General features: G+C 33.0%; 1 protein-coding gene across 1 annotated transcript; it reads left to right on the forward strand.

Annotated features, from left to right (window-relative positions):
- Positions 1–2,827: 2,827 nt before the first annotated feature.
- On the forward strand, positions 2,828–35,725 carry LOC145280003 (metalloendopeptidase OMA1, mitochondrial-like). Its single transcript, XM_080131627.1, has 6 exons — positions 2,828–3,005; positions 5,357–5,464; positions 11,846–11,974; positions 15,552–15,626; positions 29,833–29,979; positions 35,428–35,725. Exons 1-6 carry the CDS (start codon positions 2,892–2,894, stop codon positions 35,581–35,583), a joined length of 729 nt encoding a protein of 242 aa, XP_079987753.1. The 5' UTR covers positions 2,828–2,891; the 3' UTR covers positions 35,584–35,725.
- The last annotated feature ends 36,364 nt before the right edge of the window (positions 35,726–72,089 follow it).

Consider the following 72,089-nt stretch of genomic DNA (forward strand, 5'->3'; position numbering starts at 1 on the left):
ATTTAAGGTTTATATCATAGAAATCCGGCCAAAAATACATCAGGAATACATAATGACACTAGTAGAGCAAAATAAACTGATTAAATACAGCATAAAGTAAAAAACACTAAAATAGGCAAAACCTGCAAGGTCCGCGTACATATGAATTTTCAATTTTTGCAATGTTTTAATTTTCTCCTTATGTAAGGTTTATATCATAGAAATCCGGCCAAAAATACATCAGGAATACATAATGACACTAGTAAAGCAAAGTAAGCTTATTAAATACAGCATAAAGTAAAACGCCAGAAAATAGGAAAATTCTGTAAGGTCCGCGTACATGAGAATTTTCAATTTTTGCAATGTTTTAATTTTCTCCTTATTTAAGGTTTATATCATAGAAATCCGGCCAAAAATACATCAGGAGTACATAATGACACTAGTAAAGCAAAGTAAACTTATTAAATACAGCATAAAGTAAAACGCCAGAAAATAGGCAAATCCTGTAAGGTCCGCGTACATGAGAATTTTCAATTTTTGCAATGTTTTAATTTTCTCCTTAAGGTTTATATCATAGAAATCCGGCCAAAAATACATCAGGAATACATAATGACACTAGTAAAGCAAAGTAAACTTATTAAATACAGCATAAAGTAAAACGCCAGAAAATAGGCAAAACCTGTAAGGTCTGCGTACATGAGAATTTTCAATTTTTGCAATGTTTTAATTTTCTCCTTATTTAAGGTTTATATCATAGAAATCCGGCCAAAAATACATCAGGAATACATAATGACACTAGTAGAGCAAAGTAAACTTATTAAATACAGCATAAAGTAAAACGCCATAAAATAGGCAAATCCTGTAAGGTCCGCGTACATGAGAATTTTCAATTTTTGCAATGTTTTAATTTTCTCTTTATTTAAGGTTTATATCATAGAAATCCGGCCAAAAATACATCAGGAATACATAATGACACTAGTAAAGCAAAGTAAACTTATTAAATACAGCATAAAGTAAAACGCCAGAAAATAGGCAAATCCTGTAAGGTCCGCGTACATGAGAATTTTGAATTTTTGCAATGTTTTAATTTTCTCTTTATTTAAGGTTTATATCATAGAAATCCGGCCAAAAATACATCAGGAATACATAATGACACTAGTAAAGCAAGGTAAACTTATTAAATACAGCATAAAGTAAAACGCCAGAAAATAGGCAATAGCTTACTCTTTCTTCAGGCAATTAAAGGCATCAGACTTTCTCAATGAAAGAGGAACTTGTAAGCCTTGTTAGGGGGAACGAAAATAGGATATCCACCGAGAATAGCGGAAGAGCATTCAAAGAGGGATGAGGTTCTCAACGGAGAGAGATGAGGCTGTCCATCAATCCTTTAGGTCTATCATGGTCATGTGTTCCTGCCCCCTTGTGTTAGAAACAAACATGTATTCACATGATTTACAGGCAAGGCGGGCTAAGCATTCATTCAACTGTTGGGCGTTTTTTGCACACGACCTGCTTAGCCACGTACAAACCTCTTACCGCCGGCCACCGGTACTCGCAACCGGAAGTGATGTCATGAGATAGTCCATTAATCCCATGGAGGGGCCTCTCCAACACGTTGCTTATGGTATACCCAAGTAAGTCTCCAGAGCTCCTCTTTTTATATCATACTTGGCCACACTATCCATGAAGCCCTTCAGATTGATTATGACCACATACAGTGATGTTGTCGATGTAGGCATGGGTACTTCAGAGATTTTCCCACTTTATAATATTGTCCATCAATCGCTGAAAACTTGCCACCCCATTAGTCACTTCAAAAGGAATTCAACAGAATTGGTACGATGACGCAGCATTTTCAAATGTTGCATATTGTCGCTCTTCTGGTTTAATGCCAATTTGGTGATATGCACGAGTCAAATCGAGGTTACTAAAAGTTCGATAGCTAGAGATCTCATTTACCATGTTCTCTATCCGAGGAAGAGGGTAAACATCCAGTCGAGTAAAACGGTTTATTCTGGGAATATGACGAGTTTGGGCTTGCCGTGAAGGTTCTATATTTCCTTCCGTCAGCATACGTGATATATTAGTGTCATGAATGAAGTCAGGTAAAATGTGCCTTCTGGATTTCACGGCTGTCAGATGACAGTCAGGAGTTAGATTAACCAAACGAGAGAAGGATAAGGAATATAAGGACTCCTTCTAGAACATCCCTGGCTGTGCTGTAGCTGTCGGAATCCAAGATGTGTTTAAAGATAGTTGGTGAGATTAAGTTGAGGAGTAAGTTCAATTTAAGCCTGTCTGATAGCGGCATTGTTGGGTTTCACAGGCTGCATCGAGGAATATATCGAAAGACCTCTTCCAATGTCGCCAGATGTCGGCAGAGCCGGGTTTTCTCAGATCCAGGATCAGGCATTTAGGTTTGAGATATTTTTCCATATTATATTTGCTTGCAGAATAAATTGTTATGGCATAGTAAAGGAAGAGAACCGAGTAGAGAGCAGACAAACAAAAGGAAGACAGGAGTAGCTTAAGCTTTATTCTGCTAACAAATCTACAATTATTTACAACTGCTAGCATCTCGTAACTAATATGATGACTTTTAAAATGTAAAAACAAAGCGGCACAACTCCGCACCAAACAACAAGAGGAACTGACCGGAGAGTTCCACTAACTCAGCACACTGATGTAAACATTTTCAATTTTTTTATGTATCATACAACGTTTTTTTTTTTTTTTTTTTTTAATTCAGCAGCAATATATTTCAAATACAATCATTTTTTTTGACAAATATACAAGTATGCTTTTTCATTTGTTTCTTAATCTGTTTTTTTTTTTTCTTCTTTTTTTTTCAGCAAGAGAAGCTGAAAGCGAATCTGTTTTTACCTGCCACTCATCCATCGTACTACAGGGTCATGTGCGTCATGGAGAAATTAGTTCACAGTAATTGGGCATTGTCCAATATGAAAACCCACAAATGGAAAGTGGCTATCGTGGATTCCTCTGATATCAATGCTTATGTTCTGGCTGTAAGTCATTAATAAATTATAAGTTCAGTTATCATAACAATGCAATTGATCTTTTCTTATCCATTTGGGCGCAATACAGTTCAAAACCTATTTCAAAACCTAGATGATGCCATATCCTCTTTCCTGCAACCTCTTTCCCACGGAAAATATGTTGCGAGCTTGTCACTGCTCTGTCATTATTTTCATGGCAAGTGTTTGACTGAACTCCAATCCATGATCCTCCCTTACCAAACTTTCACAAAAAAAACCCACTCAACTACCTACAACCACTACATATGATTTTCTCCAATCTCTAGCTGTGCCTAAATCTAAACACAGATTCCATGAACACAGCTTCTTTCCCAGAACAGCCGGCCTATGGAACATTTTTTCGCTGGTCTGCTTCCTGATTGAATACAACATGGTAACGTTCAAGTCCAATATAAACAAGTTCTTGTTGAGCCGTCCCCATAAATAATCAAATTCTACCCAATTTATACCATTAACGATTACTACACTACCATCTTACATTCATTAACCCTTATCCTTGAGTGGTTTTCAGGCTTTGATAAGTGGAGTTTCACGAGTAAAAAAAAAAAAATAAATAAATACATGAATAAAAAATAGGAGGCATTACTTTTGGAACATCCTTCATATTCAAAGTCATAAAGCATTTTGTTTATGAGAGAACTTTCTTTTTGTTTTAAGATCAATGGCCGAAAAAATTATAGAAAAAAAAAATAGGTTAAGTTGCATAAAAAGAATAATAATGAACTGTGTATATTATGTGGAAGAGCATTTCGTTCTGTTGCTGCAAAAAAAGTATAATCATAATCAACAATTAATGTTACTATTTACTTGCCTCTCCCTGTTTAAATGTATGTATGTCTGCCTGAAACTTTCGACAGAGGCGACAAATTTTCATGAGATCTATATCATTTTGAAACTCAACCCTTCGGATGACAAATATCAAAAGATTGGCTAAAAACATTGATTCCTTCACCCTCAACTGGGCACTTTTCTACAAGGAGGGGTCGCTTTTTTTGCCGATATTGTTTAAAGTCGTCCCCTGTTCTCGATTAACCAGCCTTAATTTAAACCTTTGCCACTTCCGGTTTGACGATGGACACAACAGCATAGATGTCACTTTTTATATTCACATTCTTTTCCTCCTTCACGGTATGGGTTCGAGCCTGCCTTTTTTTTTTTCTTCTTTTTTCTTTTTTTTTCTTTTTCTTTTTTTTTCTTTTTCTTTTTTTTTCTTTTTCTTTTTTTTCTTTTTTTTCTTTTTCTTTTTTCCTATTTCTTTTTTTTTCTTCTTTTTCCTTTTCTTTTTTCTTTTTCTTTTTCTTTCTTTTTTTTCTTTTCTTTTTCTTTTTTTCTTTCCTTTTTTTCTTTTCTTTTTCTTTTTTTTTTTTTTTTTTTTTTACTCAAGAACCACCTTCAAACACCCGGGCAATGCTGAGCACCCAGTATAATAATAAATACGAAATCAATATTTATCAAAATATCATATTTAAGTGTATTTTACAACCGGGTAATGCCGGGCGGCCTGTTAGTCTTTCATATATTCTCTTCACCACATTCTTTGGAAACCATGTAATTCTTTATTTAATTGTTGAAATATCAAAATGGCAAAACATAATAATCAAGTTACCTGAATTGATTTTTTTTCAATAAAAGTTTCAAAATAAAGCTGTAGTGTTGTTTTCTTTGGGGCAACAACTTTATCGTTCCACCCTGTATATTAGACTAGCGAGGGGTACCCGGCGTTGCCCGTGTGTTTGGAGGTGTGTGTGGAAACTCCAGGGATGGGGAGGGGGGTTAAAAAAAAAAATGGTAGTATGAGGATCGAACCCGAACCGTTCAGGCAAAGTTGTAAATTAAAGTGTGAAAAAAAACAACGTGCAACGTTAACCATTGCCCCACCACGAGATGCTAACGGAAACACGTTTGAATTTATTTAATTACTTGGATTTGGCAGGTGCCCGCTTTAATGAGTTAATGAGGTCAAGTTTGACTGCGGGATAGTATTCATTTACTGCTGAACGTTTCCCCCCCCCAAGATCTTATAGGAAAAAGACTAACCCACATGCGGCGAGCGACAAATGTTGAATATTTATCTTCCCAAAATCGCAAATTAAATAGACAGGCGAGCTTCGTTGTTAACTGAGATATTATGATTTATATGTGATATAAAAAGTTTTAAAGAGTTGTGAAGCGAGCGACCGCTTCTCTGAAAAAAGCCTTTTGTAGACATGCAGAAAAAGCGAACAAACATACAAACATACATACATTTTCGCTTTTATATTTATAGATAATTGTTTGCTTTCTTAAATGGATTTTCCTTCGTCTTTTTTTTTTTCTTTCAGAGTGGTCATGTCTATGTGCACATTGGTCTCTTAAACTTTGTTCAAAATGATAACCAACTTGCTATTGTGTTAGCCCATGAAATGGCTCATGCCTTGTTAGGACATGCAGTAAGTGATCTTCTTTTCTATCTATCTATCTATCTATCTATCTATCTATATATATATATATATATATATATATATTTTTTTTTACATGGGGGTCAGCACTTATCAAGGCCCGAAGGCCACTCAGAGATAAGGGTTATTGCGTGTACAGTAATCAATGAGATAGTATTGTAGTAATCGTTAGTATTGGGGGTTTTGATAGAGTGTCTTACTTAAGGGGGCGGTTTGTCAGGAGTTTGTTTATGTTGGACTTGAAGATGTCCAAGTTATAGTCAGGTGGGAAACAGGCAAGCAGCAGAGAGTTCTACTGGCGTGCGGTTCTAAGAAAGAAGCTTTGCTCATGGAATCTACGTTTGGATTTAGGCACAGATAAAGAGTGGGGATATATATATATATATATATATATATATATATATATATATAATGTGTGTGTGTGTCTGTCTTTGTGAAAATATTTAACCACTAAACTTTTAAACTACTGGTCACATGACACTGAAATTAAAAGAAAATAGTAATCACACACTAAGGATCATTTATGACAAGTAAAATCTTTGTTTGGATGGATTAATAACATGTACAAAAATATGTTGGCAAGTTGAAATGCAAAATGTTCATTTCAACTTGCCAAAATATTTCTATTACTTTTGTGCATGCGCAAATTCATTCATAGCTTGAAGTGGTTTAATTTAAAATCTTTCCTAACTGTCTGTCAATAGTTCAACTGGTAAGGAACGTGTCTAGAGCGCTAAATGCTTTGGTTTCGATTCTATCGCTTGAAAAATGGTTTGATCACTCTGCCGCTTCAGTAGATATCACACTGCTGATGCGATCCTCTATCTGTATAAGAGCCAGATACACCCTAAAATAAAGTACTGTTGCATCTGGGCAGGAGCTGCTCGGCACGCCCTATCCAGCCTTGATAGAGTTCAAAACTAGCTTTGAAACCTAGTAGATTATGCCTTTTTCTCTTCTTTGCAGCTTCTTTCTCACAGAAGAGACGTTGTGAACCTGTCTGTGCTCTATCGTTATTTCCATGGCAAATGCTCAACTGAACTCCAATCTATGGTTCCCCCTTGCCAAACTTTCATAGAAAACACTCGGCTAGCTACAACCATTATATACAATTTCCCCTACTCTCTACCTGTGTCTTAATCTAAACAGATTCCATGAACAAAGCTTCTTTCCCGAAACTGCCCGCCTGTGGAACACTGTTCCGATAACCTGTTTCCCAATTGAATACAACATGGTAGTCTTCAAATCCAATGTAAACAAATTCTCCATAAATAATCAAACTCTACCCAATTTACACCATTACACTACCACCTTACACTCATTAAACCTTATCCTCGAGTTGCCTTCAGACAAATAATATCTATCCAAGGATTTATTAATGCCAGTATAAAATTTTGTGACAAGTCCTGCCTTGCCAAAATATTTGTGGTTGACAGTGAAAGTTCGTTACTTGGATTGCAGAATTCATTTAGTGCCTACTTTGCCACAGCATTAGGTATGATAATATTCAATTTTTCATTCAATGTGATGCTCCCCATTCCAGAAGAGTTTCCCCACACTATTTGATGGAAAATTTGGGAAATTTCTGAATGTACCATCAATCTTCACATCGACTCCTCAATAACCTTAGTAACACAACAACACAGGAGAATACCATTTCATGTGAGGGAGGACGTTGAGACAGAACTAAATGCTTTATGTATTAAAATAAAGCCTAACTCTTCTTTAACATGAGCAGAAAATGTAACTTTTGATCGTAATATTTAAAATGTTTCTTCGAAACAGGTTTTTCTTGCTAAGTTTTGATAATTATTACATTAAAACTTTTCTGAAGTCTTCAATAACGTAATGTTTTTATAGAGTTGTCCACCAAGAACTTCCTGACAAAATAGGTAGCATCTAGCAGAGAAGTAATCCAAACGAAGCCGATCCTATATTTAATACAAAGATGGTCGTCATTCAGTGTTACTATTTACACAATGTTTTAGATTGGCAATAAAATTAGCATAAAAACTACAAAAATATTCGTTTTAATTATTTTTTAAAACAAATAAAAACTACAAAAATATTTGTTTTAATTTTTTTTTTTTCAAACACAAATAAAAACTACAAAAACATTCGTTTTAATTATTTTTTCAAACACAAATAAAAACTACAAAAATATTCGTTTTAATTATTTTTTTCAAACACAAATAAAAACTACAAAAATATTCGTTTTAATTATTTTTTTTTCAAACAAATAAAAACTACAAAAATATTCGTTTTAATTATTTTTCTCAAACACAAATAAAAACTACAAAAATATTCGTTTTAATTATTTTTTCAAACAAATAAAAACTACAAAAATATTCATTTTAATCATTTTTTTCAAACACAAAACTTAAAAAATGCACTGGTCACAAAAAAGGGAGAACTTTCTCCAGTAAAAATAATGATAACATTTTTCTAATAAGTTTCTGGCATATCAAAGTAAAAAAAAACAGTATTTATTACCTAGACTAAATGGATGTGATTGAAGATGTCACCGGACCTACTTCATGTGTAAGCCCTGTTGTGGTAGTTCCCTCCAAAAATTGTGGTGTACGTATTTGCATTGACATGAGGAAGGCAAATGGAACCATCCAAGGGATGAAACATCTAATACAGACCGTGGACAATTTAATTGCAGACCTAAGCGGCTTTACAGTGTTCAACAAGTTAGACCTCTTAGATGCTTATTACCAACTAGAACTTGGATAATCAAGTAGATAAATCACAACATCTACCACACATTCAGGATAATTCCGTTACAAGAGCCTAATTTTTCAAATAAATGCAGTTTCTGAACTATTTCAAAAAAGCAATTGCTGATCTCCTCAGAGATATCCCAGGAGTAAAAAAGATATCAGATGACATCATAATTCACGGATGCGACCAATGATAACAACCATGATAACAGCTTGAGAGCAACACTAAAATGTCTACAGAATGTGAGAGTCAAGCTCAACAGAGAAAAATACCTTTCCTATGTGTGAGAATTTATTTTCTTTGGACATATTTTTAATGAAAAGGAAGTATCACCCAACCCAGATAAGGTCTCTGCTATAACGAAATGCAAATCCTCCAATAACATTTGTGAAGTTCGATCATTCTTAGGCATGACACAATATGCGGCAAGATTCATCCCATTCTATGCTTCTATTAGTGAACCACTTCAACAAGAAGAACACAGAATGGAGTTGATCAGAAACAGAAGAATCAGTGTCAAACAAGCTGAAGGAATCTCTAACAGGAACTGAAGTGATTGCCTACTTCGACCCAAATAAAGGCACTAACATCCTCAGAGACGTAAGTCCAGTCAGATAAGCTGTAGTTCTTACACAAAATAGGAAAGTACTATGCTATTCCAGTTGTACCCTTACCAGCAATACTTTCAGACTGAAAGATGTTAGGGTCCTGGTTATGACCTTAAACTATATCCGATGGTGAGGCCCCAGCTTGCGGGCTTTGGGGAGTGTAGAGCCACCCCTTAATTGCCATTACTCCCAGGTTCACTGGAGTTGTAGTACCTGTTAGGGTCCCAACTATGGGTTAAATAGAAACTGACTTTAAAAAAAAATATATATATATATATTCTATTAAAAAAATTTCTTCAAAATCACTGGGTTCAGCATAAAATAACCTAAAAAGGGTTGATATGCCGTAAAACAAACCCAACCAACCATGAAAGATGTTGTGTATGCAGCTGAACCTTTCCATTTCTGTTTATATGAAGCAAGGTTCACCATCACCAGTTATAACCAACCACTTGTTGGGATCGTAAAGAATCTCAAACCAAAAATGACCCGGACTGAGCGCTAGCATCTGTGTCTCATGCCTTATCAATACAGTTTGATATATCAACCTGGAAAGATGATCTGAACCCTTACCATCGAAAGGCAATGCAGCAGAAGCTTACATAAAGTATGTGGTTCAAAGCACCATACCCAAATATATCATCTCTGAAGAAGTTAAGCAAGCTGCAGGGGAAAACTCTCCTGTTACAGAAAGTGAAGGCTGCAGTTTGTAGATAGACACTGGAATGACCCCCGGCTGTGAAGTTTTTCTCCATTCAAGGATGAACTATCAGTGCATGGTGGTCTCATCCTTCGAGGACATCGTCTTGAATAAATTAAATAAAAGTATGGTCGACATAACTCATCATGCACATCAAGGCATTGTCAAGACAAAACAATAAGAGAAAAGGAAAAAACAAATTGGTGAAAGAAACAGTACATGGCTGCATTCCCTGCTAACCCTAACCGAAGACATACACACTCCACTCCTCTTCCAACTGCTCCATGGACTGAAATTTCAGTTGACTTTACAGATTCTTTTCCATCTGGAAACTATCTGCTAGTCACAATTGATGACTATAGCCAATTCCCTGAAGTCAAAATACTCTTACTGTCCATAAGTGCAATCATCCCTCATCTGAACAGGATTTTTGCTAGACAAGGATATCCAACCGTTTTAAAGTCCATTGATGGGTCTCCATTTCAAGGACAAGATTTCAGAGACTTTGTCGTTGAGTCAGGTTTTAGACACAGGCAAACAGTGGTGGAGCGCTTTATGCGTACTTTAAAAATATTTATACTTTCTACCATGGTGGAAGGTCACAACTGGAAAACCCGGTTACTTCACTTCCTTAGACAATATAGAGCCACTTCTCATATCGGCACAAAAATATCTCCTTTCAAAGCCTGTACTGACAGAAAAATGAATCTCGGAATACTTAATACTGTTGAGAAACCAGCACTAGAGCCAATGCTGACAGCATAGAAAAAAATGATTCCAAAAGAAAGGAGAAAATGAAAGGGTATGCAGATAAAAAAAAAAAAAAAAAAAAAAAAACACCCCTCTGTCTACGAGACAGTCTTGGTCAGGCAAAAGAAACAAAACAAGCTGTCCCCACCATACAACTTCAAACCATATACAGTCACACACAAAAAAGAAAAACGGACAACATGATAACCGTGTAGAGAGGAAACCACTAAGTCACTAGAAACTCCTCTTTGTTCATGCGAGTAAGCTCGAACACACTTATAAGGAAGAGGATTCTGACTCTGACTTTAAGTACAATGCACACCCACAACTCCAATGGTTGACCAATTTCTGAGATGAAACTCATCACTGAAAAGACTGCCAGAATCAAACACTTCATATTGAAGTCATATACATACAGTAAAAAAAGGACAATGCATTCCACCAAGAATGAGAGAGATATAATATTGCAATCAAAGGGACATAAATCCCAAAAGAGTTACCTGCCCCTTAAAGAATATATAAAAAAGGCAAAATAAAAAAAATTTGTCTGTTGTTAATTATCGATTTGTGTTCTGTTCTCTTTTCTTGCATCCTGACATCCACGAACCAGGGCATCACAACATTTCAGTGACCCTACTGGGGAATGAGATTGCTCAGACATTTTTTGTAGCCTAAAGCACCAATAATCCTAGTGTGCTGGCTTTTCAGAATCATACCTAACCTTGTGTCTAACCTCCTAAAGAGTCGGTAAATAAATATACAGGAAAAGATTAATAAAAACTTGTGCTTATAATGAATATCATGGAATATTTATTTATTTTGCGAAAACCAGTTGAAATATACAATGATAGAGATGGAGGTGGGTGTTTGAGAGAGAGGGAGGGGGGGTAAATGGAAGAGAAGGTGTTAGATGGCTAGAATTTGAGGTTAAGTATCATTGAGATTTTCTGGGGGTTTCTTTTCTTTTCTTTCCCCCCCCCCCCCCCCAACTTCAATTATATTTATAAACTTTTTTCTTTTAATGTTTCTTTTTTTCAAATTATTTGGATACTTTGAACTACTGTTCCCATCTTGAGTCTCATTTTCACAACATTTCATTCGATATAACCTTCGTTCTGCTTTAAGTGTATCTTGTCCAAACTCAAGAATGTTTCTGTCTAACTCTAGAATTTGGACAGATTTTCGAACAGAACTCATTATTTATTTCATGGGGGTAGCATGCTCTCATTCTGTCAGCCATGACTGGACTGGGGTGCTAAGTAATTCGCAAATGTATTTTTTAATTGTCAGCACTGAGAATTGAACCTTCAACCTTCATAATATTACTTTTACAATTGACTTTTCCAAGTACTCTAACCACTGCGCCACGGGCCCTTGTAGACAAGCAAGTGATTAAATAAAGGGTTCCATATGAAATTCCATCCAAATTTCCGAGTATACACCTGAAGAAGGTTGGAGGTTGCATCCACCAAAACGTTGTGCAAATGACACTCAAGATGAGTGAAGAATCCAAATAATACGAATAACCAATCCTCATTTAAAAAATTCAGAAACGTACAATTTTTTTTTTTTTTTTTTTTTTTTCAGGCAGAGAAAGTGAGTTATGCCCAAATAATTGATTATTTTGTAATCATTTTGATGGCTGCGATTTGGGCTTTTATGCCGTTTGATGGAATTGCTCTTATTACACAAGCATTTTACGAAAAAGTTGTCCAGGTAAGGAAACATGGCTGAATACATTTCTATAAAATTAGAAGAAACCTTCATCTGCGTCTTTCCCATGACTAATACATTGATTTTTTTGATTTTTTTTTATGAAATCTAATTTATAAAACTGTATGTCTGTCTCCATGTTTTCAAATTCTATCTTTTCTGAAACTAAAAGTCACAGTGATGTTAAGATTAGATTTTTTTCGACCGTTCTTTTATGGGTCTTTAGCCGATTAAAATAGTTTTTAATTAAAAAAAATTGTTATGCATTTTGTACATTCATTTTAGGTTATTTTGAATTTTTTATTTTTAATCAGTTCATATGCGTGTCACGGTGGTACAGTGGTAACGTCACCAGCTTTGAATGCTATAGTTTTGCTTTCGGTTTTGATTCTAGCTGATGGTATCCAAGTAGTTTTTTTTTTTTTGTTTTTTTTCCACTTTTGAAATCACGACTCTATAATAATATATACAAATCTGGACAAATTAAAATATCATATTTAAGTTTAATGCGCCCCCCCCGTCCCTACTAGTATTTATTAAAATAAAATATGCAAAAAAACATGCAACAAAAGGAAGAGAAACAACAAACATAAGTAGAAAAACAATGTAGTAGTAAGTGGGTAAGCATTCATGAATACTAGGTGCTGTATGTGCTCTCCACTAATCTTGGCATTGTTTCCAGTCATCCTGGACTTCTTACCACTGAAATCAAGCAATGTCGAATCAGGAGATATGCGTTTGGGATTGCGCAATCCTTGCTTCACAATTACACGTGCAACCACCCACACAGAGTGTACCCATTTTCTTTTGAGACTGAATGGTCATGAGTATTTATAAGGACAATCATTTAGAGATTTTTTTTTTTTTTTTTTACTGGAACATTGAAATCGAAATCTTGGAAATTAAATTTTTGTCAAAATACAAAGATGGATACTGAGATGCAGATGAACATTTGAGGGAGGGGAGAAAATGTATGTAAGAGAATGTGTTAGATGGCATGAATGTTGGGTGACATTTTTCTAGAAGGCTAGATGGTTAGCGTAATGGATAAAGTGTTGACAGTAATGTGTAGAAATAAAATGAAGTTTTAAAAATCCCATTAAAAAATATATATATATAATCTGTTTAAACAAGTCAGCCATTTTGTAATCTTAATAGTTAAAAGAAAATACTTAATGATCTTTTTAAGGAATTTGGAACCATTTAAACTATTAAATAGAAAGTCATTTTGGTTTACTTCAAGTAAATTCCCCTGGCGCCAATATTCCGAATTTGTGTTCATAGGACTTATATAAATGATTGCAAACTGAAAATAATTAAATTTGTAAAAAATGAGACTTCCTTCAAACAAATCCCTCTTGTCAGACCAAGAAGTGATTTGTTGAAATAAAAGAAATTTTTTTTTTTTTTTTTTTAAATAGTCTTTATTTGAAGTTTATAATAAAAATATGTTTATGAAACGAGGTTTTTACCTCTTAACCTACAAACACAAATTCGGAATAGAGCCATAAGCAACCTTCGTGGGACTTCGCTTGAAGAAAGCCGTTACTTCTAGATTTAAGATTCTTAACAAATCCTAACTTAGAGATAGAACATGGCGCTGAGTTTAGCTGCCAGACATGCCCTCTTCTTCTCCACTCACTGCTTAGCAATGGTGGACAATCACTTGGTATAGCCATCTACATTGAATAGAGTAGTATCACCACCACTGAGAGACTAGGCCTGTTAACTGAAAAAATTACATCATGCATAGTAGGCAAAGCAAAGCAAGCTCTGTTGAGCAGACAGACTATCGATAATAAATAACAGCTTTTGGGGGGGGGGAGATGAAAAATTTGTTTTTCTCTTATCCTTTTCTTTGTCTTTCTTCCTTGTTCTCATCATTCTATTCCTTCCTTTATTTCTTTCCTTTTTTTCTTTCACCCTCATTTGTTCCTTTCTTTCACTTCCCTTCCTTTCCTTTTCCTCTCCTTTCTGCTTTTCCCTATATCATCATATTCCTTTCTTTCCTCTTTTTTTTTTCATCTCTTTCTATTTGTTGGTGTATTATATTTGTTATATTTTTATTTTGGTTCATAATATTTCATTTTCCGTATTTTCTAAGTTCGTTGAATTTGATTTTACACCTTTTGATATTCATACGAAACTACCATTAATTTTAAATAAAAAGCAAAGCTAGCTCCTTTGGACTGATGTCACCAAATCCAGCCTGAAAATCTTCCTTTTCAAATCCTGCCGACCAGGAAAGTGAACACATGCTTCATTGCCTGCTGTGAACAAGGATTCCTGAGCCTTTTCTTCTGGAAGAATAGTCCAGAAAGAAGAAAACACAGGTCGTGACGAGGTGAACTCTTCTTTACAACTTTAAATATGCAGCGGTGGTGTGTACATTTTCGAAGGAAAGAAATTTGAAATTTGTGAGCGTTTAAAGTTTAAGCACTTGTGAGTACACTCCATTAAATTTATGGTGTGCATTATTTTGGAAGTAGTTGTTCCTAATTTTTGCATATTAATGGTAGTCGTTCGTTGAAGTAACGTTTATAAATTACTAACGGAGGTACCTGGTGCTACCTGGGTGGAGAGAAGTGATATATTAAGGATATTGAGAAACCCCCTGCCCTAAAAAAAAATAACTTTTCTTCTATCAAAAAAGCAGCGAGTGCTTGTGAGAGTACAAAAACAAAAATTAGCCGCAGTAGCCAGGCTCAAACCTGTAATGCAAAAGAGAAAAAGGTAGTGAAAAAAGCTCACACGCTAGCTGTCACAGCCACGACGACTTATGATGTCATGACAGGTCGGAGTAACATTTTTTAAACAAACATTCAAATTGCTAGGCGTATGACTTGCAAAAATGTTGAGGAAAAAAGTGACCCCTCATTGCAAGAAACGGCCCAGTTGATCCAGACAAAATTAATCTTTTTGGCCAATTTTTACATCCAAGAGAATTTTCTAACCATACCAATTTTCTTATGGTCCGATGCATCTGTCAAAAGTTTTTTGGTGGACATACAAACTCACACACACACACACACACACAAACTAACACACATTTTCCCTTTTATATAATAGATGAACCGAGTTTGTTTCTCTGAATGTGCTATTTTTGTTACTTGACATTTTTCGTTTTGGAATGCCTGTAAGCGGAATAATTTTCAACCTATTGTAAATAAAATCTCTTCTTCATTTTAAATAAAATCTCTTTCTTCTTTAATCATGTACTCCTCCCCCTTATTTTATTTTTGTGCAGGTTTTTCGTTTCTCATCGAGTTAATCTGAAAACGGATAAATTTTCGACATATTCTTTCCCTCTTTTTCTACTCTTATTTTTTTAATTTTTTATTTCACTTTCTCTTCCTTTTTCTTTTTTTTTCTCGTCTTTCACTTTCTCTTCCCTCTTTTCTTCCTTCTTTGTTTTATCCCCCACAACCATTCACTCAGAAATCATGAATGATGAATTTTACTTTTTTCTGAATTATCAGTTTTTGTCATTTCTAAATAATCTGTTTGATTGTAATATAATTATACTTTCCATTTTTTTTATTTTATTTATTTATTTTTTTTTTTTTTTTCAAATTTTCAGATTTTGTTGGATTATCCTTACAGCCGTAAACTTGAGAAAGAAGCCGATATTGTTGGGTTGCAGTTGGCAGCAAAGGTTTGTCAACATTTTACAATTCTCTTAAAAACATCTTAGCATTAACAAATTCAACTAACTGCAATATCTGTAATAGAAGGTATTATTTGCGCAAGCCAATGCACCTCTGTTTGGTCTGTCAGATGATGGGATTGGGGAGGAAAGAAAGAAAAAATTCAATTTTGTAGATGATTTTGTTTGTTTTTTAAATAGTAATACTAATGCCAGTAATTTGCATATGAGGCGACATGTGGTTTATTAAAGGGACAAATTAGTGGAAAAGTTTGAGACAGCTGAAAAAGAGCAGACAGCGGTTTACATTGGAAAGAGTGCCTAATTCTGAGATAACTGTAAGTCTATTTCCATCTTTACAAAATGTATTAAGGTTTTTCTTTTTGGTTACTTATTTGTTTTTGTTTAACCACAATGGACTGTGAGATACCAAGCTGACTTGATACTCACTGATTACTATGACCTGAAGTTAAGCAATGTTGAGCCTGGTCAGTACCAGATGGTAACCAATTTGGAAATACCAGCTGCTGTATGCAGAAGGGCGTCGACACATCCCTGCAAGAGTTGCAGAAACCTGATGTTGTTATCTCCCCCTGAGGACCGCTTGTGAATCTTATACTCTCATAAAACTTGCTCCTTCAGAGGAAGCCGGTTAAATCCACTTAGGGTTAGTGCTGTAGTTTCATATTTTTTTCACTTCATTTCTTGGAGTCATTTTTTGGAAATCAAGATGTGATGGTTAAACTGGCATTGCCTGATTGTCAAAGTTATTGCAACCCAAGTTAAATCTTTTGAACAATTTGGTTATAAATCCAAGGTTTTAGACTTAATATGTCTTTGGGTTGCAAAACCACGAGGATGGCATTTTACATACAGTCTCTAGCAACCAAGAACAAGTTGGAAAAGATGTCTAATCATATACTTAATTTTATGCCTTGGTTGAGAAGAGATTCTGTCTACTTTTATGCATACTTATATAATTAACAAAACGATTAGGTTGAGAAGAAAGTTCTTGCGGAAGTTTTAGTTTTGATTTCAAATGGTGTATTTTCAAATCAGTTTTCGTTGTAATACTTTTAATTTATATATCATTTTAAACTATTTCACTCTATCTAATCGTTTAAATTACAAGTGTTTTAAAACGATTATGTCATCTTTTCAGAACATTGAATACAAAATGGAAAAAAAAGCAAATTCGCACAATTTTCTTATTTCAATTCAATTAAGGCTGAAAAGCTGCTGAAACAGCTCACGATATCAACGAAGCACTACTGAATGCACAGCACAATGGTGGTTTAAGTAATTTTGTGGCAGTGACGATAGTCTGGAAGATAATGAGCATAGTGGTCAAACATCGGATGTTGACAAAATTTCCACTTACTTGAGAAAGATTGAAAAGACAAAAAGACTTGATAAATGGTTGCCTCATGGATTGAACGACCATCGAAAGAAACGTTATGCATTTTTTGATCGGGTTGTGACTTGCAATGAAAATAGGGTTCTTTACAACAACCGGCGATCCTCAGCTCAGTGGTTAGATGCCAACGAAGCTCTACGACACTTTCCAAAGCCAAAGTTGCACCAAACTGGCTGTGGGCCTGTTGTATTTATTTGCTTCAGTCTCATCCATTACAGTTTTTGAATGCATGCGAAACCATTACGGCAGTGAAGTACTGTCAACAAATGGATGAAATGCATCAGAAACTTTGACAACATCCAGCATTAATCAACAGAAAAGGCCAAATTCTCCTCCACAACGATGCCCGACTGCATGTTGTTAAGCTGACCCTGTAGAAGTTGAACAAATTGGTCTACAAAACTCTGCCTCATCCACCATAATCTCCAGACCTCTCTTTTACCGACTACCACTTTTTCAAGGACCTCGACAACTTTCTGCATGAGAAACGCTTCAAAACCTTCAGCAACTTCATCGCCACCAGAACGCAAGATTTTTACATAAAAATGGCATAAATACACTTGTTTTACGTTGGCAAAAATGGGTTGATTCTGATGGTGCTTATTTCGATCAATGAATTTTTGGTTTGACCCGCTATATGTTCTTCTGAATTTAAAAGTTAAAAACCGCAAGAACTTTCTTGTCAACTTGATATTTTGTGTGATTGAAAGAATCAAAGATAAAATATTTACAAATTTCAAAATGAAATATGTATGCCGTACGTTTGAAGCCAAAATGCAATGCAAAGATTTTGCAAAAGAAACATCTATTTGTTTGAAATTATTGATAATTTCAACGTGATAAGTCTTCTTCAGAATTTGTTTTTTTCATACCATGCTTTTATTTACAGAAAAGAATTAAAAATAGTAAAAATCCATTTTTTTTCAACAGCGAAATTTTTTTTTTAATGTCTGGCAGATTACATTTGGTGCCCGTGGTTTGAAATAGTGTATTTTACAGCATCTTTGCATTGTAATTTGGCTTTAAACGCACAACATACATTTTAAAATTTAAACATCACTTATATCATGGAGAACATAATCTTTGTTGATCCTCATTTAATCCTGGATAACGTCGGGTCTCCCTGCTAGTATATATCTATATATCTATAAAAGTGAAAATGTCTGTCTGTCTGTGTGTCCGTGTACATTTCCCTATGCAATAATTCTGTCAATTTTCAGCCTACAGACTCAAAATTTGATATACAGAGTACTGAGATTTGGGAAAATCTTTGTAATCCGTTTTCGGCCCAAAATTTGGCTGTTAAGGGGTCAAAGTTCAACGATTTGACCTTTGAGAACTCTTCCAAACTCCTCCGACAATTTTGGGTCTAAACACTTGAAATTTTTGATATAGGTTCCTTGGACATGGATCTAACTTAATAACTTGATTTGAGCCTAAAACAATAAATATTAAGGGGTCATAATAGGGGTCAAAGTTTTAAAAAAAATTGACCTCTGCAATCTCTACCAAATTACTCAGACAATTTCTTGTCTAAACATTTGAAATTTTACATAAATGGTATTCAGAGATAAGGCATTTGCTGAGCCTCTACCTCATAACCACCAATACAATTTGCCATGGGAATGAAGGGAATTAAGAACTAATAAATGCTCAATTTGGACAAGTATATTAGGTAATCTAGAGTGTTCGTATGAGTAGAAGTTGTGAACATTGCATAAACGCTAGTTGATTGCTTTAGTTATAATTCTGCAGACAGATATATACACACTAGTGGGAGGGGTGAGGGGGCTTCGCCAAAGCGGAAAATATGCTTAAATATATTTTAATTTGCTCAGATTTCGTATATATTGTTATAGTCATGATTTCAAAAGTAAAAAACAAAAGCATTTGGGTGCCATCAGTTAGAATCGAAACCAAAAAACTGTAGATTAAGAGCTGGTAATGTTACCACTGTACGAAAAGAACATGCATATAACCCGATTAAAAAAAACTAAGGTTAATGTACAAAATATTTAATGATTTTTTTCAATTTTGAAAACAATTTAAACCGGCTAAAGACTCATAAAAGAACGGCCTGTAAAAAATCCCATTCTTTGAAGCCTCTGGCACCGCTCTGCAACTTTTAGTTTGAAAATATGGAGACAAACAGACAAACATGTAGCCATTTGCAGGCTCCTTCAGTCTTCGACAGACTATGGATACCCACGAAGGGTTGCCTGCGCGTGAAATTTTTATGGCAGGAGGTGCGCAATTTCCAATCACACCTTTCCTGAGTCGGCATTGTTAAATACCAGTGGCAAGTGAAGTACAGGACGACTGGAAACAAATGCCGAGATAAGCGGAGAGCACATACAGCGCCTAGAATTCCCAAATGGTCACCTATCTGATACTAACCAGGCTCAACATTGCTTAACTTTGGTGATCTGACAAGAACCGGTGTGTCAACGCGATTATGCCATTTATATATTACATATATATGAACTGTAGCTATTTCAAGAATTTAAGATTTTAAAAAGTTATTATATATCAATTGGAAATGAAAATGAAAACATTTTTTTTTTATATTCAACCGTTATTTTATAATTATTAACCTTATCGTTAAACATGAATTTTATCTTCTGTCTGACATGGCCCTGTCGGTGGGGCATTAGAATATGCCGACTGTCCCCCTGCAGAGGGTAAAAGTCCTTCAATGGGGGTCCTGGATATGACCTTAAGCTATATCCAGTGGTGAGGCCCCAGCTTGTGGGCTTTGGGGAGTGTGGAGCCACCCTTTAATTACCGTTGCTCCCAGGTCCACTCTGACCCGGAGTGGTAGTACCTGTTAGGGTCCCAACTATGGGTTAAATAGAAACCGACGTGAAAACAACAAATATATTCTATTAAAAAAATTTTTCTTCAAAATCTTTGGATTCGGCATTAAATAACCCGAAAAGGGTTGATATGCCGTAAAACAAAAACAACCAACCAACCAATCCATCTGACATATTTGGTGGATGAAATTCATTACTTTGATTCCCCATTCTTATCAGTTGTTATTCTTAATTTTTTTTATCTTCAAGTGATTTTCCTATTTGCGATTGACATAATTTCACTTTCAAAAAGTACATTCGATCAAACCTTGATTGGGAGATATTTTCTCATCTATATAACTAGCTGAAAAACCCGTCCCGACACAAGTCCATAGTAGTGAGAGTGATTTTGTTGCTTGTCTGGTTAGTCGGGAGCTATTTATGTTGACGGGCCACAAGTTCGTCCGAGCACAATACTTTAATGGAATGTTATCTGACAAACTCGTAACACTTGTTCTCCTATCAACTTAGATACTCCTCACTAATCCAGCAAGTAGCAAAATCTCACCTCTTCACTGCTACACTTTGGAATTCTCTCTCGGTTTCCTGCTACCCTGACTGTACTAACATGCAGAAATTTAAATGTAATGTGAACAAACCTCTCACTGCTCACTCCTTACATAGTGGCTCTGTAGACATAGTCTCACATAGTATCCTCTTATGGACAAGTGGCGATATGCCTTGTTCGAAATAAGAGTAGACAAAAAAATCTTATTGACCCCTAAAGATATTACAGTGACCCCTAACAATATATCACTCATAGAATATTTAATAAAATTCCCAGTCCTTTCTACAATCTCTTTTTTACAAAGGAGTCACCACTTATCAAGGCCCAGAGGTCACTCGAGGATAAGGGTTAATGAGTGTACGGTAGTCAATGGGACAATATCGTAGTAATCGTTAGTAGTGGAAATTTGGTAAATTGGATTACTAAAGAGGACGACTCATCAAGAATTTGTTTATGTTGGACTTGAAGACGACCATATTGTAGTCGGTTAGAAAGCAGGAAAATGGAAGAGAGTTCCACAGGTGTGCAGTTCTAAGAAAGAAGCTTTGTTCATGGAATCTACATTTGGGTTTAGGCACAGATAAAGAGCGGGGGAAATTATTGACAGTGGCTTCAGCTAGACAAGTGTTTTTCATGAAAGTTTGGCAAGGGGGGAACCATAGATTGAAGCTCAGACGATCACGTGCCATGAAAATAACGATAGAGTAGAGACAGGCTCACAAGTCTAAAGAGATCCAGGCTTGGTTTCAGAAGGAGTGCTATGACTTTGTGCCCTTCTCTCACTGACCCGAACCCGCTGGACTACTTCATTTGGTCATATGTTGAGAACATCACCAACATGACCTCCCACAACACCAAAGCCAGCCTGATCGCCACCATCTGCCGAGTATTCACCAAGCTCCCACCAGCGCTTGTGGAAAAGGTGTGCTCCCAGTTCCAGACCCATATTGAGGCAGTGATTGAAGCTGTAGGCGGCTACATTGAATAGATGTCAGCTCTACTTCATAATCAAGTTACTTGAATTGATTTTTTTCAATAAAAGTTTTTAAACAAAGCTTTAGTGTTGTTTTTTTTTAGGTCGACACTTTTATCGTTTCATCTTGTACACATTACATAACTGAAATTGTGGGATCAGAAAAACTTTGTGAAGTTCAGCTCACAGTAGAGGATCATTAACGAGTAAAATGAAATCAATTTTTTTATTCGTATTTTTGGATTCTTCAGACTACTGTTCTTGAATGTCATTTTCACAACATTTCAGTCGATGTGACCTCCGATCTTCTTCAGGTTTATCTTGTCTAACTTGGAAATTTTCGAATGGAATCTTTTTATTCACATCATCGGAGTAGTGTTATATCACATATCCGTCCATATTTCATGAACCGAAAACCAGCAATGGCGGCACTAGGACAAATCGGTTCGTAGGTACAACGCAAATGAACACGATAAACACACATGACAACTTCAAACCCCATTTCTTTAGATACACACACAATTAGAATAACTTGCACTTTACTTCAACAAAGAAAACCGCCACAGAAAGCTGCACAGCAAAAGACAAAACCAAAATACAAAACACGAACATCGCAGCAAACGCAACTCCTAAGCATATAAACACCAATATATAATTCACATCACAAGCCCCTCTCCTTCTTCGGCTGATACTAAAGCGCCACCTCTCACCATTTCTGCCATCATCGCCCCGCACCCAACCGAATCCAAAGAACTTTAATCGTTGACCGGTTTATCTCAACGCCCGACCGAGCATCATAACAACGACACATTAAATCCTTAATTTGGTGAGAAATAAAATATCTATTTATTTAACCTTACTCGGTCGTCTGTATTTTTCTTGCAACCATACGCTTGTTTATTACAGTAGCATGGTCTCATTCCATCAGCCATGATTAGATAGAGGTCCTAAGTAATTTGCAATTATATTTTTCAGTCACCCACACTGAGAATTGAACTTTTACCCTTCAAGAGAGTATCACTTTTACAGTTTATTTTTCCTAGTACTCTTACCATTGAGCCACAAGTCCTTGCGGACAAGATACACCTGAAGAAGGTTGGCGGTTACATCAACCGAAATGTTGCAAAAATGACGCTCGATGAGAACAGTAGTCCAATGGATCCAAATAATACAAATACTCAATCCTCATCTCAAAAATTCAGAAACACAAATTTTTTTAAATGCAAAATAAAAGCATGAAATGTGAAGAATTTGTGCTTGTTGAAGAACTTCTTAAAAGGTGTTAGGGTTAGGTTCCCAAATACTTCAAATCAAACAAAAATGTGAAAATGTATAGTTTAACATGACTAAACTCAAGTTGTAATTTTGAAATGTTAAAAATCGTAAAATAATCTAAATTTGTTGAAATTTTAGAAATTATTTTATTTTGTGTGTAATTTGACTTTGGTTTGAATCGCCTTAAAATCTGAGGTAAAAAAAAAAAAAAAATTGAATAAGAATTTTTGTATGTTTGCATGTCTTCCTAAAACTTTCAATAGAGGCGATTGACTTTGCCAAGATCAATATCGTTTTAAATTTCGATTTTTCATATGACAAATATCGAAAAATTGGCTAAAAACATTAATATCTTCCCCTTCAACTAGGCACTTTTCTACAGGCGGGGGTCACTTTTTTCGCCGATATTTTTTAAAGTTATCCTCTCCTTTAGATTGTCTAGCCTTAATTTTAAAAAATATTGCTTCCGGTTTGGCGGTGGTCGTAACAGCATAGACGTTATGTTTTTACCTTGTTCTTTTCCTCCTTCACGGTACGGGTTCGAGCCTGCTTTCCTACTACCACTTTTTTTTTTTTTTTTTTCCACAGATACATCCAAACACCCAGGCAACGCCGGGCTGAAATGCTAGTATATCTATAAAAGTGAAAATGTGTGTCTGTATACACTTCCCTACCAAATAACTGTGTCAAGTTTCGGTCTACAGATTTGAGATTTAACATAAGAGGTATTGAGTTTTGGGAAAATCGTTTTAATCCGTTTTCGGTCAGAAATTTGGCTGTCAAGGGGTCAAAGTTCGACGATTTGACCTTTGAAAACTCTACCAAACTCCTCCGTCACTTTTGGGTCTAAACACTTGAAATTTAAAATGTAGGTTACTTGGACATGGATCTAACTTTATAATTAGATTTGAGCCCCAAAATTAAATGTAAAGGGTTCAAAATTGGGATCAAAGTTTTAAAAAATTTGACTTTTGCAGTGTCTACCAAATTACTCAGAGAATTTCAGGTCTAAACATTTGGAATTTTACATAAAGGGTATTCAGAGATAGGGCAAGATTTTCAATCGGTTTGAGTTGAAAATTAAGCTACCAAGGAGTCAAAAGATTTGATCTTTGTGGTGTCCAGCAAACTACTCAGCCAATTTTGTGTCTAACATTTGAAATTTTATATAAAAGGTATTAAGACAGACGGCAATCATTTTATTAAGTTTTGGGGCAAATATTTGGCTGCCAAAAGATCAAAGTTTACAGAGTTGACCTTTGCAGATTCCACCAAACTCCTCCGACAATTTTGGGTCTAAAGACTTGGAATTTTAAATGTAGGTAACTTGGACATGGGTCAAACATTTAATTTTGATTTGAAACCAAAACAATGAATGTTAAGGGGTCAAAATTAGGGGTCAAAGTTTTTTAAAAAATTGATCTCTTTGGTCTCTACGAAATTACTAAGGCAATTTGGGGTCTAAACGCTTGAAATTTTACATGAAAGTATATTCACACATAGGGCAAGCTATGAAGCATACAAAGGACTCAAGCAAAGCCGGTCACAAATACTAGGAGTAAATAAGGTTTGTTTTGAGAGTAATAGTAAATTAATAGCAAATAATTTTAGGTTTAAGATTAATAGTGAATTATTCGTAAATAAGTGTGCAGTTGAGAACAATAGCCAATTAATAGTAAATAATTTTGGGTTTGAGATTAATAGTGAATTATTCGTAAATAAGTGTGCAGTTGAGAACAATAGCCAATTAATAGTAAATAATTTTGGGTTTGAGATTAATAGTGAATTATTCGTAAATAAGTGTGCAGTTGAGAACAATAGCCAATTAATAGTAAATAATTTTGGGTTTGAGATTAATAGTGAATTATTCGTAAATAAGTGTGCAGTTGAGAACAATAGCCAATTAATAGTAAATAATTTTGGGTTTGAGATTAATAGTGAATTATTCGTAAATAAGTGTGCAGTTGAGAACAATAGCCAATTAATAGTAAATAATTTTGGGTTTGAGATTAATAGTGAATTATTCGTAAATAAGTGTGCAGTTGAGAACAATAGCCAATTAATAGTAAATAATTTTGGGTTTGAGATTAATAGTGAATTATTCGTAAATAAGTGTGCAGTTGAGACCAATAGCCAATTAATAGTAAATAATTTTGGGTTTGAGATTAATAGTGAATTATTCGTAAATAAGTATGCAGTTGAGAACAATAGCCAATTAATAGTGAATAATTTTGGGTTTGAGATTAATAGTGAATTATTCGTAAATAAGTGTGCAGTTGAGAACAATAGCCAATTAATAGTAAATAATTTTGGGTTTGAGATTAATAGTGAATTATTCGTAAATAAGTGTGCAGTTGAGAACAATAGCCAATTAATAGTAAATAATTTTGGGTTTGAGATTAATAGTGAATTATTCGTAAATAAGTGTGCAGTTGAGAACAATAGCCAATTAATAGTAAATAATTTTGGGTTTGAGATTAATAGTGAATTATTCGTAAATAAGTGTGCAGTTGAGAACAATAACCAATTAATAGTAAATAATTTTGGGTTTGAGATTAATAGTGAATTATTCGTAAATAAGTGTGCAGTTGAGAACAATAGCCAATTAATAGTAAATAATTTTGGGTTTGAGATTAATAGTGAATTATTCGTAAATAAGTGTGCAGTTGAGAACAATAGCCAATTAATAGTAAATAATTTTGGGTTTGAGATTAATAGTGAATTATTCGTAAATAAGTGTGCAGTTGAGAACAATAGCCAATTAATAGTAAATAATTTTGGGTTTGAGATTAATAGTGAATTATTCGTAAATAAGTGTGCAGTTGAGAACAATAGCCAATTAATAGTAAATAATTTTGGGTTTGAGATTAATAGTGAATTATTCGTAAATAAGTGTGCAGTTGAGAACAATAGCCAATTAATAGTAAATAATTTTGGGTTTGAGATTAATAGTGAATTATTCGTAAATAAGTGTGCAGTTGAGAACAATAGCCAATTAATAGTAAATAATTTTGGGTTTGAGATTAATAGTGAATTATTCGTAAATAAGTGTGCAGTTGAGAACAATAGCCAATTAATAGTAAATAATTTTGGGTTTGAGATTTATAGTGAATTATTCGTAAATAAGTGTGCAGTTGAGAACAATAGCCAATTAATAGTAAATAATTTTGGGTTTGAGATTAATAGTGAATTATTCGTAAATAAGTGTGCAGTTGAGAACAATAGCCAATTAATAGTAAATAATTTTGGGTTTGAGATTAATAGTGAATTATTCGTAAATAAGTGTGCAGTTGAGAACAATAGCCAATTAATAGTAAATAATTTTGGGTTTAAGATTAATAGTGAATTATTCGTAAATAAGTGTGCAGTTGAGAACAATAGCCAATTAATAGTAAATAATTTTGGGTTTGAGATTAATAGTGAATTATTCGTAAATAAGTGTGCAGTTGAGAACAATAGCCAATTAATAGTAAATAATTTTGGGTTTGAGATTAATAGTGAATTATTCGTAAATAAGTGTGCAGTTGAGAACAATAGCCAATTAATAGTAAATAATTTTGGGTTTGAGATTAATAGTGAATTATTCGTAAATAAGTGTGCAGTTGAGAACAATAGCCAATTAATAGTAAATAATTTTGGGTTTGAGATTTATAGTGAATTATTCGTAAATAAGTGTGCAGTTGAGAACAATAGCCAATTAATAGTAAATAATTTTGGGTTTGAGATTAATAGTGAATTATTCGTAAATAAGTGTGCAGTTGAGAACAATAGCCAATTAATAGTAAATAATTTTGGGTTTGAGATTAATAGTGAATTGTTCGTAAATAAGTGTGCAGTTGAGAACAATAGCCAATTAATAGTAAATAATTTTGGGTTTGAGATTAATAGTGAATTTTTCGTAAATAAGTGTGCAGTTGAGAACAATAGCCAATTAATAGGAAATAATTTTGGGTTTGAGATTAATAGTGAATTATTCGTAAATAAGTGTGCAGTTGAGAACAATAGCCAATTAATAGTAAATAATTTTGGGTTTGAGATTAATAGTGAATTATTCGTAAATAAGTGTGCAGTTGAGAACAATAGCCAATTAATAGTAAATAATTTTGGGTTTGAGATTAATAGTGAATTATTCGTAAATAAGTGTGCAGTTGAGAACAATAGCCAATTAATAGTAAATAATTTTGGGTTTGAGATTAATAGTGAATTATTCGTAAATAAGTGTGCAGTTGAGAACAATAGCCAATTAATAGTAAATAATTTTGGGTTTGAGATTAATAGTGAATTATTCGTAAATAAGTGTGCAGTTGAGAACAATAGCCAATTAATAGTAAATAATTTTGGGTTTGAGATTAATAGTGAATTGTTCGTAAATAAGTGTGCAGTTGAGAACAATAGCCAATTAATAGTAAATTATTTTGGGTTTGAGATTAATAGTGAATTATTCGTAAATAAGTGTGCAGTTGAGAACAATAGCCAATTAATAGTAAATAATTTTGGGTTTGAGATTAATAGTGAATTATTCGTAAATAAGTGTGCAGTTGAGAACAATAGCCGATTAATAGTAAATAATTTTGGGTTTGAGATTAATAGTGAATTATTCGTAAATAAGTGTGCAGTTGAGAACAATAGCCAATTAATAGTAAATAATTTTGGGTTTGAGATTAATAGTGAATTATTCGTAAATAAGTGTGCAGTTGAGAACAATAGCCAATTAATAGTAAATAATTTTGGGTTTGAGATTAATAGTGAATTATTCGTAAATAAGTGTGCAGTTGAGAACAATAGCCAATTAATAGTAAATAATTTTGGGTTTGAGATTAATAGTGAATTGTTCGTAAATAAGTGTGCAGTTGAGAACAATAGCCAATTAATAGTAAATTATTTTGGGTTTGAGATTAATAGTGAATTATTCGTAAATAAGTGTGCAGTTGAGAACAATAGCCAATTAATAGTAAATAATTTTGGGTTTGAGATTAATAGTGAATTATTCGTAAATAAGTGTGCAGTTGAGAACAATAGCCAATTAATAGTAAATAATTTTGGGTTTGAGATTAATAGTGAATTGTTCGTAAATAAGTGTGCAGTTGAGAACAATAGCCAATTAATAGTAAATAATTTTGGGTTTGAGATTAATAGTGAATTATTCGTAAATAAGTGTGCAGTTGAGAACAATAGCCAATTAATAGTAAATAATTTTGGGTTTGAGATTAATAGTGAATTATTCGTAAATAAGTGTGCAGTTGAGAACAATAGCCAATTAATAGTAAATAATTTTGGGTTTGAGATTAATAGTGAATTATTCGTAAATAAGTGTGCAGTTGAGAACAATAGCCAATTAATAGTAAATAATTTTGGGTTTGAGATTAATAGTGAATTATTCGTAAATAAGTGTGCAGTTGAGAACAATAGCCAATTAATAGTAAATAATTTTGGGTTTGAGATTAATAGTGAATTATTCGTAAATAAGTGTGCAGTTGAGAACAATAGCCAATTAATAGTAAATAATTTTGGGTTTGAGATTAATAGTGAATTATTCGTAAATAAGTGTGCAGTTGAGAACAATAGCCAATTAATAGTAAATAATTTTGGGTTTGAGATTAATAGTGAATTATTCGTAAATAAGTGTGCAGTTGAGAACAATAGCCAATTAATAGTAAATAATTTTGGGTTTGAGATTAATAGTGAATTATTCGTAAATAAGTGTGCAGTTGAGAACAATAGCCAATTAATAGTAAATAATTTTGGGTTTGAGATTAATAGTGAATTATTCGTAAATAAGTGTGCAGTTGAGAACAATAGCCAATTAATAGTAAATAATTTTGGGTTTGAGATTAATAGTGAATTATTCATAAATAAGTGTGCAGTTGAGAACAATAGCCAATTAATAGTAAATACGTTTGGATTTAAAAATAATAGTAAATTAGTAGCAAATAATTTTAGGTTTGAGACTAATAGTGAATTAATCTGTCTATTATATCTATTAAAGTAATATTGTCTGTGTGTGTGCGTGCACATTTCCCTAGCAAACTACTCTGTCAATTTTAGTCTAAAGATTCGAGATTTGACAAAATGAGATTTGGGAAAATCTTTTTAATCGTTTTTTTGCCAGAAATTTGTCCAAGGGTAAAAGTTCAATGATTTGAGCTTTGAAAACTGTACCAAACTCCTCCGTCAATTTTTGGTCTAAACACTAGAAATTTTAAATGTAGGTTACCTGTACATGAGTACAAACTCATAATACATATATAAATTATTAACTTATATATATATATATATATATATATATATACAAGTTAATAACTTTATATATATATATATATACAAGTTAATAACTTTATATATATATATATATACAAGTTAATAACTTTATATATATATATATATACAAGTTAATAACTTTATATATATATATATATACAAGTTAATAACTTTATATATATATATATATACAAGTTAATAACTTTATATATATATATATATACAAGTTAATAACTTTATATATATATATATATACAAGTTAATAACTTTATATATATATATATAAGTTAATAACTTTATATATATATATATATATATAAGTTAATAACTTTATATATATATAAAGTTATTAACTTTATATATATATATATATGCATATAAAGTTATTAATATATATATATATATATAAAGTTATTAACTTATTAATATATATATGTATATAAAATTATTAACTTATTAATTAATATACATATAAAGTTATTATTAATATATATATAAGTTATTAACATAGGGCTGAACTGCTAGTATATGATAAAGTAATATATAAAGTGACCATCAAAAATGCTACTCATGGAATATTTTTCAAAAATTCATAATCCTTTCTACAAATAAACTTCAGTCTATGCCTGACTTGTACACCAAATTCCACTTATGAATAATCAACACTCTTTATTTTATCACTGGTCTATATTCTAAATTATCAATAACTCTGGCACAATCATCTGTTGGCCATGCCTTGATTTTGACTAATAGCTGGGTTTTTTTTTTTCAGTTCAAGAATATTTTGAGAATTGGTTTAATAGATATTACGTTTGAGATAGCTTTCCCCCTACTTCACAGGTAAAAATCTGGAGGAGAGTGATTAAGGTTAGGATTAGTGTTATTGCTATTCAGGATCACACCTTTTTTTGTTTGTTTGTTTCCTTTAGGCATGTTATGATGTCCGTGAAGGTTATAACTTCTGGAAATTGATGCGCTTCAGTGAACAGCTGCAGGGAAGCGAGATTCCAGAATGGCTGTCCACTCATCCATCAAATGTGAATCGACAAGAATTGATTGACCATCTCCTTCCAAAGGTTTGATTTCATGCATAGACATTTTTCTTCTTACTAAAATGTTTGTTCGTGTATGTTTTGATTGAAAATGGTGTGGGGAGGGGTCTTTTTCGTTTTGTTCTGTTTTTTTTTTTTTTTGTATTGTTTTGTTGTTGTTTTTTTGTTTGTTTGTTTTGGTTTTTTTTGGTTGAAAATGATGTGGGGAGGGGTCTTTTTGTTTTGTTCTGCTTTTTTTGTTTTGTTTTCTGCTTTTTTTGTTTTGTTTTCTGCTTTTTTTGTTTTGTTTTCTTCTTTTTTTGTTTTGTTTTCTTCTTTTTTTGTTTTGGTCTGTTCTGCTTTTTTTTATTTTGTTTTGTTCTGCTTTTTTTTATTTTGTTTTGTTCTGCTTTTTTGTTTTGGTCTGTTCTGCTTTTTTTATTTTGTTTTGTTCTGCTTTTTGCGTTTTGTTTTGTTCTGGTTTTTTTTTGCGTTTTGTTTTGTTCTGTTTTTTTTTTTTTGTTCTGTTTTTTTTTGTTTTGTTCTGTTTTTTTTTTGTTTTGTTCTGTTTTTTGTTTTGTTCTGTTCTGTTTTTTGTTTTGTTCTGTTTTGTTTTTGTTTTGTCCTGCTTTTTTTTGTCCTGTTTTTTTCTTTTTGTTTTTTTTGTTTTGTTCTGTGTTTTGTTTTGTTTTGTTTTTTGTTCTGTTTTTTTGTTTTGTTTTGTTTTTTGTTCTGTTTTTTGTTTTGTTTTGCTTTTTTTCTGTTTTATTGTTGTGTTTTGTTCTGTTTTTGTTTTCTATATTTTTGTTTTGTTTTTAATTAAAATTAGGATCATTTTCTAAAACTGATTCAATTAGAGTATTATGAAATAGAATTCTACAAAAACCTACAAATCCGCAGTTACTAACTGGCACAGGATTTGAACACGTATAGATCAATAATTCCTTGAACTTTGTAGACACACAATCAAAAGCAATCATCACATTATTTCAACCATATTGAAATAATGTGAAAACAACGACTGCAGAGAAATAAAGGTGAAGTATTAAATACTAAAAAAAAATGCAGAAACAAAAATTTAAAAGGGATCATTTTACAAGGATGGTCCAGAAGAGTTCCATATGACATCTACTTTTAGATAAGTACTAAGTAAAAGAATAAGGTCTAAGTGACACTCTTGTGAAGGTAAAGGTTCAATCCTCAACGCGGGCGATACTAGGAAATACAATTCCAAATTTCTTAAGACTTTTATCCGGTCATAGCTGATGGAATGAGAACATGCTGCCGCTATGGATTAAATAAAGGGTTTCATTGAAAGTTCTGTGCAGATTTCGAGTTTGACAAGATACACCTAAAGAAGGTCAGAGGTTACATTGAATGAAACGTTGTGCAAATTACACTCAAGATGAGAACAGAGTCTGAACAATCTGGATAGTACAAATCATCTTTTATTACTCTGTGAAAATAATATAATTTAAAATTAAAAAAAAAAAAATGAACCAGTATCTAACTACTAATCTCTGTGTTTACAAAGATTTAAAAAAAAAAAAAACGAAAAATAATTTTTTATTATTATTTATCATTATCGTTATTTCGAAACAATTATGAAAGTTATTGATCAACACATATTTAAAATAATTTTACCTACCTTCAGTTTCTTTTTGTCTTTTTCGATTTTGAAGATTTCTTGATTTCGTCTCTCTAAAAATAGTGCCATCCACTATCTGTTTGTCAAAAATGTCATTCGTTCAAAATTCTTGTCATAACAAAATTTGTAAACATTTATTAAATACTGACTATACATATCCAGCTTTGTCTAGGATGCAGTGAAATCATTTTAGTTTTAAATTTTTATTTGTACATTTTTTAAAACTTAAGGTACACTGCCAGATGGTCTAAGACTACTTATCAGTTATCAGGTATTCACAGCACACCTACATATCTGGAAGGCATTTTCCTATCTGCTACCTAGGGACCCGGTGGATGGGAGATAATCACTCCATACCACAATTTATATCTATCTATATATAAAAGTGAAATTGTCTGTATGTGTACATTTCCTTACCAAATTACTCTGTCAATTTTCAGTCTACAGACTCAAGATTTGACATAAGGAGTATTGAGATTTGGGAAAATCTTTTTAATCGGTTTTCGGTCAGAAATTTGGCTGTCAAGAGGTAAAAGTTTAACAATTTGACCTTTGACAACTCTACCATACTCCTCCACGAATTTTGGGCCTAAACACTTGAAATTTTAGATGTAGATTACCTGGACATGAGTCAAACATTTTATATATATGCATATAAAGTTATGAACAGTACATAGGGCCTGAACAAAACTGGGATGAACTGCTAGTGTTCTAGATTTCAAAATTAGCAATGGTAGTACTTATAAATACTTATAAAAATAGTTACAAATTTATATGGTGGCATTGAGAGGAAAGAGAAATTAGTTCATATATGTTGTACGATACTTGCCAAGAGTACGCTAAATTGTTTCGTATATGTGTTTACAGTACCTGTCTGAGGGTAGGTAAAATTATTTTAAATATGTGTTGTACATTACCCGTCCTAGGAAAGGAAATTCTTTTTTCATATACGTACTTTAAATTTCCTGTCCTGAGAAGGTACAATTATTTCATAGATACATGTTGTATAATACCCGTCCCATGTTAGGTAAAATATTCTTTTGCTCAAGATGGCAAAACATGCATAGACATAAAAAAAATTCCTCTATCCTTCGGGACAAGATCAAAGTGTAGTATCTGTTCTTCAGATGCTGCACTTCTATTTCTTGTTCTCTTTCGGTGGAGGAGAAATCCTTCACGACTGAGACAATTTTTATTTTTGTACCTTTTCTCCACGTTAAAAAACGACCCTGGTGTCTAACTCTGTCCCGTGGGGAGGCATAGTAAATAGGTATCCTAAGAATAATGGGTATGTTCAAAAGCAACTTCATTTTTCTCATTTTTTTATACGGTCCCGAGCAATGTCGGGTAGGCCTGCTAGTACACAATAAATAGTTACAAATTTATCAGGTAAATTGCAAAAGAACACTGTATCAGTAAAAACAACCTGAAATGTTGTTCGCAAGGCTCCAGTTTGGGAGCTCATACAAGTGTGGAGATGCAGTAACACCCAACAGCCAACAAATCATTATAAAAACTTCTTTATGGAACACTAGAATACCCATCCCAGGACTAGTAAAAAAAAAAAAAAAAAAAAAAAAAATTGTATCTTGGGAGTCACCACTTATCAAGGCCCGAAGGCCACCCGAGGATAAGGATTAATGAATGTAATATTGTAGTGAAGCAATCCTTAACGATGTAAATTGGTGGAATTTGATTATTTATGAGGACGACTTAACAGGGACGTGTTTACATTAGATTTGAAGGCCACTATGTTGTATTCAGCCGGGGAGTATGCCAGTGGAACAGTGTTCCAAAAGCGGGTAGTTCTGGGAAAGAAGCTTTCTTTTTTGAATCTGCGTTTACATTTAGGCACAGCTAGAGAGTGGGAAAATCGTATGTAGTGGTTTTAGCTAATTCTATGAAGAGAAGAGTTTTGGGGCCACTTCTATGTCCCCTTACAAAGATTTAAATCAATATATAATGTTACTAAACCTTATGTCTAGAATCCTGATTTCAACTTATGTTAAAATCTAACACATGATTTGATTCCTAGAAAATATCTGATGATTATAGATCAAATTCAAAAAATATCTGATGATTATAGATCAAATTCAAAAAATATCTGATGATTATAGATCAAATTCAAAAAATATCTGATGATTATAAATCAAATTCAAAAAAATATCTGATGATTATAGATCAAATTCAAAAAATATCTGATGATTATAGATCAAATTCAAAAAATATCTGATGATTATAGATCAAATTCAAAAAATATCTGATGATTATAGATCAAATTCAAAAAAATATCTGATGATTATAGATCAAATTCAAAAAATATCTGATGATTATAGATCAAATTCAAAAAAATATCTGATGATTATAGATCAAATTCAAAAAATATCTGATGATTATAGATCAAATTCAAAAAAATATCTGATGATTATAGATCAAATTCAAAAAATATCTGATGATTATAGATCAAATTCAAAAAATATCTGATGATTATAGATCAAATTCAAAAAATATCTGATGATTATAAATCAAATTCAAAAAAATATCTGATGATTATAGATCAAATTCAAAAAATATCTGATGATTATAAATCAAATTCAAAAAAATATCTGATGATTATAGATCAAATTCAAAAAATATCTGATGATTATAAATCAAATTCAAAAAAATATCTGATGATTATAGATCAAATTCAAAAAAATATCTGATGATTATAGATCAAATTCAAAAAATATCTGATGATTATAGATCAAATTCAAAAAAATATCTGATGATTATAGATCAAATTCAAAAAATATCTGATGATTATAAATCAAATTCAAAGCAAATATGAAATATTAGAATTTCTAATTAAGTGTTTATATTATTTCCCTTTAAACTCTTTAAAATACTCTAAAGGAACTGAAATTTGGGGAATTGTAATAAGGATTGTTAAAATTTCACAAAAAATCAGAAGTCTCTAAATGTTCAAAGGGCTTCCACCATATCTTTTACCATTGTTTTCATAAAATTGAATTAAACTACGTACATTTTTACATCTAACAACTACGACGATCATTCCAAAATTAAAGCCTCCTATTATTTTTACTCAAAAAGTTGAAGAGCTACAAAGATGAGAGTAACCTTTTGTTTTCCAGAATTTATTTTTCTATATAGTCACCATTAGTTGCAATGCACTTTTGCCAGGAATTCAGTGACGCATCTCTGCTTCTGATGTATGTCCATAACAAGGATTGCTTTCTGAGAGTCTCACACCGTCAATATCTGCAACAGAGATGAAACTTTCAGGATATGAATACATGAGTTCAGTCATCATAACAATTTAATTTGCAATCCCCTCTGATCCATTCAGGCAGAATAAAAAAAATAGGAAGCATTTTTTTTTTTTTTTAACACCTTTGTATGTTCCGAAATTTATATTGACCAGTTAATTAGTTTAAACATATTCCTGTACATACAAAGATACGAACATACATCTAATTTTATATAGAGATATAAACTTTTCTATTTTTTTGAAAAGTTTGAATATTAATTTACAAGTATTTAATTTATTGCTTTGAAAAGAATATTCTGTGATTTTTTTTTTTTTTTCATTTAATGCACATTCTTTATTTTAAAAAAATCTGTTTTTATTTACTCATCTAAATTTTTTCTTATTTTTGTAGGCAGAATAAAAAACATAGTAGGCATTTTTTTTTTTTTTGAACGCCTTTGTATGTTCCAAAATTTATATCGATTAATTAGTTTAGACATATATTCCTATACATACAAATACAAATATATGCACATTCTCTACCTACAAATATCTGTTTTTATTTACTCATTTAAATTTTTTCTTATTTTTGTAGGCAATCAGTGTCCGAGAAAAATCCCATTGTCCGCCATTGAGTAAAGAGGATCCAAGAAATTGTTTAAAAAGAATGGAAAAAATGGTGCAAAATGTATTAACTGCACGAATGACCGGACAAAACTTATCAAAATTACCGAAACACGTGTCTTCATGAAATATGATAAATCGACTCTGACAAATCACACGTTCCATGTCTTAAACAGACCCAAAGTTTTAGAAAATGGCAGATATAGATTTGTATGGAGAATAGTTAAAACTAGTAAGACTATCCATTCTAGTAAGGATTTAGGAACGAAGTGGAGTATCTGTTCTGATATTACACTTCATTTTTTTTTGTTCTCAGTCATTGTAGGAGAAGTGATTCTAGATTAGGGCACATTTTTTATTTTAGTGCCAATCCACAGCTAGAAATTCCCTTCATTAAAAACTGACCTTGTGTCGCGCTAAATAAATAGGAACCTGTAACTGTTTTTAATAATTGCAAGAAATGAAGACCTCAAAAATACTTTAAGAAATAAAATCGTTGATATGGCAAAAGTGTTACAATAGAAATTTCACCAGCCAATAAAGATCAAAATAAAGTCTTTTGTAATTTATTTTTTTCTTCAATACAAAGGCCTTAAATTTCATCAAAATAAAAATAAACTTAATAAACATGACACGATAATGCAATTCTGAATTTTTGAGACGAGGTATGAATGTTTGTATTATTCTCACCTTGGGTGTTATTGGCACAATGTTTCTCTCGTTGAAACCTACTAATATTGATATTAGCATAAGGATTCAGTTAAAAATTGAATCATAAGAAAATCTAAAAAGATACCCTAGTGACCCCTGAGGATTGAACTTTTTTTATAATTTCTGGACACACCCTCAAACCTACGGTCTGATTTCTTACAATACAGAACTAACCCCTTAATATTCTTGGCAACAGTAATCGAATAATACTATCTAGTAAGAACGGTGGTTCATAGTTTGTATCTGGTAATATGCTTCAACATATTTTCGACATATTTTTTAACGTCTGAGTGATCCAAGCGCATTTATAGCTTACACCTGCCAATCACATTTTTGTGTGAAAGAACCCGGATGTATTCATATTCATTATATTAGTTAATAACAAGTTAAAAAATGTAACATAACATAATAAAAATGGCGTATCTATACTCCCACAATTTTTTTTGTGTGTGTATTGATATTCATATTCATATTAAAACCTTTTTTATTTATTTAAAAAAAAAAATGCAACTTTGTTATATATGGGTACTGGAATTGCATTCATCTGCAAAAGATCTAGCTAATTTGCATATTCTTTTAAACATTCAGTTGAATTAATTCCTTAGTTTTTGTCGGTTTTCTTCTAGGATGATCATCTTTAGTTAACTATTACGTGTAATTATATTCATGCAGATATTCTACATGATTTATATTTGCGTAATATTTGTGTAAAAAGTTTATAGTAAACACAAACCTCTTTTATATATATTTATGTATGCGTATATATATTTGTTTAAAAATGTTGCCTACTCAACTACAATGAAGGTCGTAGGTTTCAACAACCGAAAGGTTGTGCCAATAACATCCAAGATAAGAATTATTGTCCAAACAATCAAAACAATCTAAACTTAACACAATAATTAGAACAAAATACATAAAACAAATAAAAATATGATCAGAGCTACAAATAAAGTTACCAAATTTTCACATCTTTTCAGTGACAGATTATTTCCATGTGTTGCTCAAGATACTGTGTGAGTAGAATGTTATTTTGGTATTTATTCAGATTCTGACCAAAGTTTTGGTAACATAATGTCGGCAGCTTCCAGCATGGTTACGAAAACAGCCAAAGATACCAACAGTATGAAGACTGCCAGAAATGATAAATTCAAACCACGGCTTCATAATCACATGGAATAAAACAATAAAAATATTTTTTTTTTTTTTGTTTTTTTAAATGTTTCAAATATTTTTTTCCAGTAAATATTTTTTCAATTGATAAAAACTTTTTCACAATGGAAAGAAATGAATTTTTTAGTTTCAAAAACTTTTTTTATGAAAGTTGCAAATAAATAAGTTTTTTTTATTTACGAGGAATATATGATAATAATTTTGACTTTAACACAAAAACTTTGTTTTTTCTAGTTTAAATGAACTTCACAAATTCATTGAAATTTGTCGTCTGCTGAGAGCTGATTACTGATTGGCTAATCATGTCAGCATCTTCCGTAACCATGCCAGAAGATGTCGGCACAATATTGATAGACTTTGGGTCAGAATCTGAATAAGTACCATTATTTTATTATATGAAAAACATCAGCAGCAGTCCATAAAATTTTACAGAAATTACACAACTGATTTAGAAAAGTTTTAATTTTGTAGAGTTGAGCTCCCATTAAGGAATTTTTGATAATATAAAAAGTTAACATTGTGTTCTCTGTAACATAAGGATTGTTTAAATTTTAAAATGAAATATGTACAGTATACATTTTTAAACCAAATTACAGCGCAATATTTTGTAAAAAAAACTAAAGTTATTTGTTTAAAATTAATATTTCGACATATCTTTTACTAACGCTGATGAAAATCCATGGCTTAAGGATTTTTCTTTTATTAGAATTCCTCGTTTGAATTAAGTAAATTAGTAAATATTATAATTTATTCATAATCATTTTTATTTATACACAAAACAAGAAAAGGACCAGATAAATAAGACTTTGTGATGATTTTATGACATGAAAAATATGAGAATAAATGAATACTAAAGAGGAAGGAGTAAGGGAAAAGAGGAAGAAAATATATGGGTTAAAAAATTTTCCTTTTATGCTTCTTTTAGTAGAAGATATTATGACAGGAAATAACACCATTTTTTCTTTTAAGTGTGCGTTAATATTAGGATTCAGTTAGGAATATTTTTTGAATAGTTTTCTTTGAAAAACAAACGAAGCAAATAAATAAAGTGAAGAATTGTTATATTAATGGTTGCTTTTTCAACAGGAGATTATTCTAATGGGAAATAAATCTCCACTAAAGAAGCCTTTTGAAAACATCTTAAATTTATAATCAAGAAAAAAATTGTTTTAAAAATGAGCAGAAACAATTGTATGGACTAAAAAACATTTTTTTTTTCCAACAAATTCGGAACATTTTATTAAATAATTATTTCCCTATATAAACATATGCATATAAAAAATATTACATTAAATTCCACTGACAAATTTTTTATTCATTTTTTTCCGAAATCCAAATTGATTCATTATGATGGATCATTTTGCACACAGATGAACAACCGAAAATTTATATATCAATTAAGGATCTTTTATCCATGCTGATCTTCAGAAAACCAAAGTTTGCTTCCTGAAAAAAAAATATGATAAAGCAGCAAGCAGAAAAATCTACAAGACAAGTGTTAATAATCATGGAACAAAACAAAAGGTAATGTTTGGTGTACAGATTTGGGTAGACATTTGCAATTTTGTATATTAATAACAAACAGCCATTTCATTAGATAATAAACATAGCTTAAAGATTATAGTGTATATCTGGAATTTTTTCCTACTAAAGAAAATATCAGGTCAGATAGAATGTAATCAAAGAAATCGATTGGAATTTTTTACAAATCATGCAACAAACATAGAATGAAAATTTACATAAATGAAGGGCTAGACAGAATCAAATATCAATTTTTCACACGCAATGCTATGTAGGTCTCATGTTGGGAATTTGACAGATTTTTCTTTAGTTATATAACAAGCTGATGATGCCTGCGATTCTCTAGAAAGAAGTTAAAAGTTAAACCAAACAAATTGTTTAATATTTTGTCATTTTTTTTTTTCATGGAAATAAATAAAAATCTGGTTGGAATATTTTGTTTTTGGTAAATTTGTTGATATTATTATTGTTAGTAATTGTTGATTGCTTTTTTTTAAACAAATTGTAAAAAAAAAAACAATTGTCCATTTTATTTCAAAGCTTCTTCTCCCCCTCCCCCCTCTCTCTCTCTCTCTCTCTTACAAAATAAAATATCTTGAGTGAAGCAATCTTGATAAAACTGAAACAAAAGTGATGTTGGCCTTAAAAAAAAATGACTGTAGGTGTGTCCATTTCCAATTGGTGTGTAAGTGGCCTTTTCTTTTCTTTTTTTTTTTTTTTTTTTTTTTTCTTTACTGAAACAGAGCATCGGTTCATTTTTTTTTTTTTTTTGAGAAGGGGAGAGTTTCTCTTAAAATATCAAAATATTTTCCACCATCTGGATTCTAATATCAGATCAGTACAAAAGATATTTCCGGTTTTTGTAGATGGGACATTCTAAACCATTGTAATATATTTTATGCATATTATTATTACTTAAACATGTCATCATGATTAATTTATAAGTTTCTCTTTCAGATTATTGAAATATCATTCATATTTATTTTTTCGCCCATGTTGACATTAAAATGATCTTTAGTTAAAACGTAGGGGAACTTATTTTCCATCGTGATAATACTCATTCTTCCACAGCACTATTGACCAAAGATCTCCTAGGAGAATTTGGTTGGGAAACTTATTTTGCGGATTACAGAACCATTTAGATGGCCAGAAAGATTAGACATGTGTTAAGTTTATATTCCATGTGAAAACCTAAATAATTTTCAAGCACGGCAGTTATAAGCTTGTTTACAGATGGAATCAAGTTATAGAAAGCAAAGGTCGTTATTTTTATAAATAAAGATTTTGAAAAAAACAGTTTTTAATTCTCAAAGTAAAAATTTAATTTTACATTTGCAAAGTGAAAGATTTACTGAAAAATACAAAAGTTTTTGAAGAAAATTTGTTTTTCTTCATCTTCTTTAAAGTTCTGTTTTTTTCCACATTGCATACATCCTTATTAAATATTTATTATACTTATATATGTATGGCATAATCACGTTGACATACCAGATCCCATCAGATCACAGAAGTTAAGCAACAGTACTAAAATGGGTGACCGCTTATCTCTGCTTTGTTTCTAGTCAATCTTAGGTCTCTCCTTGCCATTGGACTCAAGCGGTGCCGATTCAGGAGAGGTGTGGTTGAGGATTGTGCAAACCTTGCCTGACAATTGCATGCACAACTACCCTTGCAGGGGGTATCCATTGTCTCTTGAGACTGAATGGAGGCATCGATACTTATTAATTATTTATTATTTTGAATTCACTGAAGTAAATGTTATTTTTATTAACTTAAAATATTGTTTTAATAAATAATTAAAGAAATTATGATATGATTTATTTTAAAAAATACCTCCCCCCCCTCATCTTTTTTATGTTTGCATCTCTAAATTTAACCCTTATCCTCGAGTGGCCTTTTGATTCCTTTGTAAAAGAAAAAACAAAGATACTCAATTGCTTGTGGATGATACAGTCTTGATGAAAGTGAACCAAAAGAGATAATGTTGATGAAAAGAAAATGTAACAAACTTTATTCAAATTATTTGTATGATTTTTTTTATTTGTTTTTTTAATTTTATTTATTTATTTATTTTTTTTTTTTTTTTACTAATCTGTATAAGAGCCAAGTATATCAGGAGCTGCTTGGAGCACCTTATCCTGTCTTGACAGAGTATCCTGTCTTGACAGAGTTCAAAATAGATGTTGTAGCCTAGTAGGGGATGCCTTTTTCTCTTCCCTGGAACATTTTTCGCACAGAAGAGACATTGCGACCCTGCCTCTACTCTATCACTATTTTCATTGTAAGTGCTCGTCTGAGCTCCAACCTATGGTAACCCCTTGCCAAACTTTCACGAAAAACACTCGTCTAGCTGAAACCATTATCAATAATTTCTCCCACTTTTTATCTGTGCCTTAACCTAAATGTGGATTCCATGAACACGCCTGCAGAACTCTGTTCCGTTTGCCTTTCAGCTAACTACAATATGGTCATCTTCAAGTCCAACGTAAACAAGTTCTTGATGAGTCTTCCCTGTAATTAATTTAATTTACCAAATTTCCACTAACGATTACTACGATATTGTCCCATTAACTACCTCATTAACACTTATCCTTGAGTGGCCTCTGGACTTTTATAAGAGGTGACTCCTTTGTGTAAACAAAAAAAAAATCATGGTTTTAAATAAATGTTTGTGTTTTTTAATTAGCGCTAGACTTAAAGTTTAAATATGCTTTTGTAAAAATGAGAATATATTGTTTTACCCCGAAGAAGTTAATGTTGAGTTTGACACAAGGCAGGGAAGAAATATATTTAACATATTTACATAATTACAGTTTATTTTGTTTTCCACTTGCATATTTTCTCTCACAAAATGGTTAGTATGTGGTTCGGTAAAAAACTTGCTCACATTATATTGGATGACAGAATAGTCTTTGTGTAGGCAGCTATTTCCACTTCTGCCCAAGCCTGTTTCCCACATGAGCAGTGCTGTTTGAGATATCAATATGACATTTCTCTCTTTTTACCTCTAGCAAGTGATACATGAGGGGGGGGGGGGCTCACAGAACTCAACCCTTCGTTTTTACTAGAGCTCTGAAGTCAATGCAAGATGAGATGATTCCAATTACCAATTCTGTACTAAATTTCCGATTCCGATACAATTACCGATTCCAATTCCGATTCTTTATAAATCTCTAAATATTTAAATATAAAATTGTTATTTTGTCCCGTAAAAACACATCTTAAATGTGCCTATATTTTCTCAAACGTAAAAACACACTTGTGAGGGGATGATCTAGAGATTTTCATTTTACTGGAATTTTAAATGAATAAATATTTATTATTTTATTATTACTACAAGCAGTGGAAGATGTTTCTTAAACCAAAATCAAATAACAAAGATAATTTAAGGAATCGGTTTTGGCATCGGAAATAGGCTCCGATTTTTTTGATACACTACACTACAGTTTTATTTTAAAACTTTTATTGAAAAAATCAATTCAGGTACTTGATTATGTATCGGGCTGACATATATTCAGTGTAGCTGCCTTCAGCTTAAATCACCGCCTCGATACGTGTCTGGAACTAGGAGCATGCCTTTTTCACAAGCACCGGCAGGAGCTCGGCGAATACTTGGTGGATAGTGGCAATCAGGCTGGCTTTGCTGTTGTGGGAGGTCATGTTGGTGATGTTTTCTACGTATGACCAAAGGAAGTAGTTCAGCATGTTCAGGTTGGCGGTGGAGGAGGACCAGTGAGAGAATGGTATAAAGTCGTAGCACTCCTGAAGCCAAGCCAGGGTCTCTTTAGATTTGTGAGACCGCGCCACACCCAGGGTTTGCCACTGGCCACCTGATTGCACCGAGGGATCACCACACTCTTCAGCACATCCAGGGATTTATACACAACTGGTCAACTAGTAGATGGTCTGCAACAAAAAAAAAAGAAGAAAACTGGTTCTTATCAAATGGAAATGGAATCATGTCGTTTTTCTAGGGTGATAATTTTATCATTCCATCCTGTAGAGTATGGAACAATTATAAAATGATCTGTTCCCTGAGGTTAGGGCTAAATGTTTTGTGTAGTTCTAGGAAGTTCACCCTCCCAGATCTTGTCTTCCTGGCTTTTGAGGAGAGTAAGTTTATTGCTTACTGCCTGAGATGTCCCTATCAGGGAATACCAATAAGACAGCCGTGGCATTTTTTTAAATGGCCAGAGTGCCCCTCCTTTAGGACTGCTGACTTTACTTATCCACCTTCCTGACCTTGTGTCATATCTTCCTGCAGTGGAAAAGAAGTAAATACCAACTCACGGATTCAATTCCATTTCTATAGTACATAATATCGACTGAATAACTTTTTTTCCAGATCATGTATTCTTTTGATGAAGCTCTTGAACAAAATTGATTTAAATTGTAGAAAAGAAGTTCGTCTTTTTTTGAAACAGGGTTATTTATGCCTTCCATAACGTTCGCTGTTTTTTTTTTTTTTGTTTTTTGTTTTTTTCCGATTTTTTTAAAAAAGTTATAACATCGTTTGCTTATTCTTTATTTTGCTGGTTTCGTTTTTTTTTTTATAATATTTAAACCGGGTTATTACATTCACTTATTTTTTATTTTCCATTTTGTTTTGATCTACCCCCACACACACACATACACACACCTCCAAACACCTGGGCAATACCGGGTACCCTCGCTAGTCTGTTCTATAAAGGCAAAATGGGCGCGCGTGTTTCTGTATATGCTCAAAAGTTTTTTTTTCGCCAGGCTTCTCGACAAGGTTACTATTTTGGCGAAGTTATACTCCCTAGATGATAATATCTCCGATTCGAAAACGGACGTCGTTTCTATCTTTTATTTGATCAAGTTTTTAAAAAATTCCTGGTTCCCACTGTTTGTTTTTCCTTTATAAAAGTGAAACTAATCAAAGCGAAGTCATCACCTTCTGGGCGGGACGTCTTGACGGCAGTCAGTTTTGGGGGAAACCCTTCATATCAGACAATTGCTATTCATTAAGACACTGCCAGAGCTTCCCCTTTTTTTTGGGGGGGGCTGGTTTTCTCAAACATAAAACATCAAAAGCTTAACTGGCCTGCAGCCAGACGTTCATTTCTGTGCCTGTATTAACTCATTCACTTAACTATCCATTTCTGCAAATCAACTTTTTGATTGACATCACTAAATTTGAACGCTTTTCACTTCCTGTCACTTTATAGTGTAGCGGTAAGATGTCAGGTTTTCTCTCACTTTCTTTTCCGCCTTCGTGTCACGGGTTCGAGCAAGCCTGCCTGCCTACTACCACTTTTTTTTTGTGCTCAACACACACCTCCAAATACCCGAACAACGCTGGGCACCCCTGCTAATTAATAATAAAAAACATTCCTGACACAAATTTCATAGTCAAAGTAATTAAAACTAAAAGTAAGATTGAAGTATGAAACAAGTATATGTATATAAAAAATATTTTCGTATATAAATGGATAAAAAATAAAAGCACAGACACATACATACCTAAGGGATTAGAGATTTGCACTCACGTCTTTATCTGTGATACGACTAGGGTGCATTCTCTGCAACCATCATATCGTCGTCCCTTTAAAGTTATCAAGAGACACAAGAAGTTCTTCAGGACTCTTATTAAGAATGAAGAGCAGAACGTTTCAATAGACAGGTTAAAACCTGTAGCACTAGAGGAAAAATATTTAGAAATAGCACCCCTACCTGCCGTGCCAGCAGATATAACACTTGAGAGAGTTGTCCGGGGAAAAAGACAGTCAGGTAGATATGTCAGACGGCTGGCTCACTTCAAGAAGTTTGTTTCTGTATAAATAAAAATAAATGTTCATTTTTCAGGTACTCCGTATTGTTTTCAGTGGTGGTGGTGGGGGGGGGGTACTGTAGGAGAATAAGGGCAAACAATACTGGTTACAGAGTAGACCAGAGGGAATGAATGTTTTTACCACTTGTGGGAATGATGTCTACTTGAATCAGAGTAAGACTCTAGAATGAACGATGTTACCTACCGCTCACGGTAGAGCCACCACGAAAGTGAGTACCACTTTATTGTATTGTTCTTTATTGTAGTGTTACTGTTTTCATTCACATTTGTCGATATTGTAATAAACATCTATTTATGTACTTGGGCTTAGTTTAGTTAGTCATGACATGTTATTTATGCTTGTACGTATTTTCTACTGCAGGGTAATTCAATTAACAATATACAACACCTGTAATAGTAAATTGATTTGGCACTTCTGAGTCTTCATTTAACAACCATAATTCTAATAATAACCAAGGAACTTCTCTAACCACTTTAATTAAAAAACTTAACTCTAACAATACCCCCTTCTCAATCAAATGGACTATCATAAAAAAGTTAAGTCTTATACTCCAGGCTCTAAATCATGTCGCCTCTGCACAACCAAAGCTATAACTATAATTACTTCCCCTCAAAGTAACAATATAATAAATTCTAAAAATGAACTGATCTCTTTCTGTAAACTTAAGTCCAAATTTAATTATGGCAATTTTGAAATTACATAGTTATTACTTTAACTTTTTATATAGATATAAAAAAAAATTTTCTTTAACTTTATCGTTTTTCTACATACTTCTTAATACTTTATAATTTAATAATCCTTTATTTTAATGCTTTATCTCTTTTATTTCTTCTTTGCATGCCCGGTTATTTATCTGCATTTTCTGCTTTATTCTTTAAACTTTCCTATCTATCTAATATATCAATCTACCCACACTTTCATATCTTGTATGTATATTTACTTATATTTTACTATATGCTTTTACTTACTTTTTTCTTGCTTTTTCCTGAATTTGCAGATACCGGCCATCCTCTCCCCTTAAATAATTTTTATTTTTTTTATTTTATATTTTATTTTTATTTTTTATTTATTTATTGTTTATTTATCATTTATTTTCTATTTATTTATTAATTTATTTATTTTCCATTTAGTGTCTTCTAACAACTCTTGCTGATATTTTTTTAAGTGATATCCTGTACATTTCAGTTGACCTATATTATTTTGCCCTATATATTTTTTTCGCGTCTTTAACATTTCCTGTTTGGGTCATTTGACATTTGTTTCTCTGTTTTATCACCATTTTTTTTCTCCTCTTTTTCTTCCCTGATCTTTCTTATTTATATTTATGTCTTGGTAATAGAGCGAAAAGCATATCTTATTTTTCTTTTATTAATATTATTGGAATTTTTTCCTTTTTTCCTTGAACACATTTTTGTGAATCATTCCATGGATTTCTGCCTTTGGATTAGTATGGACCATCTTCTTCCAATCACGGGATTTCCTTGGATTTTACTTGTGCAAATAGAAATTCTTTTAACTTTCTTGAAATTATATATTTGGATTTTACCGTCACTGGATTATTTATCTTCCACCAGACTATCCATTCATGTGTAATCACCTTTTTCTTCACCATATTCCCTCTGCTTCACTTTTTTTGTTATCAAGTAAGATCTTTGACTTACTTGTTGTTTCATCAAATACTTTTGCATGCAAAATCCGATTCCACATTTTGTTAATTCCTACCCTCTGATGAGAAGGAAAGTATTTCTTCAAAACTCTGCGGATTAAGGACTATCCATTTATCTAGTGTTTCCTTTTCAAATTAAATATGTTTTTAACTCATTTAAAAGTGTTTTTTAACATGTTTTATTAACTGTTTGCTCGTATATATATATATATATATATATATATATATATATATATATATATATATATATATATATATATATATATCTCACTATGTCTCTATGTGTGTCTGTCTGTCTCCATTTTTTCAAAGTGCATGTCCTCTGAGACACAAAGTCACAAAGTAGCGCAAAGTGCGTCAAATAATTGAACTGTTATGTTATATATCTAAAAGCTAGTAAAAATAAGGTTGAATTAAATAATATATACCATGTGGTACTGACCCGACCATGAAAGAACAGATAATAAACGTAAATTTATAAGACTGAAAAATTCAAACTTGATCGCCCTTCAGGGCCCATGGCGCAGTTGATAGACGTTGAATCTCTACGGTTCCAGGTGAGAATTGTCTGAAGATAGCGGTTTCAATCCTACTCAAAGCCGTCCAGATGCTTACTTGGCCAAAACATTGGGAGACAACAACTATGGAAGGCAGTCAATGCAGTTAGGAGATTCAGAGTTCCTATTTGTTACGGTTAGTTACCACCTGACGAAGGCCAGAGGAATAGTTGGCCGAAACGTTGTGAAACAACTAAGAAAAGATGAGGATAATAGTCCGCAATAAATAAAAATTAATATTTCTTATCTGACGATAGCTCAAACAGTACCGATTAAGGCTGGAGTGCTAAATGTTTTAGTTTCAATTCCAGCTAATGGTACCCAAGCCAATTTGTTTTACTTTTAAAATTACTATTATATATTTTTGGTACAATGTCATAATCAATACAAAATTGGCCCTATAATAATAAATATGAAATCTTCCTGAATTAAAATATCATATTTAAGAGTGTAAACGCCGGGCGGCCTGCTAGTATACAATATTTTTAATTTCTATTCATATTCACCATTCGTTGACACATCAGTTACATTTGGAGGGGGGGGGGTTATTGCCACGATATTGACATTTAATGCTGGTCTCTCCATGCTAAAGCCTGACTTTATCTCGAAACAAAAAAGGAAAAAAAAAAAAGAAAAGCAAATACCTGTCCATCAAATCAACCCCTTTCACCACCATCTCTAGGTACATGCTGCTGACTGGTTAGCACATCGATGGGAGGCTGGGAGGGGGTAAGCGGTTTAACCTTTGGCTTATTTGTAATCACCAAGTCCATAGTTTCAGCATGGGAATGGGAAGACCGTGGTGGGGGGAGGGGGGACGCACACCAAGAGGTTTACTAACACAGCTTTTGAGCTTATTTTATTTACAGCCTTTCCTAGAGGTTAGACACAAGGTCAAGTGCGGGTTTGATGCAAGTGTTTCTGTGCAACGAACTGGATTCGAACTTGTAACAAGCAGTTTTTCAGTAATCACTTCCACAATATGTCCTTTTGATAATTTTGATTCGGTCCATACTGGATACCACCCTTCTCCAACGTTAAAACTCCATGGCCAAACAAACAAGATAAATTAAAAAAGACTATGTAGATTTTTTTTATTATTATTTTTTTTAATTTTTATACAAAGCGGTCACATATCAAGGCCCGCAGGCCACTCGAGGATAAGGGTTAATGTGTGTATTGTAGTCATTGGGACAGTTGCGTAATAATCGTTTGTAGTGGAAATTTGGGATAATTAGACCATTTATGAAGACGGCTGAACAAGAACTTGTTTACATTAGACTTGAAGATAATAATATTGTAGTCAGCTGGAAAGCAGATCAGTGGAACAGTTCATCAGGCGGGCAGTTCAAGGGAAAAGCTTTGTTCATGGAATCCACGTTTAGGTTTAGTCAATGATAGAGAGTGGAGGAATTTATTGATAGTGATTTTGGCTAGACGAGTGTTTTTTGTTAAGGATTGTCGAGAGGGTACCATAGATTGGAGCTCAGTCGAATACTTGCTGTGAAAATAGTGATAGAGCAGGAACATGCTCGCAACGTCTCTTGTGTGTGGATCTGTTGTTCTTTGCTTGAAAAATTATAAGGTTGCAGAGAAGAAAAAAAGGCTCTGCCTACTAGATTACGGAGTCTGTTTTGAACTCTGTCAAGGTAGGTTAGGGTGCTTCGAGCAGCTCCTGTCCAGATGTGGCAGCTGCCAAATCTGCTGCAAAGAAAGTAGGTTCCCTCTACCAAGCTAGAAAACATCTCACAACTGTCAGTATCTTATATCTCTATAAAGCGACCATGCCACATCTGGGTTGGTGCACCAACCACAAGCCTCGCTCTTTTAGACAGTGAAAAAAAAAAAAAAGAGTCCTTAAACTAGGGGTCTCTAAACCACGGTCGACGAGCCAGATCCGGCCTGCCAAAGTCTTTAATCCAGCCTACTGAGTTTTCATGGAAAATTTTAAAATATTCATGAAAAACTTTTTAAATGGAAATATCGTGTTTTCTTTCTTTTTTCTTCCCCCCCCCCCGAAAATGATTACAAGAATGAAGTTTTGGAGAACCAGTTTTAATAAAAAGCAAAGTTTATCAGCAAAACAGTATGAAACATGTCCAGGTCATTTTTAAAATTTTATTTTAGCCTGTAGTCCTGAAAAATCAGCAATATGGCCTCCCTTTCAAAAACTCTTGAGACCCCTTTTCTAAACTAATAGGTCCCACACTGCCTATTAAGTTCCAGCCTCTGTCCCATCGCCACAATGTTACAGTCCTGTGCTTGTTTTACAAGTACTTCCACAGAAATTGCTCTAATGAAATTATTACACTTGTACCCCCTCCCCCTGCTTCAATGTAAATACCTGCAACCAACTAGCAGCAAACTCCCACCTCTTTACTGTAGAGGTCCTCAGATGCCAGAAAACTTTCTACTTTAATAGCTTCTTTTCTAAAATCGCTTGTCGTTGAAATTCCATTACTGCTCCCTGTTTTCCTTACTGCAAAAGTTTAAATGTAATGTAAATAAGCATCTTTGCTGCAAAACTCGATTTCGAATGCTCTATATAAATATGGCTTCTAATCACCGTAACCCATTACGTCTCAGTCACAACATGCTTTCTTTGGTTTAACAAATAAACGGTACCTTCAGTGCTTCTTGTGTCACAATATAATGTGCGGTTTGTTTTACAATAGACCGAGGTACGAAAAAGTGTCTGAAACAAATCAAATATATAACAAACAAGTGAAGCATGCATGGTCCCCCGTGAGTGCACAGTGAACGAGGCATAAAAAAAATGACTAAGTTCAGCATTTGTCCCCCCCTCCCCATTTAGCCCCAAAAATCCCCAGGGGGCATCAAATCCTGCTGAAAATGAACAAATGGTGCAGTTTTAGACCTTAACATATATAAACATAGTGAGTTCTGCACCATGCAAAAAAAAGGAATGAGTAAGCCCATCATTTGCCCCCCCCCCCATTTAGCCCCAAAAGTCCCCATAGCCTTAGCATATTTAAATTTGAGTTCTGCACACTGCAAAACTGCTAAATAGACATACACAGAAAATTTTGGACAAATATAGTAAAATAGTCCCAAAAATGGAGTGTTTTTATTCGCCCTAAAAGAGCCCCTGGGGCACACCCAAGACTTATTGCAAAATATAGACAGACAAAATTATATAGAAATCAGTTAGTTAAAACTTTTCAGAAAGTTTTATAAAAATCCAAGGTATCAGTTTATTTTAATAAGCACAAAAGTGGCAATTTAAGCCATTTTAACCCGAAAGGCACCCCCAGGGAAGCAACCAGAGTTTTCCCAGAAAATCCGTTCTGTTATTTTTTTTACTCATATCATGTTTAATGTTTGTGCAAAATTTCAAAAAATTCCATATCGTAGTTATTGAGAAAAGTATGAACAGACGAACGAACAAGGGTGAATTTACAGGTCTACCCTCCTTTTGTTCAGGGGACTAATAAGTATTACCAAAGGCAAGTTACTCTTCTACCTACCTAGATAAGTTTTTTGGCATTTTAAGTGATTCTAAAGTGTGTTGTAAGCGTGGATCTCAAATTGTGCTGAGCGTTTCAGTTAAAACGAAAACAAACATGGCGCCATGATGCTCTTGCGTTTAGAGAATCACAGTCAGAAAATCGAGAATAATGTGAAAAACTACCAGAAATCCACCAAATAAATATCGCATTGACTTTTATTCAATGAATTTCTGTCAATTTGTTTATTTTATTTTTTGACTGATTCTATTGACTTCAAAGGCAAGATCACCATGGCGCCATGTTTTTTGTCATTTTAACTGACATGCTCCGCACAACTTGCACTTCACATTTTAAACATAGTTTAAACTTAATTAAAACACCAAAAGCTCATCTAAGTAGGTAGAAGTGTAACTTATCTTGCTTTTGGTTACAGCTATTCATTGTATATTTGTTTCTTTACCACTTTTTCGTACCTCGGTCAATTATAAAACCGTGTTTGTATAGAGCTCAAAAGGTGGAGTTTAAAAAAAAAAAAGGCAGTAAAAATTTTAAAACCATGAAATAAAATGTCCAACTACAAATAAAAACATTATAAATGTTGGTGACATGAATTTGTCAAATATTAATGGCGTCGTTAAATCTCCAAACTCCATACGTCAATGTTTCGTGATTAATAACTCGAGAGTTGCATTGTTTCATGGAAATCTAACTGTACCCACCCGGTGTTGCCCGGGAGTAAACGACAAAAAATAAATGGCTTACTTGTTTATAAAGAAATGGAAAATAATTTTGGTGACTTTTATTTTCGGAATTTTTCCTTATAATAGAGCTCTCTGCTGGAATACTTTAAAAAAAAAAACTCAGTGTGTGTGTGTGTATATATATATATATATATATATAAAATATATTTTAGTCATCGACATACAGTCCTGTTTCGTTGTTTCACAACTCATCAGTGCCGCTAGACTAACACCTATCCCAAGCCGAGGATCGAACCTAGAACCGTCGTGATGACAGTCGGCAGTTCTACCCCCTGACTACGGAAGCGGTGGCCGTAATTAATCTGTCCGAATGTCTATTTAAATAAACATCCGTCCGCCACTCGCATATATATATACATACAAACAGTGGGGAGATTATGCCTTCAGACCAAGAATTCTCCGTTTACTCATTGAGCACTTTTTTGGTAGACACATGTTGTTTCATTGAATGTACTCCTAGGAAACTAAACTCTACTGCCATAATATATATATATATATATATATATATATATATATATATATATATATATATGTTGGCAATGAGAAGCAGTAGGCTTCAAAATGCCTAGGTATAAAGAGTGCTTATATCCCCTGTTTCTATTGATGTTTCTCCTTATGGAACTGACAAATTGTTTGGTAGCCATGAAGTAGAGGCTCAGCAAATAGACCAAAAGGTGGCTTTGTGGCTGAGTTCAAATCTCTAATGACCAGCAGGAATTTCTAGCCTACACTGATGATTAGGGCTATGACAACAGCATATTCTTTTCTTTGTTTTGATTCTCAGGTATATATCCATTGATATCTTATATGTTTTTTAGGGTTTGTATTACTGTACACATAGATTCGAAAAAGTTGTCAAAAAAACAAATATATAACAAATAAATGTTATCAAAGGCAAGATAAGTTACTTTTCTGCCAAACTGGATATATTTTTCGTGTTTTTATTCAATGTAACATATTTATTCAGCTCGAAAAACATACAGTGTTTACCGATGTATTGGAAAATTCAAGATGGCGTCTGATTCTCTCTTTAACACGGTAAGTTTGGGAAAAGATGTTATAAATAAAAAAATATACAAAATACTATTAAAAACCCGCCGAATATATGTCAACCTATGTCACGGTAACATATATTGAGCGAGTTTTTAACAGTATTTTATCTGGGTTTTTATTTATAACACCTTTTCCCAAACTTACCGTGTTAAAGAGAGAATCAGACGCCATCTTGAATTTTCCAATACATCGGTAAACACTGTATGTTTTTCGAGCTGAATAAACATGTTACATTGAATAAAAACACGAAAAATATATCCAGTTTGGTAGAAAAGTAATTTATCTTGCTTTTGATGACATTTATTTGTTATATATTTGTTTTTTGACAACTTTTTCGAATCTATGTGTACAGTAATACAAACCCGTTTTTTATGTAGAGTGATGTGGTTCTTGGTTGATTAATTGTGTCGGATATATACTCGAGAGTAAAAAACAATCAAAAGAATATTCTGTTGTCATAGCCCTACTGATGACTGTGTAAGTATGAAACACTGGTGTCTGTAGGTATAACTGAATAATTAGTATTTTATATATATATATATATATATATATATATATATATATATATATATATATACGTTTTATTTTTTATTACCGTATCTTTACATTAAGTTACATTATTGTTTTGGCTACACGGCCGTTTTTTTGGCCGTCTGTAGCGTCCTCAGACTTTTACAGAAATGTTCGCTATTTTGGGATGAAAGAGTGGAAGAGTGGATGAGGTCAGGAGGGGTTTGCGAGCTCATTCACTCTTCCACTCTTTCATCCCAAAATAGCGAACATTTCTGTAAAAGTCTGAGGACACTACAGACGGCCAAAAAAACCAATAATGTAACTTAACAGAAAGATACGGTAATAAAAAATAAAACGCATATTTGCTCTACAACAGTATTGAGCACTTTCTTCAGTTTTTATTAATTACCATCTCCACTAAATATATATATATATATATATATATATATATATATATATATATATATATATATATATATATATATATAAATTGAGTTTAAACTCTGTAAATTAGAATTTACAAGAAATTTATTATTCAACATGGAATGAAAATGGAAACGTTAAAAATTTTCCTTCTTCCATATTTTTAAATTTAATCTTTATATTTTTTTATTTTTAAATTTTCAATTTGCATTCTTTATCGAATAATAAATTTGTTGTATTTTCTAATTTACAGAGTTTAAATTCAATTTCTCGTATTAATGCTCTATTTCAAATATTGAGCTTTTTCATGTGGTTAGGATTATAAACATTAATACTTATACTTCCTTGAAGTTTAGAGAATTATTTAATCTGTAAACTTGGAACTTTTTTTTAATTATATATATATATATATATGTATATATATATATATATATATATGAGAAAATAAATTAAAACTGTAAATTGAAATTTACAATTTGTTCGACTGAATACTCTAAAAAACAATTTTAAAAGTCCTTATTCAGTTGAACAATAAATTTGATTGTAAATTTCAACTTAGTTTTAATTTTTTTTCTCTTATAATAAGCTCTACTCTCTATTGTGTGTGTATTGAGCTTTTTTATTTGGTTGGGATTAAAATATCTATATATAAATACTTGTATTTATATTAGACTACTGGGGGGTACCCGGCGTTGCCCAGGTGTTTAGAGGTGTGTGTGCTCGGGCGGTGGGAGGGGGGGGGTAATCAAAACATAAGCGAAGTAAATATTTTAAATATTAAATAAAAATTAAATATTATATATAAAAAAAAGTTAAAACTTTAAAAAATCGAAAAAAAAAAACCCCAAAACAAACTAAAGTAAGGCAAACGAACGATGTTAAATGTAAAAATCGGAAAAACAAAAACAAAAAAGAAAACAGAAAAACGAACGTTAAAACTTCTTTAAAAAATCTGAAAAATAAAAAAAAACAAAAAAACACGTGAAAAATGACTTAAATAACCCTGTTTCAATATTAAAATTTTTAAAATCGAAAAAGTGTGGGGGGGGGGGGCTACCCGGCGTTGCCCGGGTGTTTTTGGGTGTGTGTGGTCGGGCAGGGGTGGAGGGTGTTAATAAAAACCTAAGAATGCGCGAAGTAAAAAGCTAACGTAAGGCAAACGCGAAACAGAAAAATGAACGTTACGTGAAAAATGGCTTAAATAACCCTGCTTCAATATTAAAATTTAAAAAATCGAAAAAAAAGACATCTCACACCACGATTCGAACCCAAAACCTTTAGATAATGAGGCAGCACTCTAAGCAATTGAGCTAAGACGACATCGCCGAAATTGTGTCAGTTTTTTAAATCTTTAAACTAATTCAGGTTCCGATGTCATTTGTGCATGCGTAGAAACGATCTCGTCATGAGAGGATGGCTTTTGCTGACCCCCCCCCCCCCCCGTAGAAAACTGCTGATTTCAGGGTGAAGAAATTAACGTTTTTGGCCAATTTTTCGATATTTGTCAGGCGAAGGTAGGAAGTTTAAAATGATACTGATCTGGCAAATATCCGTGACCCGTGTCGAAAGTTTCTGCGAGACATACAAACACACATACATACATACAAACATACATACACACATTTTCGCTTTTATATATATAGATTGCAGTTTACCATTGCATATATCAGGTAAATACTGCATTTCATTTGATTTCATTATTTTACATATATATATATATACATATATATATAATACAGTCATTCACAGACAGACTATTTTGCTATATCTTTAGGAAATGACTGAAGCCAGGATTAAAACTCTAAAAGACAGTCAGCACTCAGCTATCATTTGATATCTACTAAGAGTAAGCAAACTCTCAAATCTCAATGTAAACCTTGTCAGTTGCCGGAGAGCTCCATTTGTTTACACACAAAGCTATGCATTATAAACAGCTGGCGATTATATATAAATACAAAATAAAATTGGTAATCACAATAAATTCCTCCAAATCTAAAATTAGAACAGTACAAAGTATCATTGTATATTTACCAAACTTTTTTTTTAATTTTACATACTGGGTGGAGCATATTATTTTTTCATGAGTATGGGTATATGCATTGTGTACATGTGTGCGTGTGGGTGGCATGTTTGCTAGCGTATTATATGTAAGTACTTGTGTAATTCAAGCAATAAATATAGAATTATGTAGCAATCTATAAAAGTGAATGTGTCTGTGTTTGTCTGTGTACATTTCCCTACGCAATAACTCTGTCAATTTTTAGTCTACAGACTCGAAATTTGATATACAGGGTACTGAGATTTGGGAAAATCGATGTGATCGGTTTTCGGCCAGAAATTTGGCTGTTAAGGGGTCAAAGTTCAATGATTTGACCTTTGAGAACTCTACCAAACTCTTCCGACAATTTTGGGTCTAAACACTTGAAATTTTAGATATAGGTTCCTTGGACATGGATCTACTTTAATAACTTAATTTGAGCCCAAAACAATAAATGTTAAGGGGTCATAATAGGGGTCAAAGTTAAAAAATTGACCGTTTTTTCTTTTTTTTTTTTTTTTACTCAGCATACACCTCCAAACACCCGGGCAACACCGGGCTAAAATGCTAGTCAGAAATAAAGATCTATTTTCTCTTATGAATTAATACCCCCCACCACACTGAGTGATTCGACTGCATACTGATCAATCAACTAGCAGAGCACATAGATTCGTCTGTCCCCTAAGGAACTTTTTTTTGTTTTAAGCTCCTTTGGATACCTAGTTCAGCAAGCAGAGAGGATCCGGCAAGCAACAAAGACAGACTTTCTCCCTTCTTTATTCCCTGTCCACTGGACATTCCAGCATCGACAATTTTCACTGAAGATAACTGCTGGTCAACCTGGGACTCCACAAAGGACTGCTGTCTGACCTTACACACCCAATGAACTTTTTATTCCTTCCTTTTCTCAACCTGAGCACAGTCCGACCTTTGACTTTCTGCTCCCCAAATAAATCCTTTCATTGTTTTGTTATTTATTCAGTGCTTTGTGTTCGGTAATTATTTATTTTTTAGGGTTGCTAACAAGCAATCCTTCCCTAAAATTAGTTTTTGCAGTTTTTGTCTTTTGGGGGGGGCCTTCAAGGATAGATATTCCGGTCATAAATGTTCTTAAATGTTTTTTCGATAATCCCAAATAGAACCACTCACATCACATAATATATGAATTTAAAAGAGCAAAACTTTACACCAGTTGTGAAATGGAATATATCGAGGAAAACTAGCACCTGCAAATATTTCAACTCGTCTTGTTACCTGTGGTTGAGTGAAAAACTGTTTATAATTAGGTTCAAAGGTAGATACAAGCTCCTAAATAAAAAAATGAAACCTCAATTAACTGCAGATACAGCAGATCCCACATTTTAATACTCTCCTATAAAATTTGTTTGAACTATTTTTATTTTACAATACTATTAACTATTTAGCGGGCCAAATTGTGGTTTTTAGACTTGATCGCAAATGTCTTTTTTACATACTACCTCATTGCACTACTGTGGTTTATACCTCATTACCTATCGTTAAATTCATATGAACTTCCTACAATCTTTGACCCCCACCTCCAAATTTAATTTTATATCCAAATTTATTTCCTGTTTTTATTTTTATTTTATTTTCTTTGACATGCATTAAGCAGAATTGACTTTGATGTATGCCTGACTTGTTTTTTTACAAGGTATTTATAATCATCTATTCTCATTTATAATTATTTAAACAGGTTGCAAAGAACTTCTAAGGCACATACTTCTACCCAGTCTTTATTATTTACTCTAATCATCCTATATGCTTTCTTTTATATTTTACTCTTAGTCATAAACTTTCCTTGCTTCTGGTAGCTACTCCCTTAGCTTTATTATTCTTAATATACAATTAAGCCCCAACTATCAACCCCTACCATAATTTTTTATCTGCTTGCTACCATGAACATTTTTACTATCACTTTAATTTACTACCTTTTTTTTTTAAATAAATGTTTAATATTTTTATTTTTAAGGCCATCAAACCAGATATTGTAATATGGAACAAGCCCAAAAGAACTGCGCTCATTGTCGATGTCACAGTTCCAAATGATTTTGGCCTTAATAGAGCTGAACGGGAAAAGATAACAAAATATCAGGACCTAAAAAATGATCTAAAAATTACATTTTTTTTTTGTACATGGAAGCCACCACTTATCAAGGCCCGGAGGCTACTCGGAGATAAGGGTTATTGCGTGTACAGTAATTAATGGGACAATATCGTAGTAATCGTTAGTAATTGAGATCTGATAAAGTGTCTTACTTAAGGGGGCGATTTACCAAGAACTTGTCTATGTTGGACTTGAAGACATCCAAGCTGTAGTCAGGTGGGAAACGGACAAACGGAAGAGAGTTCCACAGGCGTGCAGTTCTAAGAAAGAAGCTTTGTTCATGGAATCTACGTTTTGATTTAGGCACAGATAAACAGTGGGGAAAATTACTGACAGTAGTTTCAGCTAGACGGGTGTTTTTCGTGAAAGATTGGCGAGAGGGGACCAGAGATTGGAGCTCATACGGGCACTTCCCATGGAAATAATGATAAAATGACAGGCTTGCAACATCCCTTCTGTGGGAGAGAGGTTGCAAGGAAGAGAAAAGGGCATCCCTCACTAGGCTACAAAGTCTATTTTGTACTCTGTCAAGGTAGGATAGACTGTTTTTAGCAGCTCCTGCCCAGATATGGCAGCAGTACTCCATCCTTGGATGTACTTGGCTTTTATATAGATAGAGAATTGCATCAGCAGTGAGATATCTACTGGAGAGGTAGAAAGATCCCACCATTTTTCCAACAACCTTGGCAACAGATTTGATGTATGTGTTCCATTTCAGACCAGGAGTAAAGGTCAATCCCAGAAACTTGTCAAAACATGGAGCCTCCCCAAGACGAGAGCAATCCATTTCAATTGATGCCAGATGGGGATCAGAGCGTTGATGATGTAAAGATAAAAGCTTGGTTTTAGATGCATTAAAAGTAACCAGCCACCTCTTCCCTCATTGTATCATACTCTCAAGATCAGAGGAGAGAGAATCGGAGAGAACTTTGTCATTTACGGCCTTTGATGTGTTGCCATAGATTGTTGTGTCATCAGTATAGATGTCAACGAATGATTTTGGGAGATCATTGATGTAGATCAGGAAGAGTGTTGGGCCCAGGGTAGACCCTTGAGGGACTCCAGCATTAACACTGTGAGCCTTTGATTTCTGTCCATCAACCACTACTCTTATGAGCCATGAGCCTATCAGAGAGAAATGATTTAATAATTGAGAAAACATTTCCAGTTATACCGTAGCTGGAAATCTTGTGAAGTAGACCTTTATTCCATGCCTTATCGAAGGCCTTTGATGTGTCAAGAGCAATTGCCCTAGAAAGGAAGCCTTTGTCGAGAGATTCACTAATCCTATGAGATATAATCATTAGCACATCTGCTGTAGATCTAGCAGAATGGAAATATTGCTTGTCACTAAGAAGGTTATTTCTGCTGAGGTGGTTTACTACTTCTTTATTTAATATGGATTCCAGAAACTTACTCATGACACACAGGAGACTTATTCGTCTGTACTGAGAGGGAGATGACCTGTCACCTGAATTCTTAAATACAGGGCATACTGATGAGGTTTTCCAGAATGTTGGGAAGCACTTCTCCTTAAGACAATGCTTAAACAGTTTTGTAAGTGTGGGGGGCAAGTTCTGGTTGAAGCTTTTTCAGCACAATGATTGGAATGCCATCAGAGCTAGTCACTTTACTGGAATCAAGGTTCTTGATTAGCTTGGCGACATCACGCACAGATATTTGTATGTTACCTAGTGTGTTGTGTGTTATAGGATGAAATATGGGGAGTTGATGGCCTTTGTCGCATAGGGTAGAATTAGCTGCAAAGTTCTTGGCAAATAGTTTGGCTTTGTCTGATGCTGACGAGATGACCTCAGGTCCATTAACGATGGTTGGGATAGAACGCATGCTTCTGTTCAGAATCCTGTTTGCTATTTGCCAAAACTGGTGGGAACCAAGCCACTGCTCAGCTACTTTGGATTTAATGGACCGAGCATATAGCTCTATTGCATTTTTTTATTACTCTTTTACAGTGGTTGTTGGCAGTCCTGAAACCTGCTTTAGTCTCAGTAAATCTATTATGTTGGTAGCTATGAAAAAAGATTTCTGTGTGTGATGGCAGCAACACATTCTGGGGAGAACCATGGCTGGCTGTTAGGTTTTTGTTGGAATTTTTTAGATGGTATGAATTGGTCTATGCCTACAATTAAACATTCGGTCAGATCTGATACTATAGAGGACACATGATCTCTGAAAGAAATAAACATTATAACGGTTGTAAGAACAGAAAGCATAAATCAGGGAAAACGACGATGTACGTGTTATGAAAAACGGGAAAAAAAAAAAAAAAACACAGCGTCGGAAGTGTGTGTGTAAGAGAGGGGGGTACAGTAAAGAATAAGCGAAGAAATAATCCTGTTTAAATATAAAAATAGCATTTCTGTAAAGAAATCGGCAAAACCAAAAAAAAGAAAAAAACAATGATAAAACGTAAAAGTTATTTAAAAAAGAAATCGGAAAAACAGAAAGAGTAAAGCAGGGAAAACGACCATGTACGTGTTCTGAAAAACGAAAACCAAAAAAATACAGCGAAAAGCAAAATGCGGAAAAAAAGGGAAAAGAAAAAGAAAAAAGAGAGAAAAAAATGGCATAAATAACCCTTTGAATTCGATTAAATGCAATGGCGCGTTTCACCCAGTAGGAACATACGACGAAAAGGAACGCTAAAGTGGCAGTCCATGTTTTTAAAGCCACTACGAACCCAAACCGGTTTTTCTTCGTACTGTTCCTTGTGAACGGATCCGTAATGGTGTTAAGTGGTAGCGGGAGTAGGAGGAATTTATTAGAGAGAAAAGGTTTTACAACTTCCATTGATTCTACCCGATTTTGGCCGTGAACTCGCACCAGAAAAAATGTAAGGATCTACGATTATCGAGGAAGTTGAGATGTAATAGGCCTATAACACATCTCAGATACTGTGCTGCAGCTTGTGCATATTACATTTGCATGTAATGTCTTGATTTTTAATCCTATTAAGGTCAGAATCGGAGGGGAAAAATTGAGTTCATTTTATATATATATATATATATATATATATATATATATATATATATATAAGCGAGGGGTACCCGGCGTTGCCCGGATGTTTGGAGGTGTGTGTTGAAACTCCGGGGATGGGGGGGTTAAAAAAAAATGTCTTGGTAGGTAAGTATGAGGATGGAACCCGAACCGAGGCAATGTTGTAAATTAAAGTGTGAAAAAAAAAAAATGTGCGACGTTAACGATTGCCCCACCGTGAGATGCTAACGGAAACACGTTTGAATTTATTTAATTACTTGGATTTGGCAGGTGCCCGTTTTAATGAGTTAATGAGGTCAAGTTTGATTGCGGGATAGTATTTCATTTACTGCGGAACCCTTTCTTTCCCCCCCCCAAAAAAAAATGTTATAGGAAAAAGACTAACCCACATGTGGCGAGCAACAAATGTTGAATATTTATCTTACCGAAATCGAGCAAATTAAATAAACAGGCGAGCTTCGTTGTTAACTGTGAGATATTACGATTTATATGTGATATAAAAAGTTTTAAAAAGTTGTGAAGCGACCGACCACTTCTCTGAAAGAAGCCTTTTGTAGACATACAGAAAAAGCGAACACACATACATACATTCATTTTCGCTTTTATATTTATAGATGTCACTCACTAATATGATACCCAGTTATTATTACTATAATTTTTATTTTTTACTAGCAGTTCAGCCCAGCATTGCTCACATCCTATGTACTGTTCATAACTTGTCCTACGTGTAAATACACTTTGTGTAAGATTTCAAATGTTTAGACAATAATTTCCTGAGTAATTTCATAGAAACTGCAGAGGTCAATTTTTTTTTAACTTTGGCCCCAATTCTGACCCTTTAACATTTATTATTTTGGTCTCAAATCAAAATAAAAAAGTTTTACCTATGTCCAAGTTACCTACATCTAAAATTTCAAGTCTTTAGACCCAAAACTGACGAAGGAATTTAGGAGAATCTGCAAAGGTAATCTCTTTCAACTTTGACTTTTGGCAGCCAAATTTTCGCCCCAAAACTGATTAAAATGCTTGCCGCATGTCAGAATACCCGTTATTAATAAATTTCAAATGTTTTGATCCAAAATTGTCTGAGACACCACAAAGGTCAAATCTTTTGAACTTTGACCCTTGGCAGCTCAAATTTTCAACCCAAATTGATTAAAAAGCTTGCCCTATCCATGAATAACTTTTATATAAAATTTCAAATGTTTAGACTAGAAATGGCTGAGTAATTTGGTAGAGACCGCAGAAGTCAAATTTATTTTTAACTTTGACCCCAATTTTGACCCCTTAAAATTTATTTTTTTGGCTCAAATCAAATTATAAAGTGTGATCCATGTCCAAGTAACCTACATTTTAAATTTCAAGTTTTTAGACCCAAAATTGATGGATGAGATTGGTAGAGTTTTCAGAGGTCAAATCGTTGAACTTAGACCCCTTAACAGCCAAATTTCTGTCCGAAAACCGATTAAAAAGATTTTCCCAAATCTCAGTACTCCTTATGTCAAATCTCGTGTCTCTAGACCGAAAATTGACAGTTATTTTGTAGGGAAATGTACACTGTTGCGGACCAGGATATGAAATACCCTAACTCGCTACAAGAAAAAATAATGAAATGAATTGAATGAAGGAAACAAAAAACTCAAATGCTGGAATAAAATAAACATGTCATTTATTTTCTGTTGAGAAATGAAAGCCTTGGGTGTACACGTGTTCATTCAGCCGTCACATACTACGCGCGTGGAAGGAAAGAGGAATGCAATAGAGAAACGCAAAGTGGCAAGCCGGTCTGTAAAAAGAAAGGGCTAAACTCAGTAGAGAGTCGTGCACATGTCTGTTTTGATGGACCAAGACGAAAGGGAGATAGAGAGAGAAAAGTCAATCCAGTTCATGGAGAGAGAAAGCGTATAAAGTGTACTTGCGCTTGCCCAACATTACAGTAGCAGGGAAAGTGACGTTAAAACATGCGGTCGGTTCGTCGACTAAGCAGCTCGAATGCTGGTCCGGACGAAAAAAGGGAAGTTAACAGATCTTGTTGACTTTTATACTGGAGTTAGTGTTCTGGGTGCGCATGTCTGGTTTTCACTTAAAAGGAAGTGACGTCACAGCTCGGGTGTGTGTATGCGCATGAATGTGAGTGTGTGTATAAGGCTGTGTATATGCGTGCATGTGTGTATATGTGTGGGAAAACATGTTCGAACAATAGACACACACACAGACATTTTTATTTTTATAGATATACTAGCACTTCAGCCCGGCTTTGCTCGGACCCTATGTACTGTTCATAACTTTATGTGCATATATATATGTATATATTAAAAAGTGTGCATATTTACGGTAATGCCTTTCTGTATAATAGATTCCTTAACTACTATACAGAAATGTTAGTGGAGACTGCAGAGGAAAAAAATTTTTTTTAACTCTGACCCCAATTTTGACCCCTTAACATTTATTGTTTTGGGCTCAAATCAAAATAAAATGTTTGACCCATGTCCAGGTAACCTACATCCAAAATTTCAAGTGTTTTGACCTAAAATTGGTGGAGGAGGTTGGTAAGGTCTGCAAAGGTCAACTATTTCAACCTTTAATCTCTTTGCAGTGAAACTTTCGCCAAAAACTGATTAAAAAGCTTGCTACATGTCTGAATACCCTTTATGTAAAATTTCAAATGTTTAGACCCAAAATTGGCTGAATAGTTTGCGAGAGACCGCATATGTAAAATCTTTTGAACTTTGACCCCTTGGCAGCCAAATTTTCGCCCAAAAACCGATTAAATAGCTTATGTAAAATTTCAAATATTTAGACCCAAAATTTGCTGAGTTATTTGGTAGAGACCACAGAGGTCAATTTTTTTAATTTTTTATTTGACCCCAATTTTAACCCCTTAGCATTTATTGTTTTGGGCACAAATAAAATTATAATGTTTGATCCATGTCCAAGTAACCTATATCTAAAATTTCAAGTGTTTAGATCCAAAATTAGCGGAGGAGTTTGGTAGAGTTCTCAAAGGTCAAATCGTTGAACTTTGATCCCTTAACAGCCAAATTTCTGGCCGAAAACCGATTAAAAAGATTTTCCCAAATCTCAGTACCCTGTATATCAAATTTCGAGTCTGTAGACTTAAAATTAACAGAGTTATTGCGTAGGAAAATGTACACACACAGACAGACAGGTTCACTTTTATAGACAGACAGGTTCACTTTTATAGATAGATTTGTTATTTTTATTATTAGCATTATTATCAATATTATTATTATCAATATTATTATTATTATTATTATTATTATTATTTTCTATCATGTTTTATTATTAATGTTATTTTTAATTTTATCGTACTTAAATTTAGGGTTTGTATTACTGTACACATAGATGCGAAAAAGTTGTCAAAAAAACAAATATATAACAAATAAATGTTATCAAAGGCAAGATAAGTTACTTTTCTACCAAACTGGATATATTTTTCGTGTTTTTATTCAATTTAACATGTTTATTCAGCTCGAAAAACATACAGTGTTTACCGATGTAGTGGAACTTTCAAGATGGCGTCTGATTCTCTCTTTAACACGGTAAGTTTGGGAAAAGGTGTTATAAATAAAAAACCGGATAAAATACTGTTAAAAACTCGCTTAATATATGTTACCGTGAAATAGGTTGACATATATTCGGCGGGTTTTAAATAGTATTTTGTATAGTTTTTTATTTATAACACCTTTTCCCAAACTTACCGTGTTAAAGAGGGTGTGAGACGCCATCTTGAATTTTCCAATACATCGGTAAACACTGTATGTTTTTCGAGCTGAATAAATATGTTACATTGAATAAAAACACAAAAAATATATCCAGTTGTCAAAAAACAAATATATAACAAATAAATGTTATCAAAGGCAAGATAAATTATTTTTCTACCAAACTGGATATAATTTTCGTGTTTTTATTCAATTTAACATGTTTATTCAGCTCGAAAAGCATACAGTGTTTACCGATGCAATGCATCGGCGATGCATTGGAAAATTCAAAATGGCGGCCGACTCTCTCTTTAACACGGTAATTCGGAAAAAGGTGTAATAAATAAAAAACTATACAAAATACTGTTAGAAATTTGCTCAATATATGTTACCGTGACATAACTTAACATATATTCGGTGGTTTTTTAATAGTATTTTACCTTTTCCCGAACTTACCGTGTTAAAGAGAGAGTCGGCCGCCATTTAGAATTGTCCAATACATCGGTAAACACTGTATGTTTTTCGAGCTGAATAAACATGTTACATTGAATAAAAACACAAAAAATATATCCAGTTTGGTAGGAAAGTAACTTATCTTGCCTTTGATAACATTTATTTGTTATATATTTGTTTTTTTGACAACTTTTTCAAATCTATGTGTACAGTAATACAAACCCTAAAATTTATTATTTAAAACCAAATCTCCCTCAGTAATTTCTTTAATTTTCTATTTTTTAGCGATTATCAAGACTCTTAAGATGTGATATACCGGACATTATTTCTCGTTCTCACGTAACACTCGACATGTTTTTTTGTTTGTTTTCTGTGTTTTTTTTTTCTTTACCGAATAAACGATTCCAAATAAATTAAACAACACACAACATAGTCGGCGAAGTAGAAAAATCGATTTTACCCTTTTATAACAACAGTAAATAAGTAAATTCTTTTTATATAAGTATAAAAAATATGCGGTCTCGCTTTTGAACATAATAAATGCTTTAAAATAAGTGAAACCACTAAGAACGTAGCCAGTTAGGTAGAAAACGGACACTTAGAAAATCGATTTTATTTAAAAAAAAAAAAAAAAACATTAAACAAGTAAAATTTTTTTTTTTTAAATATTATGGGGGGGGGCTATAGTCTATTTAAAAAAAACAAAACAATATCTCCGTCAAGAACGATCATAAAATGTGTTTTCAATCGATATTTATTCAATAAGGGACCAGTTTTCCTATCTAGCGAAAAGGGACGAGTTTTCCCGAGACGAGTTTTCCCGGGACGAGTTTTCCCGGGACGAGTTTTCCGGGCACCTTGGAGTTTATATGTCGCATGATCCCTCTCATTCTAAATTTTAATACTTTTTATTTTTTAAACAAATAGTCTCTTTATTTTTCATTTGAGAACTGACTTTCTTCTGTGGAAGACAAACGTTTTTTTTAGTCGCCTGACGAGGACTTCTGGTTTTAGTCAACCATCTGTGCGAAACATTAGCATAGCATGTCCACTGTCACGACCTTTTAAATTTATCTATATCAATAAATAAATAAATTATATATATATATATATATATATATATATATATATATATATATATATATATATAGACACTGTCAACCGAATGTGAAGAATTGTGAAAAACAAAAAAGAAGCGCATGATTCCGTGACGTCAGACTTTTGTTAACTATACGAACTATGGAAAAACAGAAGCGACTTAATGATTTTTTAAAAACCTTTGTTTATCTTTTTCAAACTGCAATTAATAATTAATTTTCGTTATAATTTTGTTAGGTTTTAAGTTTAATGATTAATAATATTATAAACATTTGTATATTAAATATGAAATACGGTTTTACTGAATGTTCATGTTCGGCTTCCATACTTTTGTTCCGGTAAAAAGAGACAAACAAAATATGATAGGGGGGGGAGGTAAAAATACTTAATATTTTTGCAATAATGTTTTCAAGCCGGTTTAATCTGGCGATAAAATAGTTGATAAGAGTCATGTTTATATGAAAATTTAATATTTAAAAAAGAATTTAAACACAATTAATTAAAAATCTATGTTGTAACGGAACATTTTGAAATAATGGAATTTTAATCGTTTTAATCTTTTAAAAATTAATTTTTAGGAAGTTTCTTTTTCTTAGCAATTCAACTGATTATAGTATATATTAATTAGAAAAAACGCTATAAAAAACAATGATATTATATTTATATCATTTTTTTAATTGCAATTTCAAGGTAAGTTTTTGTTCAATATGTGTATTTAAATTTGTTAAAAATAAATATTTTTTACTTAGTTGAACTCTTGTGTTTCATAATAAATAGAAATTTTGATAGATTTAAATATATTTTGTTTAAATTTCGAAAAAATAAATATGGGGGGGGGACACGCATTAAAAAAATATTTCTCCTAGTATATTTTAGGGAAACTACATTTTATATGTAATTTCATTCTAAAATGAATAAGTATCGAAAATTTCACGAAAATCTAACCATTAGTTGATTTTTGCTAGATTTATTAAACACGGGTATGTTTTCACGTTCGGAATGTCTACTACATGAGAACGTTATTTTATAGCGCCAATTATGTGAACACGATTTTCGTCTCGCAATTTCATTATTTTCGTACAATGAAAAAAATTTTTTTTTTAATTATTACTAGTTTATTTTGCCCTTCTTCTTTTAAATGGTACAAAAGTTATATTGATTATATTAATTTATAATAAAGTTACATCGTGTTACATGTAGGGTGGGGTAATTATGTGGTGACTTTTGGAGATGCCTAATATATATATATATATATATATATATATATATATATATATATATATATATATATGTATAAATAAAAAAAATAAACTATTTTTAACCTTTATATATCTAATTTTAAATAAATAAGAATGTAAATATACAAACTACTAATTATAGTGGGGGTGATAAGTAGTTAAATGGATTAATCCAAATCTTATAAATACAAGACTGATAAATTAAAAAATGTATCCATTTTAAATGTGGAAATTGATGAATCGCACAAGTAAGAAATTCATTTTTATACTATGAAAAGGTTAGTAATTGCAATTAAGAATAGGAAATTGGATCAAATGTTTGTAACATGTCTTCTTCCTAAGATTAAGGGTGGTGGTGTTTGATCAACACTGCTGGGGAGCCATGATGTAATATACTGTTTTGTTTTTAAATCCCCGAAACAGTGTTTCATGGTAAACAACTGATGATCCCTTGAAAAATAAAAAAATTGGTATTCTAGTAAATTCGAGAGAGTTGATGCAGTGATTGCAGGTGATTAAATGACTTACTGACTAGATGATTTTTTAACGAATGATAAAAAGTCATTTTTTGTATAGTTTTAAAGGTTAAAAACTTCAAAGACTAAATTCCAAGTTAATATTTTCCAGAAATAAAGCAACCAATGAATTTTTAACAAGGTTCATACAAAAGTTGGGCAAGATATCCTTTTTCTTTCTTTTACATAAGCATTAATATGTCGCTACACATTCATGAGCATATTTCAGTTAGCCAGTAACTAAAAACCCCTTCCTGCGATATTGCTTATACAGAAGTAGACTCCATAAACATACGCAGAATCGCCTGAAAACGTCTCTAGTTATTTGTAACTGGCTGACCAAAACATGCTCATGACTGTGTAGCAACATATCAATGCTTATGTAAAAGCAAATAAAAAGTGTGTGTGTGTAATATATATATATATATATAATTTATGTATCTACATAAAATTTGGTTTATATATTTTCAGTATTTACTTCAACAAGTAGAGCTATGTAGTAAGTTTTAAAAAATATATATATGGCAATCTGATTGGCTAACTAGCAAATTCAATACCATACAATAGGTCCTGGATATGACCTTAAACTATATCCAGTGGTGAGGCCCCAGCTTGCGGGCTTTGGGGAGTGTGGAGCCACCCTTTAATTGCCATTGGTCCCAGATCCACTCTGACCCGGAATGGTAGTACCTGTTAGGGTCCCAACTATGGGTTAAATAGAAACCGACTTGAAAGCAACAAATATATTATATTAAAAAATCTTTCTTCAAAATTTTTGGATTCGGCATTAAATAACCTGAAAAGGGTTGATATGCTGTAAAACAAAAACAACCAACCAACCAACAATACCACGCAATAGCATGATGAATCCTCACAGAGTTGAAACGTGGAAAATTTTGTGTAATTTAATTACCATATATATTTTCAAAACTTACTACATCCATATATACATGATGAGCTGCGAAACAGTACTGTATGTGGATGACTATATGTATATATATATATATATATATATATATTCGTTGTTGGCGTTTTTTAGCAATATTAAAAACTTCAAAATGCTGTTATTTGTATTTTTTTGCGCTACATTAGCGATTTTTTTAAAGAGCTATAAGCTCTTTTTGTTATTCATATATATATATATATGAATAGATTGCCCTTATTTTTATGGGACGTATTTATTTATTTACATGCATAAAAGTATACCTATGGACACGCATGTTTTTGGCTTTTTTTATGCTGACGAAGGCTAACCACCAGAAACACACGTGTCGATAGGTATACTTTTATGCACATAAATAAATAAATATGCATACATACATACATAACTTTATAAATATACTGATATAATAAGACTGTAATAAATATCTCTTGTAAAATTAGAAATTGTAAAAGTGTTGTATTGTCTATTTATAAAGGATTGAGTGTTTAATTATCTTACCAGAGTTAATGTCGTTGTGTGTGTGACATGCATTTTCACATACCTCTGCTTCTTGGTCCATCTGGAACATCTCGTTTGGGAGGGAGACTAGTACTTCTTTTTGGGGACGAAGATTTATTTCACTCAAAGACAAGAAATTGGTTCTATAGTTTTTTATTCACCTTCCAGTTTGATCGCAGAAGATTGGAAAGTGAATTTGGCCTGTGTTGTTTCTTTTTCTAGGTCTTATTTCTACCACATCAGCGTTCGTCCCCCCCCACCAGTGAAGGGGAGGAGACAACGGCGAAGCCGTCCGCTCTCTTCCAAGTCTCAACCAAATCTCCTTGATTCAGCTAACCTTATCACATGACTCACACGCAATCCAATCAGCTGATCTTGACTTCCGGTCAACGTGTCTACACTATAATTCACACACTCTCTCTCTCACTCTATCCATTCTCTAACATTCCTTCCCCCATTATTTATAAAAATGTATGACGAAGACATACATTTTTTTACCATCCACTTTTCCTAAGGGAATCCTAGGCTTACCCCACTGGCAAAGGAACTGTCATACCATTATTCAATAAATCATAATTCAAATAAATAAAATTACATCCACAAATAATACCATGTGGTGCGAATCCTTGCACCCTAGAAGGTCAAAAACTCTCTGTGACCCCATGGCCTCCATCTCGCATCTTAGGATGATGCAGAGACCACGATATCTCTCGTCACGCTGTAACACATTTCCACAAGCACATGACTCATACGAGATAAAAGATTTTTCTTATAACATTATGAGAGCATTTCCCTATGTCTCCCGCTGAATTACGCATCCAGAGAAAAATCCCACGAAAAAAACGACACAAAAAAAATTCTACTACCATTTCGAAAATTAGAATAAATATTGACTGAACCTTTGACTCTTCCAAACTTAAGAACTAGTTGACCCCTTATTCAACCCAGTAGTCTGTCTTTTTTTCCTACACTGCTTAAATCTTACTTCTTTCTCTCTTTTCCTATTTTATCATTATTATTACTATCATTATTAATTAGTTAACATGTTCTTACTTATAAATTAATCATTATTTCAATAAACCCCACAAGGCAAAGATTCACTCCTGATGTGAGAAAACATCAATCGCATGAAAATAAAAATTAAAAAAAAATTCTTATAATCATTCACAAAGTCTCATCTCACGAATAAAAAGTTACAAATAACAAAACATAGATTCGTGGAAACCCAAAATTGTCCACGTCAGCAAATTCTGAGGTCGGTTACATCACCTTTATCACCTCACAGAATCTCAAAAATCAAAAAATCAAAAAAATCACAGTCGTTTACAAAAATATGTAGAGTAGACATTTACAATTAAATACAGTCGTTTCCAAAAACCAAAAAAACGACTCACTTATAACTTTCAGACAATCCTTCATAAAACAAAATTCAACACGAAATAACAATCGATGGAAACTAAAATTGTCCATGTCACCCAACACTGGGGTTTTCTGAAAAAGAAAAAAAAATCACCTTTACTTATCCGAGTGATTTTTATTATAACCTCTTCTGCCATTTTCTCTTCTGCCACTTACGCCATGTCAGGGGAACTCCATTTGCTCCCTGATCTTGGACAGAAATATATTTCGCTCTGCTATATTGGAAAATCTTTTTTTCCAGGTCAGTAACCGTGACTGCCTTTTAAGGCATATAGCTCAGTGAAAATTATCGGGACTTCCACCCATGGATTTTTCCATGTTGATCCTACTCGAAATCACAGAATCCCATCACCCAAAGACAACACTTGTGTTTTTTTCTCTTTTTCTTTCCTTAATCTAAAAAACATACATTTTAACATTTCATAAAACAGTTTACATCGATTTACATAACAATGAATAACATTTTTCCACACCAGAAAAAAAATTCCTAAGAAAAAAAATGTACAATTAGAGAAAAAAAAAATTCACATTAGCAGAAACTGTCCCTTGTTTTTTCACAAAAAAGTACACATTGTTTTTCCTAAAAGTACACGGAGATTTTACAGTTTACAAATTTGTAATTTTGTAACATCTTACTCATAACAACATTTTTGAATGACGTGTTTCTCTTTTAATTGGCAGTTTCATTCCCACACTGTAACTGAAGTTCATATTTCTTTTTCTTTCTTTCTGTTTTCACCTTGGCTGTATATTCAAAATCAACAATTTATTATCAGTGTGTCGATTGATATATCTTTCTTTTTCAATTTCCTCTGTTTATTTTTCTACACCGTAACATAGAATTTTTTTCTTTCTGTGTTTTCATATTTAAAATCAACAAATCGTTATTTGTATGTCGATCGAGCTATCTGTTTTTTTTTTCTTATTTCTCTTAATTTAGCATATAATAGCACTATACATAATTTTAATGTGTCTTTTTTTCCGTTGCGTCTATATTTTTTTGTTTTTTTTCACCATTGTTCAATGAAAGGACCCTACGTTGTTTTTTATTTTTTTCTTTAATTTTCTTTATCTTTTCCTTTTTTTTATGTGTAGTGTACAATATTTTTTTTTCGTTGTGTCTATATAACATTTTTTTTTTATGGTAACCACCAGGTTCGAGGTTTTTTTTCACACTCTTGTCTGAGTGTTCTGGTTCAAGAACGGCACCAAATGAGCGTTTGTTGTATTGTCTATTTATAAAGGATTGAGTGTTTAATTATCTTACCAGAGTTAATGTCGTTGTGTGTGTGACATGCATTTTCACATACCTCTGCTTTTTGGTCCATCTGAAACATCTCGTTTGGGAGGGAGACTAGTACCTGTTTTTGGGGACAAAGATTTATTTCACTCCAAGACAAGAAATTGGTTTTATAGTTTTTTATTCACCTTCCAGTTTGATCGCAGAAGATTGGAAAGTGAATTTGGCCTGTGTTGTTTCTTTTTCTAGATCTTATTTCTACCATGTCAGCGTTTGCTCCCCACTCACCAGCGAAGGGGAGGAGACAACGGCGAAGCCGTCCGCTCTCTTCCAAGTCCCAATCAAATCTCCTTGATTCAGCTAACCTTATCACATGACTCACATGCAATCCAATCAGCTGATCTTAACTTCCGGTCAACGTGTCTTAATACAACTCACACATCTCCCTCTCTCTCTCTCTCTCTCTCTAACAAAAGAAGCAGAAGGTATATTTTGATTTTGTAGATCTAGAGAAAAACTTTTGATAGAGTGGCAAGAGAGGTTGTCCGCTGTGCACGGGGCAAAATGAGTCGTTGGTTAAGGTTGTTCAGAAATTATTAATGTCGTGTTAGAATTAACAGCACATTTAATGACAGCTTTAATAAAATCATTTTTAGCGGTTAGAG

This window comes from Euprymna scolopes, chromosome 7 (genome assembly GCF_053919585.1).
Source record: "Euprymna scolopes isolate OS-2025 chromosome 7, ASM5391958v1, whole genome shotgun sequence".
NCBI classification, from domain to species: Eukaryota; Metazoa; Mollusca; class Cephalopoda; order Sepiida; family Sepiolidae; genus Euprymna; species Euprymna scolopes.

Excerpts from the sequence above, each read along its gene's own strand:
- LOC145280003 (XM_080131627.1), top strand. The coding sequence starts at position 2,892 with ATGTGCGTCATGGAGAAATTAGTTCACAGTAATTGGGCATTGTCCAAT. Across the intron at positions 5,465-11,845 it reads ATGCCTTGTTAGGACATGCA|GCAGAGAAAGTGAGTTATGC; the intron begins GTAAGTGATCTT and ends TTTTTTTTTCAG. Across the intron at positions 29,980-35,427 it reads TTGACCATCTCCTTCCAAAG|GCAATCAGTGTCCGAGAAAA; the intron begins GTTTGATTTCAT and ends TTATTTTTGTAG.